General features: G+C 41.6%; 1 pseudogene; it reads left to right on the top strand.

The window, feature by feature from the left end:
* Window positions 1–14,708: 14,708 nt before the first annotated feature.
* Window positions 14,709–65,424, top strand: LOC149235094 (transcription factor bHLH25-like; annotated as a pseudogene).
* The last annotated feature ends 6,665 nt before the right edge of the window (window positions 65,425–72,089 follow it).

The following is a 72,089-nucleotide window of genomic DNA, read 5'->3' as shown; positions in this document are numbered from 1 at the left end:
TCACTGCCATAATCAGAGAAATCCAAAGGATTCATCTAAGAAACACTTTTTTAAATTAGATGTTAAATTTGATCTTCCTATGCTTAATGCTGAAAGTAACGTAGAGAAGCTTAATAATTGGATCAAGCAGATTGAGGTTTACTATAAGATGCAACAAATCATAGAGGACGAGGCAAAAATCCAGCTAGCCTCTCTATGGATGGGCAGCACAGCTCTCGTTTGGTGGGAGAGAAAATTGCAGAGCAGTAAAAATGTGGGTAAACTCTTTTCTTCATGGTCTGATTTCACTTCTGCGCTAAAGGAATAGTTTTATCCCTTAGGATACAAACAAAACTCTCTGATGAATTGGCAATATTTAAGGCAAGGCAAAGGGTAGGATGTTCATAGTTTTACAGAAGAGTTTAGGAAGCAAGCACTGAATTTGGGTAATGCACTTGATGCACCTGAAGTTGTAACTAAGTATATTGGCTCACTACATAGTTATATTCGGCATTCATTGTTATTGTTTGAACCAACCACTATTGATTCAGCCAGCGTAAAAGAAATTCATATTGAGAACAAGGGCAAGAATGAAAGAGACGATCAGTCCAAAAAGCCACCATTCAAACCTTCCAAAGGAAAATCCAAAGCGAAATGGAAATGGAAGGAGAAGAAAACAGTAGTAGCCAAAGAAGGACATCGGCCTTATTGCAATCACTGCAAGAAGGAAGGTGATGATGATGATCACTGTTGGAAGAAACACCCAGAAAAGCATCCAAGGAAGTGTGGAGGAAAAGGGAAGTAGAAAACAGTAGCAGTGGCACAACAAGACCTTGGATCAGATTCGGGAGATGAAACGCTAGTCATAGTAGCGGGAACAAAAGGTACCCTTACACCTCCTACTAATTCTAAATCACATGAAAGCACCACTTATATAGATGATTCCCTTTCGAATGATAGAAAAAGAATTGAATTATTTCATATCAAGGTTGTAGTAAATCACACCAAAGTGGAAACTCTCTTTGACACTGGATCCCAAGCAAACTTAATTGTAGAATCCTTGGTAAAGAAGCTTGGCTTAGAGACAAAAACACACCCAAAACCTTACCCACTGGGATGGATACATGATAAAGCAAAATTGAATTTAACCCAGTAGTGCAAGGTCAAATTTGTGATTTTGTCTAAGCTGGTAGACGAAGTAGAAATGGATGAATACCACTACATATCTGTGGCATGGTATTAGGGAGCCCATACCTATATGACAAAAAAGTAGTCATTTTCCACCATGAGAATAAATATCACATCACCAAGGATGGGGTAGAATACATAGTGCAGGCTCATCAAAATAAAATTAATGCCAGCCTTGTAAGCACTAGGAAAATGAAAAGACTGGTGAATTCCAGTAAAACATGCATGCTTATGGTTGTAAGGGAGAAAGAGGCTGAATTTGTGGATGCGTTCCAGGGCTGTGATGGGAAGCATAAATAGGAATTAACGGAATTGATTTCTAATTATACTGAATTGTTTCAAGAGTCGAAGCGATTACCTTCAAAGAGGGAAATCCAACATGAAATCCATCTATTGCATGATGCCCCTCTGCCAAATATCGGCATGTATAGGATGTCGACGATTGAAATGGATGAGATCAAGAGGCAAGTGCAGGAATTGTTGGACCAAGGCGTCATCAGGCCGAGCTCCTCTCCATGTGGTTCATCGATTGTTCTAGTGCCAAAGAAAGATGGCAGTTGGAGGATGTGTGTGGACTACCGCGCGCTCAACAAGATATCAATGAAAAATCGCTATCCCCTTCCATGCATAGATGATTTATTAGATCAATTAAAAAGTGTTGTTTATTTCAAAAAGTTGGATTTGCGCAGTGCCTATCACCAGGTCAGAATTGCGGAGCAGGATGTGTGGAAAACCGCTTTCAAGACCAAGCAAGAGCTGTTCGAATGGATGGTGATGCCATTCGGGCTTTGCAACGCTCCAGCCACCTTTATGTGGGTTATGAATGATGTATTTTAGCCTTTCATTGATGAGTTTGTTCTCATGTATTTAGATGATATACTACTTTTTATAAAGAGTTGGTATGAACATGTGAGTCATGTAAAGAAAGTGCTTGATGTGCTGAAGAAAGAAAAACTCTTTGTAAAATTGTCAAAGTTTGAATTCAAAAAAACCTCTTTGGGTTACCTAGGTCATATTGTTGGTCATGGTCAGTTAAAAATTGATCCCTCTAAAGTTGAATCAATTGTAAATTGGCCTAAGCCTACTAGTTTAACCGAGGTCCGTAGCTTTTTAGGAGCAGTCCCGTATTGGTGGAGATTTATTGCTAATTTCTCTGTTATTGCAACACCTTTGCACACCTTGACAAGTGTGAAACAGGGCTTCCAATGGGGAGGAAGACAACATAAGTCCTTTGAAACATTGAAGGAAAAATTAGCACCACACCAGTCTTAGCCTTACCCAATCTCCAATAGTCATTTGACATAGAAACCAATGCTAGTGGTTATGCCATGGGATCTATATTGATGCAGCAAAAGAAGCCGATTTGTTACCATTCTAAGAAGTTTTCTCAAGCTGTGATAAAATTTGTGATAAACTATCCCACCTATGACAAGGAGCTTTATGCCTTAGTGCAGAGTGTGAAAAAGTGAAAACACTACCTGATTGGCAAGGAGACCATCATCCATACAGATCATCAGCCCTTGTAGTACCTTTAGTCCCAAACCGAGTTGCAGTAATCTCGTCATTTAAAGTGGATGGGCTTTCTTCAACAGTTTCATCTGGTAATAAAGTATAAGAAGGGCAATAGCAATAAAGTGTCCGATATGCTATCTTGCCCTCCTATTTCAACTTATGTTATTTTTCATAATGCTTCATTATCTTTTGAGAGTTATGTTGAAAAATATGCTAACGATGATGACTTTAAGGAGGTTTATGCAAAGTTAACCCATGGTTCACAGGTGGACAACTATCACTTGTAGCGGAAATTGTTGTATCACCTTGGTAAATTGTGTATTCCCACAGTAGAAAGAGTACATGTAATTCGAGAGGCCCGCACCTCTCTTGTGTCTATACACCTTGGTGTCGAAAATACTTTATGTCATGTACAAAGATTTTGTTTTTGGCCTCATATGAAAAACATTGTGACTCACTATGTAAAAGGTTCTGTAATGTGTTCTGTTTCAAAGCCCTCTAATAGAAAACTTGGGCTCTACACACCACTCCCTATTCTGAGTCGTCCATGGGAAAGTGTGTCAATGGACTTTGTAGGAGGTTTACCTTTGTCTAGGAAGAGTCACGACTGTGGAGCATTGAAGAAGGTATGTTTTCATTGACTATTTTGCTATCTTTTCTCTAGAACTCGTAACATCTTCGCATCATGAACTAGGTAGATAATGGAGAATCATGACAAAATCTATAAAGATTTATCTTCAACATAAAAAGGCTAATAATTACTATTTCTTATGCAGGAAAAATGAAAAACTAAAGATTGCCGCTCCAAGGAAAAAGACAGGGCCAAGCTAACTGTTGTCCCTTTGGCGGGGAACCATATGCAAACGAGACAATCTAAATTAAAATGTCTCAGCCAAGGAAAGGAAAAGGAGATATCAACTCGGCGTAAGAAGACAACTAAATGACTGAAGGATTAACATCCTGGAGAATCCCTCAGGATCCTTTGATCCTGAGGGATCGCTGCTTTAACTATTTTTGCATCCTTGATATCTCCGCTTCAGTTGTTATAAATAGGGGCAACACTGCTAGCTGGGGGGACTGTTAATTTGTCATGTAACTTTGCTCTGTACTTGAACTTTGATCATCAACTCTTGTCGAGAAGAGATTTACTGTCACTCTATTTCAATGCTTTAATATAAATCTGGTTGCTGTTCTATCTGTAATTCTGGAATAACTTCAAGTGTTGTATCCCTGGAGGCTAAGGGCCCAGCCTTGGTGGAACACTTGCTTCTGTATTATTATCTTTGGTTCGTGTGTGGTTTGTATTATCAACTTTAATCAATAATCTGGTGTGCTTTGTTATCTTATATCGCAGCCCTGTTATATTTTACATATCGCTCTCTGCAACAGGAAAGTCGTATCGTGCATTCTGATCTTATAACGCATTGTTGTTCCTTTAAAGTCATTAATGTAACATCGCTGTTCTTTACAGAATGCTATTGCTGCTCAATTGCAGAGTAACCGAGCTATAATATTCTTAAGTTGGTATTATTGTATTCATCTATGGTTTATACTTCATACGATTGATGATCAATTGACATTGCTGTTCCATTATGAATTGTGATCGTTACCCTTTCTAACTGAGATCAATACTTGTGGTATCAGGCTTAGATTACTACTTTCCCTAATATTTCTGTGTGCTGTGTGTATTGTCTATTCTGGCACCGTGTATCTACGATTGGTACTACACGCTATTCTATGTTTCATTGGTAATTGGTTGCCGTTCCATTTCTATTTGTTGTCTGATTTATCTTTTGAGTAAAGATCGATATTTGATTCCTGTAGGATAAGGTTGTTATACTCATCTCTATAGATTAAGGTGTTGATCTTCCTCAGACTTAGTTGCTGCTACATTTTCTAGTTGCTGTTCCATGTCTTAGTTGTTGTTCCATTTCTAGTTATTTACGTTATTGATTGCATTGGCATTTGCTGTCTAGTCCCCAGATTGATGATATGTTCCTTGATTACTTTTAGTTACATCAGTTTCCAAAGGGATGAGTTATTATTACTGGACCCTTGACTGATAAATTGCTTAGTTTTCTGAATGAATGATTTAGGCTTCAAGGTATTTTGCTGTAAGTAGATTTTCTTTTAAGCATCCGTTTACTCTTGTATTTTCTTGAGCACTATACTACTAGCATTACTCTGACAAATGACAGCCTCAGACTGAGTACACTATTTGAGATAACAAATCGTTCCTGGATTGACAAGTTAATGTGACGTAATTAGAGGTGAAAAAGAACCATTTTACGACTCGACATTTTGGCGCCGTTGCCGGGGAAGAGTGTAGCCATTTGTTTCTTTTCCAGAGTAGTGTAAAAGCCTGCTAGGAAAGAGCTGGGTTTTAAAAATAGAAGGTAAGAACCTGCGTGTGGAGTATGTAATAGCCATGCTCCCCTACCCGCTTTCTTGCATATTTGTTACTGTTATTTTGGGTAGAACCTAGCAGTTGATTTGTGTACATGAGTAAGCAGAAAAAGCCAGAAAAGAATCCCAAACCTCTACCAAAGCCTGATAAAGCTAAGCAGTCGGTGACCCTTGGCCGATCGACCTTTATAGACGAAATCCTTAAGAAAGCAAAATCTCAATCTTCAGTAGGACCTAGAAAAGTTATTTCTAGATAGCCTACTAGTTCCCTTCAGGCCACAGGATCACCATCTTTAGTCTTTGCTGAGGTGCATAGTCAAACCGAAGAGCAAGATTTTCAAGAAATTGAAAATTCTAGCCCAAAATCATTGCAAGAAGGGAACCTTAGCAATCTCTGTGAAGGAAGGGGAGAAACAGGAGAAGTAGAAGAACCAAAATCTCCTTTTAGGGTAATCCAGCCATTAAGCAGCCCAGATAAGGGAAGTGCTGCAAAAATCATTTATAACGAAATTCAAGACCCCGAATCCCCTCAGACATTAGGCAATCTCATCATCCCAGATAAAGGAAGTGTTGTTAAGGCCATTCTTATTAGAGCTATTCCCTCTAGACAACCTAGGAATACCCTCCTAGATATCCCCGAAGGCTATTGGCACATATTTGACGAAATGGCCCAGAATCAGCCTAATACCCAAACCTCTACTCTGCAATACCCCATTGTGGATACTGCAGCCAATGCACCTATGAAAGCAATTCCTCTTTAGCATATCCCTACATTCCATGGCCTTACATCAGAAAATCTAGATGCATTTCTGTTCGAATTCGATGTGCTGTGTAGAGGATATGACTATACCACCGATCCCCAGAAACTAAAATTGTTTCCTTCTACATTAAAAGGAGCTGCTTTGAGATGGTTTATGGGATTAGGTGGTGGTGTTATAAATAATTGGGATCAAATGAAAGAGTCTTTTCTTAAAAAGTATCAGGACTATTGCAGGTCTCGAGAATTAAAAGATGAAATATTTCAGATGGTGGCTAAACCAAATGAAAAATTGGAAGAGTATGTTGAACGATTCAATCTTCAAAGATCTCCTTATGCATCATTACCTTTACCTGATAATGTATTAAAAACGACATTAATTAGGGGAATGAAGGAACAATGGATTGAGACATTAAACATGATGGGGAAAGGAGATATTTATCAAGAAAATTTTGCTGACATTATTGATTTATGTATCAGGAGTTCGAGAGGCAGCACAAGACTAAAACCAGCAGAGCATGATTGATTTGTAAGAGATAATAGAATTTCGGCAAGGAGTAACTCGTGCAGAAATTGGAAATTTATTAGAAAATTTTAAAACTGACATATTGGGGACGCTGACAACACAACTTGATATTATGCAGGCTAAACAGAAGCAAGTAGAAGCAAAACAGAATTTTGCAATCTTCTGTCCCAGATGTAGGAAGAAACACAGGCACAAGGAGTGTCCATTAGATGCAGTTCAAGTTTGCACCATTTGTAGAAAAGACCACTCCATAGAGAGCTGCCCCTCACTTCTTGGATTGAAAGCAGTATACAAGGAAGAAGAAGAAGAGCCTGAACCAGTGTATCTACTTAATCAGTGCCGTCAGTGGCAGCTGCGACAAACAAGTATGTTTTTATACCCAGCTTCTTCTTTCCAGCCTCAGCAATACCATGCTCAACCATATAACTCAATGTGGAAAAATCAACCTCCCTTCCCGAAATGCTCACAGCAATCATTCCCTTCATCATCTCCATGGCTAAGTCAAGTAAGCCAACCCAATTGGCCAAATTTTCCCTATACCCCACCATATTGGCAAAACAATGTTTTTCCACTGCAATGGACTCCTCCTACTTCACAGAGTCAAACCTGGGAAAGACCAATGAATCAACCAGTTGGAACTATCCCGCTCCCTCAACCTACACTGCCAGCTCTACAACAAAATCCCCAGTCTAATTTAAGGCCGCAACTCCCAGCCCAACCCAATCCCAATCCAAATAACAGACCGGTCCAGACCATTCAAATAATTGAAACATTAGAGATAGGAACCAATCTAAAGGAGTGTGATGACCTTCAATTAAGATTGGGGCGTATCATTGAAACAGAGGGAGATAAAACAGTCCAAGTTGAAAATCAGTTACCTGTAGAACAACCGTTACAGGAAGACGATGCACCGAGACAACAAATTCATGATCCAGCAACCACATCCTCTCCTCCATTCCCAAAACGCTTAATTATACCCCGACCTATACAACATCCTGATTTTAACATTCTCGGAGAATTACAAAATCTGTACATAAAAATCCTTCTCCTCCAAGCCATTCAAGACATTCCGATATATGCAAAGACTATCAAAGAACTATGTATAAAGAAACCAAGGAGGACAATAACAAATAACCCAAAAGTCCAAGTAGTTGGCACTTTATCTAACTTACTATCAAGAAAAGAAACACCTGTTAAATACGAAGACCCAGGAAATCCAATAGTAACAGTACAAATCTATGGTCAAACCTTCTCAAATGCCTTAGTTGATCTAGGAGCTGCAATTAACATCTTAACAACTGCTACTTGCCAAAAACTGGGCATTACCTCAGTAGAACCAACCTCCACTTTATTAGAACTAGCTGATTGATCTGTAGTTAGGCCAGAGGGCACACTACAGGATGTCATGGTATCTGTTGATTCCTGGGAATATCCGGCCGATTTTTTGATAATAAACCCCAAAAACCGACTTGATGGACACCCATTGATCTTAGGCAGACCTTGGCTCACAACCGCCGATGCTTATATTGGCTGTCGACAAGGAAATATGACCATCTCTAGGGGGACAAATATTAAGAATCTAGCTCTATACCCCCTAGTGCAGCCAAGTGTCACCATAATAAAAACTAACAAGCACCCTGTATCATACCTTACAGAAAATATTAAATCTCCATTAACCATACAAGAGGCCCTCGATTTCAAGGACCAAACAGAAGATGATGCCATTAATAATTTTATTAGCCAAGCCGTACCTAGATCCCACGTACAATGTCACATGATAGAAGCGACATTCGATAATGAATTAGAAGATGACCTTTTGAAAGATACGCATGATCACTCAATACCTACTACCTCTGTCTCGAATAGCAAAATTGTCAAAATTGAGCCAGAAAAGACTTTAAATATTAATGCCAACCTGACTTTAGAACAAGAAAAGAAACTCATCCAGTTATTGAAGAAACATAAAGAGGCATTTGCATGGGACTACCCTGATATGAAAGGAATTGATACCCAGCTATGTACACACCACATTTATATAGAAAAGGATGTGAGACCTGTTCACCAACCACAAAGGAGACTTAATCCTCATCTAAAAGAAATTGTAAAAGCTGAACTCCAAAAACTTTTAGATGTTAACTTCATCTACCCTATCTCTGATAGTAAATGGGTCTCTACACTTGTTGTGGTACTGAAGAAGAATGGGAAGTGGAGAATTTGTGTAGACTATAGAGAATTAAATAAAGCAACACAAAAAGACCACTTTCCCCTTCCATTCATCGATCAGGTATTAGACACTTTGGTAGGAAAGAAATTATTTTCTTTCTTAGATGGCTTGAGTGGATACAACCGGATTCAAATTGCCCCTGAAGACCAAGACAAAACTACTTTTACTTGTCCTTGGGGAACATTTGCCTACAGAGTTTTACCTTTTAGCTTATGCAATGCTCCTACCACATTTCAAGGAGCTATCCTCAGAATTTTTTCAGATCTAATAAATGAGGGGCTCGAAGTCAATATGGATGATTTTACACCATACAGAGATAACTTTGATCCGGCATTGGACACACTGGAAAAAGTCCTGCAGCACTGCATTGCTACCAGGCTTTGCTTAAGCCATGAAAAATGCTATATGATGATGACTGAAGGGCTTATTCTAGGCCATTATATCTCAACAGCTGGCATACAAGTAGATGCAGCCAAAATTCAAATAATTTTGCTAATTGCCACCCCTACCACTCAAACAGATGTACGCAGTTTTCTTGGATTCTCTGGTTATTATAGAAGGTTTATAGAACATTATTCACATATTGCTTCACCTCTATATGCATTAATAGGTAATGTTGACTTTCTTTGGACAGAAAAATGTGACCGTGCTTTTCAAGATCTGAAGAAGCTTGTCTCCACAGCTCCAGTCCTTCGTGGACCAAATTGGAACCTACCATTCCAGATTTCGTCAGATGCCTCAGATACAACTATTGGAGCAGTCCTTGGGCAGGAAGAAGACAAAAAACCATACACAATTTATTACATTAGCAAGAATCTATCTCCTACTGAATTGAATTATACTGTTACTGAAAAAGAATTTCTAGCTGTAATACATGCTATCAATAAGTTTAGGCATTACATTACTGGATATCCTGTTATTTTATATACAAATCACTCTGCCATAAAATATTTAGCAAATAAACCAATCATAACTGGTAGAATAACTATATGGCTAATTTTGTTGCAGGAATTTGATATTACAATCAAGGACAGACCCGGAAAAGAAAATCTTGTAGCTGACTTTCTCTCACGAATTCCAAAACCAGTGGATGCAGCAGCAATTGAAGATCAATTCCCAGATGAGCATTTGTTTGTTGTCACTGTTAAAACACCCTGGTATGCTGATGTTGCGAATTATTTAGCAGTAGGTAAATTACCAAAACATCTGACCCCCAATGAACGAAAACAAATTGTCCAGAGAAGTGCTCGATTTTCCTGGATTGGGGGCTACTTGTTCCATACAGGAGCAGATATGCACATCAGGAGATGTGTCTGGGAGGATGAAATTTTTGATATTTTGAAAGCTTGTCACGACGGACCATGTGGCGGACACTTTGCCGATAAGAGAACTAGACATAAGGTGCTCCAAACAGGGTATTATTGTCCTACAATCTTCAAAGACACAAAGAAGTTCGTTCAAGCTTGTGATAGTTGTCAAAGAGTAGGACGCCCTGGTCAGGCCGATGAAATGCCCCTGAACCCACAACTAGTTATTGAACCATTTGAACGATGGGAACTTGATTTTGTTGGTCCAATCAACCCATCCTTGAATCAAAAAACATATATTCTGGTGGCAACAGAATATGTCACCAAATGGGTTGACGCAGAAGCATTACCGAGAGCTATAGAGGATTCTGTCATACAATTTCTATTTCATATATTTGTGCGATATGGGCTCCCAAGAGACATAATTACAGATGGTGGACAACAGTTTGCTAGTAATAAGATTGCTGCAACACTTAAAAACTATCATATCCAGCATAAAATTACTACTCCATACCACCCACAAGCAAACGACCAAGTAGAAAGCAGCAACAAAATAATAGAAGCATTCCTAACAAAAACCATTGCATCGCATAGACGCGATTGGGCTGCAAGGCTACCAGAAGCCTTGTGGGCTTACAAAACAACATGGAGAAGCACTACTGGCTATTCGCCATACCAATTGTTGTTTGGAAAACAACCTATTTTTCCCATAGAATTTGAAATCCAAACACTGCAAACATCACAAGAAGTCGGCCTAGATCTAAACGAGGCACAGATTAATAGATTGCAGATCAATGAGTTAGATGAAATCAGGCTCTCTGCCCTTCAACATACTACATTAATCCAACAGCAGCGAGCTAAATCGCATGATGCTCTCATTAAAAATAAAGTATTCCACGAAGGGGACTGGGCACTCTTATACGATCCGAGGTTCCAGGATTTTCCCAGGAAACTTCAGACTCACTGGTTGGGGCCATATGAAATCCAGAAGGTACATGATAATGGCACCTTAACTCTAGTCGCTATTGACGGATCTGAACGTACCTTTAAAGTAAATGGCCACTGAGTTTGATTATACCGCAAATCACTTACTCAAGAATCCTTCTGTCAGCAACTACGCGAGGACTCCGATATGCAAATTCTACAGGGGGAAGAGCAATCTTCCTCACCTGTGATTTATTAAGTGATTCACCTTTTTTTACTTTGTACATAATTTCTTTGTTCTGTATATATTTTTGTATTTCCATTGTTTTTCCTGTTGTTCTGTTTCTGAAGAAACAGCATTTGTGTGCACTTTTGTCATTACTGTTGTTCCTTTTCTAAAGAGACAACATTTTTGTTTGCTATTCCTTTTTCAAAAGAACAACACCTTGGTTTCAGCCGTTTCTTTTCTTTTTCATTTTGCTGTTCCTTTTCTAAAGGAATGGCATTTGAGTGTTCTGCTGTTCCTTTTCCAAAGGAACAACACTTTTGATCTTTGTTGTTCCTTTTCCAAAGGAACGGTATTTGTCCGGTCTGCTGTTCCTTTTCCAAAGGAATAGAATTTGACTATTTTTCTATTCTTTCAATTTTTTCTATTCCTTTTTCAAAGGAACAACACTTGTAATTTTTGCTATTCCTTTTTCAAAGGAACAACATTTGGGTTTTTTATTGTTTTTTTTCCAAAGGAATGGCACTTTTTGATTTTTGTTATTCCTTTTCCAAAGGAACGGCATTTGCATTTTTGTTGTTCCTTTTCCAAAGGAACAACACTTTTCACCTTTTGCTTTTCTGTTGTTCCTTTTCTAAAGGAACAACATGTTTGTTTTTTGTTGTTCCTTTTTCAAAGGAACGACACTTTCAGTTTTTACTATTCCTTTTTCAATGGAACAACACTTGAATTCCTTTGCCCTTCCTTTTTCAAACAACAACATTCTTGTATTCCTTTTACTTATGCTTGTAGATCCCTGCTGTTCCTCTTGTTTCAGGTCTTTTGGAGCATAGCTATACACTCATGCAATGGATACAAAGCTAGAGCATACTGAAATCAGCAAATACTGAGTACATTTACAAGAAATTGTTGTGAATTGATAAAGAGGAATGAAGAAAGGACACAATTATTCATTACTTTTGCTATCATTACCCTACTAATACCGACATGATTGGTCATCTTTATCATGCTGGTTCTTTTTAAATTCCCATAATCTTCTTTGATAATTATTAAGGAATAAGAACAAAGGGTTTATATTTTTCTATTGAGATGTTAAGACTTCTTCCACCATTCCTACTCTTAAGGAGGGCCAAACCACCCTTTGTGTATAAATAAGAAAGCATGTTATAAAAAATAAAAAAAGATGAATGTTTTGAATTGTCAAATGCAGGATAGGGGGTCTCATCAAGAGCCAGCCTACCATGATCATAAAGAAGAGAGTGAAGTGGCATTCCCACTATGGCCACCACGCCAGGGATATGGTCCAAGAGGCACATCAGAAAAAATAAAGAGTCCTTGAAACAGGAGGTCTCATCACGAGCCAGCCTGCCCACCTTTCACTCCTTCCTGGTGAATGGCATTATGATTTAACTGGTTGCCAAGCCAGCATAATGACCTCCATTTTGAGATTGAATAAAACTTCCTACGCATACACAAAGGATCATGGTTCCATGGGTGAAACAAACAACTCTGCCAAGGTTATGGACACATGTCAGTAGCAGAGCTCTGTTAATGGCATTGAAGTCACATTTCTTATACACCAATAGTTATCATTAATACGCTTCTCTATCTTATACCTTGGTAATCTATCAAATAACATTATGCATATCCCTTCCCCAAACCATTAAACGCATGAAAATCCATTATAACCAATCATGACGGCAAAAGTAGACAATGATTGCATTACACTCATTATGCACGTCAGCTGTCCTATCCTCCCAACCTCGCATCATGTAACCGCATTTTCTTATTTATTAAGAAACCCTATTATACACCTCGATTTCGGTAACCTGCTACTTTTGTAAACATGGCATTCTTGCATACACTGTTCCTTTATGACCCCTGTACCAGAACAGACCTGCCCCCCGCTCCTTCATTTGACGGCCAAGGATGGCCTATCACATTGCGGGGGGGCCTGAATTCATAATTTGTGGATATACGTGTCAAGCCATTACTCGTCAAATTCTTACTCAGGAATAGCAAGGCTTAATAGTATCTCATTTTGCATGCCTTGCTGCTCCTAAGATATTCTCGTCTGTAAAAATTAGTAAGATTTGAATGAGCATTGCGATTTTACTATTTTCTTCTTTGTTGCTAACAATTCAAACATATTGTTGTTCCATTGTTGTTTCTGTGTTTTTACAGTGAGCTAAAGCATGGGAGGAAGGTCAATTCAAAGAGAACCACAGGTATTAATAGTTTCCGGCGCTGCACGAGAAATCCTAGCGAAGGCAGGATGGTTAGTCTATCTTAATCGCATACAGGAATCCAACAAGACCGTGGCAATAGAATTCTTGCAGAATTTACAAGAAAATCACTCCACAGTAAGGGGAAAACATACAACAGTCACCGATGATGTAATTGCAGAGGTCTCGGGACTGCCAGCCATTGGACCTATGTGGACTCTGAAGAAGGAGAGACTGCAAAAGATCATGGAGATCTTCCAGGATGAAGACCAGAACCTGACAGTCAGAGGAAAGGGAGTCCTACCAGCAGCATTAGGAGAACTGTGGGCAGAATTGGTGAGGATCATCCAGAGCTACATCACCTGTGAAGGCGAGAAAGACGTGGTAAGACCATGACACCTTAAACTCTTAGCTGTATTAAAAGAAGAATGCTCTGTGAAACTACCTGCATTTTTAAATTTGTTATTGCATGATGTTGCCTGAAGCATGAAAAAGTCACAACATGTGGAATCGGTGGTGAGTCACCATGGGTTGATACGGATGATATTTAGCCATAGTTTGGCTCAACAACAGAGCACCTGGGAAGAACTACTTGCTATAATAGATGGGGCACCGACTCCGCCAGCCCCAAAATGAAAACACACTGTCAGTGCACCAACTAGACCATCAAACCGAAGGAAATCAGTTAGATTGGCATGAATTAGAGGAAGGTTGGAAAATCCCCAAGGGGGCACTGGCTAGCCTGTGGAGATAGACGACTCGGGGGATGAGCAACCCCCACAATTGGAAGGAGAAGAGAATGAGAAAGAAGTAGAAGGAAATGAGGAAGGAGAGGTAGAGGAAGAGACTGAGCAACCTGAGCAGGTGGAGGTGGAGGCAGGACACCGTGAAGAGAGTCAATTGCAAAATCCATTACAAGAGGACAAACTAGCCAAAATTCAGGCCAATATGGGCGAATATGGCCAGCCTCCCAGCCTGCCAGGCCTCCAGACTGAGGAAGGGCCGAAAGAGCATTCTACTTAGGATAAAAGTGCACCAGAGGAATTGTGCGATGAGGAAGAAAATGAAGAGAATCATTTTGTTCATGATGAAAGCATGACAGGAGAAGGAAATGATGAAGACATAGAAGGGGAACAATTCGCCCCCAGCCAAACTACACCAGAAGAATTGCATGAAGAAGAAGGGGTGGACAAGGAAGTTACCCAAGAAGTAATAGAGCTAGCTAGGGTTTCTACTCCTGAGCAGCCTGAACAAAACATCGAAGGAGCACCCCAAGAGGAAAACTAGGGAATGGGTCAAGGTGACAGTCCAGGCCCAAAGAAACAGATAGTTGTTCCTTCTAAGGAAGCAGAGGAAATCAAATGATTACGGAAAGAACAACAAAGGTTGCTAAATGTGATAGCCTGACTTCAACAGCAAATCAGGGTTTTGAGAATGGGAAAGAGAGCAAAAAGAACTTCAGGGGAAAGACATGTGGCTACTCCGGTGAGACCCCCCAAGAAGAAGATTCGAAAGACCCCTGTTCAGCCTGCTGTTCAAACTGCTGTCGAAGAACAGTCTGTTGGAACACAGTCTACTGTTCAAATTGTTGTCGAAGCACAGTCTGCTGTTCAAATTGTTGTCGAAGCATAGTCTGTTGTTCAAATTGCTGTCGACGAATGGTCTGCTGTTCAAACCGTCGAAGAACAGTCTGCTGTTCAAACTCTTGCTAAAGAGAAAACTGCCATTCAAGAGCAAAAGGAACAGCATTCCACTGTTGCTCATATTGAAGTACAAACGGACGATATATTGGCCTGTGACAGGGAAGTTTAGACAGAGGCACAGCCCTCTGAAATGATGCAGACTATGAATACAAGGCAACGCAATAGGAAGATTCAAGTAAACCTTCCACTGGCCACTACTATGTGGGACAGCAATCCAAGGATGGTAACCCTACGAGAGGGTTTGATTCAAGCGCAGCAAGCAATTGAAAAACTCATGGAACAAATAGTTTCTTGAGAAAAGTATGAAGAATTGCAACAACAGCTAAGGAATGTCAATTTATCCGAGAGCCAAGCCTTTGAAGAATGGCAAAAAGAACAAGAATAAGTTGCAAAGGTAACTCATAGATTAGATGTAGTTATCAGACAGATGGATACCTTATGCTCTTTGTACGCTGATGTCCTAGCATGTAGAGCCCCTGCCAAGAATTATGCCTTGTTTTTAATGGAACGATACTTGCAATTGAAAATTAAGGCCGTTAAATAAGGAGCCCCTATCCAAATTGATACCATTGATGATTTTGTAAATTGTTGTAAGAATTATGGAGTGAAGGTTCAAATATTACTGTGTGAATTCTATCTGCATAACCTTGTGCTAGACCAAGACACAGAGCAGAACCCTGGCCCTTTCATTGGGGATATCCAACTGCAGGCATTTATTTCATTTCGAGTTAATCAAATTAAATGGCTCAAAGCCTATAATGCCTTCCAAAGACAAGAAAACATATTAGACTTATGGGTAAGAGCTGAGCCTAGAGATCCATTACAGTTATGGAACAAACATAGGAGCCTTATGAGGACTCCGGGCATGATTGACGCATTAAAACCCATTCATACAGTAATCAATCGGCAAGGGATAGAATACTTCTTTACCATTAAGGACCTTGCCGTTGCAGTTGCTAAATTTCGATATCAGACCTCTAATCCTAACATCCAACTCAAGGAACCATTTAATTACGAGAATTTTAAGTTAGCCATTGATCGTCTGAACCTCTATGGCAAAATTATCTTGAGGGCAGGGCCATCTTGGTTAGGATATAGGTTTCGAAGTCCGATTATTTGGCACCCTGCACCTAGATACCAAGCCCTGTATGAGATGCCTGAGGGTCAGACAGGCCATCTTTTTGAACACCTAGTTAGGCATCATGGCTGTAGGCCACCACATGAGATCCCATCTCCAGCCTACTCTCTCACTGCCTTACATGTCAACTACAATGTTTTCATGAGGGCATGAAAAAGGGTAAGTAGGGGGGTGTGTGGAGTATTGAAGAAGGTATGTTTTCATTGACTGTTTTGCCATCTTTTCTCTAGAACTCGTAACATCTTTGCATCATGAACTAGGTAGATAATGGAGAATCATGACAAAATCTATAAAGATTTATATGCAACATAAAAATGCTAATAATTACTATTTCTTATGCAGGAAAAAGGAAAAACTAAAGATTGTCACTCCAAGGAAAAAGACAGGGCCAAGCTAACCACTGTCCCTTTGGTGGGGAACCATATGCAAACGAGATGATCTAAATTAAAATGTCTCAGCCAAGGAAAGGAAAAGGAGATATCGACTCGGCGTAAGAAGACGACTAGATGACTGAAGGATTAACAGCCTGGCGAATCCCTTAGGATCCTTTGATCCTGAGGGATCGTTGCTTTAACTATTTTTGCATCCTTGATATCTCCGCTTCAGCTGTTATAAGTAGGGGCAGCACTGCTAGCCGGGGGGACTGTTAATTTGTCATGTAACTTTGCTCTGTACTTGAACTTTGATCATCGACTCTCGTCGAGAAGAGATTTACTGTAACTCTGTTTCAATGCTTTAATATAAATCTGGTTGCTGTTCTATCTGTGATTCTGGAATAACTTCAAGTGGTGTATCCCTGGAGGCTAAGGGCCCAGCCCTGGTGGAACACTTGCTCCTGTATTATTATCTTTGGTTCGTGTGTGGTTTGTATTATCAGCTTTAATTAGTAATCTGGTGTGCTTTATTATCTTATATTGCAGCCCTGTTATATTTTACATATCGTTCTCTGCAACAGGAAAGTCATATCATGCATTATTATCTTATAACGCATTGTTGTTCCTTTAGAGTCATTAATGTAACATCGTTGTTCTTTATAGAATGCTATTACTGCTCAATTGCAGAGTAACCAAGCTGTAATCTTCTTAAGTTGGTATTACTGTATTCGTCTATGGTTTATACTTCATACGATTGCTGATCAATTGACATTGTTGTTCCATTATGAATTGTGATCGTTACCCTTTCTAACCGAGATCAATACTTGTGGTATCAGGCTCAGATTACTACTTTCCCTAATATTTCTGTGTGTTGTGTGTATTTTCTATTCCGGCACTGTGTATCTATGATTGGTACTACACGTTGTTCTATGTTTCATTGGTAATTGGTTGCCGTTCCATTTCTATTTGCTGTCCGATTTATCCTTTGAGTAAAGATTGATATTTGATTCCTGTAGGATAAGGTTGTTATACTCGTCTCTGTAGATTAAGGTGTTGTTGTTCCTCAGACTTAGTTGCTGTTACATTTTATAGTTGCTGTTCCATTTCTGGTTATTTGCATTACTGATTGCTTCAGTGTGCAGAACGATCTGAAACTGTAGTGGGCATTGGCATTTGTTGTCTAGTCCCCAGATTGATTATTTGTTCCTTGATTACTTTTAGTTACATTGGTTTTCAAAGGGTTGAGTTATTGTTACTGGACCCTTGACTAATAAATTGCTTAGTTTTCTGAATAAATGATTTAGGCTTCAAGGTATTTTGCTATAAGTAGATTTTCTTTTAAGCATCCATTTACTCTTGTATTTTCTTGAGCACTATACTACTAGCATTACTCTAACAAATGATAGCCTCAGACTGAGTACACTCTTTGAGATAACAAATCGTTCCTAGATTGACAAGTTAATGTGAGGTAATTAGAGGTGAAAAATACCCTTTTACGGCTCGACAATGACTATTTGTATGTCCTCGTTGACCGTTTTAGCAATATGTGTATTCTTATGCCTTGTAAAAAGCAGATTACTGTAGAGAAGACTGCTTCTCTTTTCTTTCAGCATTTTTGGGTCCACTTTGGATTACCCACATCAATTCTGTCAGATCAGGACTCTCGCTTCCTTGGAGAATTTTGGACTAGCTTGTGGAGGATGATGGATACCAAATTGAAAAGAAGCATGGAATTTCACCCGCAGACCAACGGACAGACAAAGGTTGTTAACCATACCATGGTACACTTATTACGAGGCTATTATGGGAAACATCCAAAGTTGTGGGATGAACATCTCCCCTATATACAGCATTCCTACAACCGATTAGTGCATTCATCTACGCAGTGTTCACCATTTGAGACATGCTTTGGTTACCTACCAAAGGACCCTTTTGATATGGTCTTTGGAAGGGAAGATGGCTCCAGTGGACGTAATGATAGGGACAAAGCTCAGTAGTTCATTCAGCATATCCAATTGATTCACCAAGCAGTGCAAGATCAGTTGGAGAAAAGTCAAGCCTGTTATAAGGCTCGACATGATAAACATCGAGTTGACCATCAATTCCAAGTGGGTGACAAGGTGTGGTTCCACATCAACAAAGACAGGATGAAGGGAGAAGGAAAGAAGTTGCAGCCAATCTATTATGGACCATTCACCATATTGGAGAATATTGGGAACAATTCCTTTCGTCTTGACTTGCTGATATATGCAGATGTACTCAATAGTGAATGTGGAGAACCTAAAGTTGTATGAACCACCTTTGATCATGGACACTAATGAGGTGGACACAGTTCCTATAGTCAATGATTTTGCACCAGAATATCTCGATGAGTTTCTTGAAGACATCATCCTCGACAAAAGAACCAGGACTTCACAGTGATGAGATGTAGAATACCTTTGAGTTGGATGCAAGGGAATGCACCCCAGCAAGGCCAGATGGCTGGAGAAAGAGAAAGTGAGGGCACAGTTCCCTCACTTACCAATTGACTAATGAAAAGCTTTTGGCGGTCTAAAATCTCCTCAATGGGGAGGATTGATCCAGGTGGATCTTCAGATACAATGGAATGGAGAAACTTAGAAAATCAAAGTGATCGGAAGGAAGTCAACTCAGGATCAAAGCATAGATCTCGTCATCCTGATTCCAATGACATGAATGGCACTTCAATCCAAGTCCGGATGATGAAGTTATCACACAGGGAAGGTTGCTTTGATCCTTAAGGAAATGAGGATTTTTTCCTTTGAAAAATGGATTTAAGCCTTAAAGGCAAAATTGCAATTGGAGGACTTATGGAGGCAGAGTTAAGAGTAGTGCAGTGGAACCCCCAATCACCGATCTCCAATCAAATTGGATCGGTGGACCAGAGGTGACCGGATTAGAGGTCTTACATATATATATATATATATATATATATATATATATATATATATATATATATATATATATATATATATATATATATATATATATATATATATATATATTTGTCGAATAAGCAGAGCGATCGACGATCAAACAATCAGCAGAATCGTTATCAAGTCACCGCAGTGGTATATGAGTAGGACACCGATGCAATCAGCTGACGTCAATATCGGCAATCAGTAATTGGTGGTCGGTAGTTCCCTAGTTACAGGGCCTTAGGGACAGTGATACGTCGATTTGTGAGCTCAGTTCGGACCCGATATGTAAATGCGCCTAATTTCATGTTTTTTGAAGTCTGGGTAAATAGTTTTGGGGAGGATTTTTAGTGTTTTTTGGGATTTTAAGGCCTTATCGCCTCAATGATAAAAAGGTCAATTTAAGAGGAAATTATGCCCACCCATCCTTCCACGACATCGGCCTCCATTGTTAACCAAATAGCCCTAATTTAAATGGGATTTTTTCTGAAACCCATTATAAAAACATGATCCATGGAAAGAGCAGGGAGGAGGCATTTTTGTTGCAGCATGGTATTTTGTTGGTAGGAGGCCGAGAGAGCATCTTTGTCTATTTTTAGACAATTTTACATGACTCCATCCCCTTTGATTGCTACGGACGCATTGGTGATGCTTACCTCTCCATCATCAGGCATCCATTTCATAACCATCTTGCAGATTGGAGGTATAAGCCTCTTGTGGACAGTTGATGATTGTAATTCTCTTTTCTTTCATGCCATTTAATAAGAAAGGCCTCCCCATTATTTGAGCTGGGACCGAAGACGTAGTTCGAATTGGATGAACTCCGTTATCAAGCCTTGGTGTCTTCTTTTGTGCCTTTTTATGTGTTTAATTCTTCTTTTCTTACGTGCACATTTTTGTGTTAAGCTACAATTTTACATGTGATTCTTTCTATACATCTATAAGTGAAAACATCCTAGATCAGACAACAATCCCCATTTCCTTTTGTTACAATATATAGCATTGACATTACCCTATGAAGAGTTGGAGTAGGGAAAGTTTCTCCACCTAATTTGTTACATCCTTTTCTAGAATCTCAAGAGTCAAGCATGTGTTGTTTTAACAATTGCTAACAAAATAATAAATGGAAACCTCTCATTTCTCCCTTTGTAAAGTTTTGCAATGTGCTAGTATCGCCTTACCATGGGGGATTTGAGCTAATTACTTTGCCCTATGTAGCATTCTGCAGTCTATGTTTGATCATTGTTTGTTCATTCTTTATTGGTATTTGAAATGTTCTTGACAATTGTTGGCTATGTGGGGCCTGACCCAGGTTAAGCAATAAGTTTAGCCAAGCAAATCCCAGTACTACTGGCCCTTTCGGCAACAGTCCGCAGAGCGCAGACTAAGGTCTCACCTGAAGTAGTATGGGAGGGTGTTGGAACTAGGTTTCCGCACCCTAGGATGTCTTGATGAGGGTTTAGGAAGTGCATGATCCTAACCCACACGTTGTGTTGCCTCGCGCAGTTTTCTATCCTTTGCAACTCGTGCGCACCTTTGTGAATATAGTATTATCTTGATCCTGATCTTTACTATGTGAATATATTAGTTCTTTAACTTAGTTTATGCAAACCCAATGTTCTTATTACTTATTTACTTTTAGGTAAGTGCGCGTAACCAAAACACATATAAATTCATAAAGATAAATAGCCCATAGAAATCTAGATTTACAAAAAGATGCACAATATTCTGAATCAACTTATCTTTATTAATCACCCTCTTCAAGTTTAGTACAATACAGACCCGACTACACCCTGCGCACTCAACTGTAGGGGTCCACGCACTCAGCTGTGAACTCTACTAGGCCTCTGTGCACTCAGTCGTAGAGCCTTTACCTACTACTACGACCTAATACCTTTAGATCCACTTCTATCCTCTAACCATGCCTTCGCATCTATTTATTACTTTCTTTTTCAAAAATGTATGTTTACACTTAGAGCCTCGCTCTATTTATACAATCCCATGTTCCGTGGACCATGGGTAGGTCGACACAACTTTACATTATTTTAGGGTGGACAACCCTATGACTCATCCTAGACTCTCGCACTCTGCGCCCACATTTTGTAGAGTCTTTACATTACGTTGACCAAAACTCGGGCTTTAAGCTCCAAAAACATGCATGGGGGGATCCGCTACCCAACAGGTCCCCAACACAATCATCGTGACTCATCCCGAGTCATTGTGCGGCAATCTTGGCACGAAGCCCTTCCAACTGTTCCTGATCTACTCGAAGGTTCGCAGTGCATTGTTCTGCTGTTTGTTGGATTTTCTCTACCCACTCGACTGAATACTCGTTTTCCTAGGCAAATCCCTATCTAAGATCATGAAATACTTTTATTTGTGTGATATTTCCTTTGATGGTGGCGATGATGAGGAAGGCCTCATCAATTCAAGGCTAGACGTGTACTTTAAGTACTACCTCTTTCTGGCACGCTGCATCCACTTACTCCTTCAATGCCTTCACCTGTTGTAGCCTCACGAGCCATTGAGTCAGGACTACTGTCTGCACTACTGCATGCACACTATCATATTGCATTTGAAACTCCTGCACCTCTGTTTCCAACCATTGTATGGTGGGGTCCTCCTATAAGGCTGTGAGGACACCAAAGGATTCTTCCAACAAAGTGGTACAACTCTGCACTTCCTGTTCAATTTCTTCCAGCCCTTTTTGGACATCGCCAGCGTACTATTCTTGAATGAGGGAGGATGACTGCGCCTTTAATCACAGTTCAAAAATCTGTAGGTTGAGGTCTAGCTAGATCCTCATAGCTTCCTCATTTGCCTTGCAGAATCCACTGGCCAATTTGTGGATCCACATTCCTATTGGTAGGTTTGTCGCAATTTCTATCTCTAGGGTGTGGCGACATGCTTCCTCGATGATCTACTCCAGCTGCTGGTTAAGCACCACCGCTTCATCATGTTGTAGGCTAAGCTACTCGATGTTGATTCGTTGTTCACTTGAAATTTTCACTGCGCATCCTTCCCTAGCGTGGAGTTCTGTTGTCACTTCGTCCTGTAGCTAGTATAAAATATCTCGCAAAAGGGTAGCCAAGTTTAGATCGAGTCCCTTGATCCTTCCTACCATGGCTCTATCCTCCATGCTGTCCGCTTTTAGTGCTACTTCCAGCAGCGTGACGGTGTTGGCCATTTTGGTCCGCAACAACTGCTCTGTTGCCAAAGTACCCGCAGCACCATAGGTGACTACCATTCCTTCATGTGGGGGCTACACCTGAAGTTCCTACAGTTGCGCCCTAAGGGTCCCCAACAAATTCTATTGCTTCGTCATTACTTCCTGGAGTGCTTCCCTAGTGACTTCGCAAAATATGTTGCCGATGTCATATAGGTCACCCTCTATTAGTGTAATAGGTTCCCCATCTAGCTTGGAAGCTTTGGTCTTCTTCTGTGGCCCTGTTCGTTCCATACCGCGCGGCCATTTCAGTGGTGTAGATGTCGTGATTGGGTCTATGCCTTTCGCCGTGTTGCCTATCCCCTATCATGTGGTTAGGTCTAGGCCTATTTCCTCCTATGTTGTGGTGGCCCCAGCTGCTACTGCTTTTTCAACAACCTTGGTTTGCCCTGCGGTGGCCTTTGTTGCCTTGTAGGAAGCCCTTACCTCCTCGGCAAACTGCTCATTCCTCTTCTGTTGCGCAAATAGTTTGATGGCCTCCTTCTATCTTTGTATCACTGTCTCATCATGCACTGCCAGATTCGGGACCCACCATTTGGGTGGACATGAGTCGAGCACCATGAAAACAACATCATCATTTGTGATGAAAGGGAGTTTGGTCCACTTCTACTCTGGATCCTTTCGCGCCTTGATATACACATTGTGCATATCCACCTTAAAGTCTACAAAGTTCTGCAGACTATCATAACCCATGGGGGATAGGTGTGGCCTCTTGTTGATCCACATTTGGACACTTGCCTCCATGAGTATCCAAAAGATCTTGGTCTCACAGATTCGCGTGGAATCCTTTGTCACCCAAAGCGATGCGTACTTTGCTACCTTTGGCAAGTCCTGATCAAGAGGAGGAAATTGACTGTCCTCAGGAATTTTTCCTACAACCAACAAGATGGATAAGAGCAACCACGCATAGTGGAAGGTCTTACCCTACTCCTGGGCCTCCTTGTAGTTTTTCAGAAATTCCTCGCAGAGGAACTCCGCCTAGTTGAACTGTACCCCCTTTGCACATTGTTTGGCCAATGCGATGACCATTGTTGGTACCTCATTGTCATGACATTTTATCATCACTTTTCCTGCCAGCAGCTAGGTGGATATGCACACCCCTTTGTCTTGAATGCTAGTAATGACATAGCCCCTATGCTTTTTCTCCTGTACTACCATAGGACTCACCTAGTCATATTCTTCCATTGGTTCAATAATTCCGGCTGCGAGAATTTTGTCTAATTCATCACGACCCTTTTATTTATACTTTGGATTCAAACGGTAAGGTCATTGCTTAACTAGATTTGCATCCAGTTTTAGAGTGATCTTCATCATCCCTAAGTCACCAATGATCCCCTTTAAGTCCGCGATTTTGGTCGACAACAAATCTTGATATTCGCGAAGTAACTCGATGACCTTATCTACCGTAGCATCGTCCCAATAATCCCCAAGCGTCACATACTTCGGTTTTGTGTTGGTTCCAATGTTTACCTACTTTGTTTTTAGTGGCACAGTGATGTCGGGATCCTCAAGTGATGGTCCTCAAACCTAGCGACAACCTTCAGTTTCTGGAATATTAATATTTCGTGGGTCGTCATCCTCCTCCTCTACTTACACATTATAACATTCTAGGGAACTACTTAACTGGGTTGCCCATGCTAGTTTAAGTACTTCCAGTGGTTCTTGTGGTATTTTGAATATGGCAGATTTTACTGCTTGTAGTGCATCGTCAAAAATATTTGACCATCAGTCTTCAACTGTGAATTTTAACAAAAATCCCTTGTGTAAGACATCCCATTCACCCATACCATGTTGGAGTTCTGTCTCAGTATACCAATTCATGGGTATGACATCCAGGGTATGGTAGAATAAATGTACCCATTCAGGCTGTGGTTCTTCCCCATAGGCCTTGGTCCATTTCGCGAGGTGCGTGCGTGGGTCATCTTGTCCATCGTATTTATCTTCTATCTGTAGTTGTGGTTTCCCAAATCGTAGGTGCATCATCCTTCTACATCCGCACCAGTTCTCAAAATTTCCTTGTTGTGTTCCCCACCAGTGCGCAGGTGTTGCAGACATCGCCCACTTCAATGCATCGAACCACTATTGTTCTAGTACTGCGCTTTCAAACTTGCTCAAGAATTCATCCACCACTTTCAATCCATCATATGTTGGCAGATCTTGGGCCTATGTTGTTACTCAATGCAGCGATCTAATCATCATGTTGCAATTCAGTGTTGTCACTTCGTTCAACCGATTGTGCCAATGCTCAACTTCTTTGTCTGAATCCAAGGTGCAAGAACTTGCGCACTGTTACACAGTAACTTGTTACTGCCTTCCTCCCAGTCTTCCTACTGTGTCATGAGTCCAAAATCATTCATGCTCATGCTCTCTGATGTGGCCAAATGACCCACTTTGCCAAAGTTTCTGCCTCATCACGTCTGTTGGCCAAATAAACGCACTGAAGGGCACTCCAAAACAGTCCAGAAGCGCTGCCATCGTGGAAGTACACGTGATTCCCACGATGGTCGAATTTCAAGTGACAGCGCAAATGTTGTTTGTATTTTCCCGTGATGACATGACTAGATCCGTTATGCAATAGTGATGTCAGCGCGACAGACCAGTTATGTTCCCACGATGATCCAGTTTGAGCAAGTTTGTTCCAATAGTCGACCTTCTAGATGACTCCAGACCTGGTTGTTGGCCTTGTTTATGTCACCCTCTTTTCTTTGGCGTGGCTGTTCCGTAATTTGTGCTACCGTCCTTGGAGATAAGCTCATCCTCCCACCATTCATGGAGACTCCTTCTCCTATTTAAGCTCTCACCATTGCTATGGGCTGCTAGTTTTGGAATTCTTAGTCTTTGGAGTGTTGTTGACAGTATTGTGAGCTTGTTAGATAGCTGGTGTGAGTGTGACAAGTGTGGGATTGTTTGAGAGCTTGAGGAAGGTTGTGAAGTGCCTTTGATCTTGTGGAGAACTTGTGAGTGAGAGATACTTGTGTATTGGGAGATCCATCCCTTAGAGTGAATGCTTGAGGAACACGCTGGCTGGACCCTTCCGAGGAGGCTTGTGACGTCAAGACCTGGGTTGTAAGCTTACTCTTTTTCATAATTAATGCAATCAATGATTTTTTCCTATGTCTTGTATGCAATGTACTAGATAGCTCATGAATTCTTGACTTTATGAGTAAATAGATCTTTGTTGTATCCGGTTACTTGCTTTGTTGTATTTCCTTTGCTTTGTTTCAGGTTGATCACCCATTAGGAGAAGGAAGTGGAAGCTGGAGCAGCGCAACGGAACTCCATCGACCACCAGTTGAGGTAGGCCTCCAACTTGAACTACTTAAGGAGAATTGTTGTTGATTTGTCCTTGTTTGTGACTAGACCCACTCTAGGGCTAGAGGGGTTGCCTTTGTCCGCAGAGGGAACACTTTCCTACATCACAAATTGGCGACTCCACTGGGGAGGCTGGCCTTTGTTCTTTTCTTGTTCACTCTTGCCTTGAGTTTTTGTTTTGGTCTCTTTTCAAGTTTTTGGGAATTAGTTGTCTATTTTTTGAGTCTCCTGGCCTGGTCTGGGAAATGCCTTATTTGCTTAAAGATTGATTGTTTTTTATTTGGGAGTTTTTGGCTCGCCTGTGGCTGTTTTTGAACATCATCGTGCTTTTTAAGTTAACAGTCGTGTTGTCATTGCGCCACCCTTTTTGTAATTCCCTGTCCATCGCGTTATTACACCTAACAGTTGCGACGGTTCTGTTAATCGGACCATCGTAGAAAAGACGTGTACTTCCGCGCTGACATCGCTTTGTTGTTGCGTGTTGTTCTTTATCAGCACTTTGTTGCTATGTATTGCCCATGCTGATTGCTGTAGAATTGAATTTTTTCAATTCTGCCTCTTGAACCCGTCAGTATTGCTAATCCTCTGTTGTTCTCACTTGCTTGACGACTTGTGTTTCACTGTCTAGAGGTTGAGGCACTCTCTCGTGAGCTTTGTTGAATGAATCTTGCCTTTTTGCTTTGTGACCTAGTTTTATTGTTCAAGTCCTTTGGATCAGTTTTGCTTGGTTGCTTGTTTGCAAAGATTCGTTTGTTGCTTGCTATTGGTTTGATTGAGCCTTCCCCTTTGCTTACTTTTGGTTTATTATTTAATGATCGTTTTTGAACCAATCCTGGCATTGTTTCGATTTCTTTTCACTACCCGGACATAGATTACAATTGTTTGGATCAACCATTTTTCCACATTTGTTTGTTGCTTATTGGTTTCTTTAGATTAAATACATCAAAATCAAAATAATTGCATTTCATTTAGCATGCGAAAGTGAAAGTAAATTTGCATTTCAAGTTGCATATTGAAAAGCAAATGATTAGATCTCTCATTAGTAGTATCCGTGCATTTTAAGAATTGATGTCTGCTTGCATTGAGTGACTGTTTGTTGCCTTGGTTTTCTTGGTTTGGGAATGATCTTTATACCCTCCCATAGGTAGGTGTTCATCGAAGAAAAAGGATACTTCATTCATTTTAGCTGCATCCTAGGCTTTAGTATATACATACGGTAAGGCTTGAAAACTGAAACATAATCCAAGATCAACTTTAAAATGAACTGAATAAATCTAACAACGCATTGGAACACAACGCACACATTTAGAGGTCTAGGCTAGAGACGTGCTCCGGCATCGTTAAACCTAGTCACTTTTGTTTCCACTTAAGGTTGGGTGATTCCTCCCTCTATGACTCAATAGTGGTCTAGGACGGATTTGTGCTCCCACATACTGTCGAGTATATGGGGAGACCCCACTAAGTTATCATCCTTTATCCATAGGAAGCCGTGTCTGCCGTCTTACAAGCTGTAACGCACAGAACACAGCATTCAGGAAGATTGACTGTCGTACGAAAAGTCCTTGGTTTTCATATGACTGCCAAGGTGTATATGCAGTTTTACGGATTTGTCTAGTAAACCTTTTACCTAGTTCTCCAGAGTAGTCACTTTCGTTCCTTTTCAGACTCCCTAAAAGAAAAGGTCCATCTGAGCACTTGTCACTTCAGGCTCATTAAATATTCAAAGGCGACTAGAGTCATCTTTTTTCCTTTTCTCGACTCTTTAAAACTAAAAAGGTCAATTTTTGTTCCTGTGTCTTAAAATTTATTATCGGCCACGATTCACATTTACCCGATTAGATCTTGTTTGCGTTAACTTGAGTAGGGTTCTTTCTCGTTCTCTATGGAAACACTCCCCGAGTCTATCGGCCAAGGTTTTCCCTCCGATGGAAACCCTAGTCCATTTCCTCCTTTTGGAAATGCCGGTGCTCCATATATGGCAACCTTGTCTTTGCCTGGGTTAACCATCGGTTTGCCCGTATGGTTGTTTTCAACTTCGGTGGTCCCGAGTGTCATGACTCCTGTTCCACCGTCTCCTTCCTCTGAACCAAGACATGTTGATTCCAAGGTTGAGCCTACGCCTTCTCCCCCTGTTTCCTCCTCGACCTCTCCTCCTTCGCCTGGTGAAAGTTTCACACTAAGTAACCAGGAGCCTAAGAAGAAGAAGAAGAGGACGAAGAAGAAGAAGAAGTTCAATAAATCCAAGGCCACTTGCGCAGTTACTGCTCCGACTCCATCCCAGGACAAACCACCTTCTGCTCCTCTGCGGAGGGTTAAGTTTCCTTGTAGGTTATGCAAGGGTGACCATCTTCTTCGCGATTGTCCTGGCATCCCAAGGATCCTAGAAGTATGGTCTCAAGACCCGGTTCATCCCTCATCATCCTCTGGAGCTCAAGGCGATGCTATCCTAGCAACTGGCAACGGTCAGAAGGAAGGGAAGATTCGATTCCCCTATAAACTGTGTTCAGGCATCCATCCCCTTCACCTTTTTCCGCTCATGGATAAAGCTTCTGCCGTTTTGGAAGGTCTTACAGCTTCTTCACCCCAGCTCCCCATTGGTTATCAGTGGCTCTCTCCAGACCCTCCCTCCATCGACAAAGAGATTGACTCAGATTCTTCTCTTGTCTGTCCTCCTTCTTCCGAGCCTGGCTGTGCTTAGCCTGTTCCAAACCAACCATTGGTCAGAAAGAGTGTCGACTTAGGTTCACCACCTGTTGATCGCTCTGTCTTGAAAGAGCATCATACTCATTTTCTCCTCGTCTCATCAGATTCTCCAAAGTCTGGAAACGACTCCCCTATCCCAGCTAATTTGGGGAGTCCTTCTTTGGTTCCTGGGGGGCAGGGGGGCAATCATACGATTCCCCCACCAAGTAGTTTCGCTGTCACCTTTGACTGGAGTCATTTTACCACTTTCCGCCTTCCATCCTATGTGCCTTTCGAGATCACAGTATACGCCTACGATAAGGTTGTACCTGGCACTGTTCTGGATGAAGGTGCGTCTGTCAGTCTTATGCCTTCCACTACTTGGCAAGCTTTGGGTTCCCCACAGCTTGTGCCGGTCACACAGAATCTGTTGGCATTTGACAGAGAACCCTGTCAACCCGTGGGAATCCTCCCAAAGTTTCCTGTTACTTTGGGGGGAAAAACCATCTATATAGACGTCATGGTTGTCCAAGGTGCGAATTTCAGTCTTCTCCTTGGCCGTGACTATGTTTATGCTATGGGGGCCCTCGTCTCTTCACTTTTCCATGTGGCTTGTTTTCCACACGATGGAAGAATGGTGACCATCGATCAATTATCATTCGTGCGTCCCTCAGTGCCTCCTGCGCAGCCATCACCCCCTATTGGTTCTTGCTCGCAAGCAGTGCCTTCCTTGCCACAGGTCAATTATGTGGCTACCCATTCCATCTCCGCCTCTGCCGATGATCATGCAGCTGGTCTAGTACAAGATGTACTGGGGGCATTGGAACCTGATCTGTCATTGGTGCATCCTGACCTGGATTCCTCCCAGAGTGCGTTTCTTCCGTCCTGTGAAGGCCTCTTGGGAGCCACATTTTTAGATGGCCCATGAACAGGATTACGAGCATAGTTCCCAATCTTGTGTCAAGCTCGTTAAACAATGAAACAAGGTATACGAGCATAGTTCCCGATCTTGTGTCAAGCTCGTTAAACAATGAAACAAGGTATACGAGCATAGTTCCCGATCTTGTGTCAAGCTCGTTAAATAATGAAATAAGGTATACGAGCATAGTTCCCGATCTTGTGTCAAGCTCGCTTAAACATGAAACAAGGATTATGAGGATAGTTCTTTTACTGTGTCAATCTCATTAAAAAATGAAACAACACCCTTTCCAAATCGAGTCTTTGCTTAAGATCTTGTAAAATCCAAGTCGAGTCTTTCCAAGATTTCGCACGTGAACCTTCATTCCATCCACTTCGTTGAATGTAATGAAGCTTGGGGGGCATGCACCTCGATTGGCGTCGTTATGCTGGGGCCATCCGAATTGGTAACAAGCATAGTTTGTCGTTTCAAGCTTGTAAAACCATAAAACCGAATCCAAGCAGAGTTCTCCGTGGTTCAAGCTTGTGTAAGAATGAACCCACACCTCATCTACACCTCGTAATTGCCGTGTATGTGAGTGTTTTTTTGTTTTTTCTTGGTGTGAAGGCACGATTGCCGTTTATTGTGTCTCTTGTTTCTTGTGCAGATGCCTGTTACACCTTACATTGGTTTCTGTCAGAGGCCATCAGATTTTAAGGTTGTATTTACGTGTTAAATTGTTAGAAAGGAATTTTGATTTCATCACATATCAACATATTCCATGACGATTGAACACGTTAACTGATGCATTGGCTAATCATGTATTAGACAGACATTTGCGTAACATGTAATCAAAACATCATACAAGAAAGCATGTAAAGCACGATAATAGACCATAGGAATATGTATATATATATATATCGTGTGGCTCACCGAGGTGCTCAAAAATAAGTGTACATGTCCAAATAGAGTCTGTGTTCTCTGTACATCTGAGACACATGTCTCTCAAAATCACCAGTAGGAAATAAATACCTAGGTGTCTACTGTGGTGGGTTGTGCTCCCTATAGTGCAGTGCCGCTCGTGCCACCCGACTCAACAGGCGGTGCATCCTGGGTTCCACTCCTACTATGTGGATCTGAGACGCTCTGGGGATGTCCTCGATCCCCATGTAATCTGGAATCCCTGCTAGCAGGCCCTCAAGGTTCTGGATCATTGTCTCCATCGTATCATCTTCTGGAGGAGCCAGGGCTAGTGCTCCAACGCCCTGCGCGTCCCTCCGCACCTCTGGAGCCAGTCCAAGGGGTCTCACTGGTCCTACATCTACATACCATAGCGTTCGTCATTAGGACATGTACATGAAAAAATAAAAAACATCATAAAAATAAAAATGCAAAAAATGAGATCAAGTGTCTTACCACCGTCATCCCACTGCTCTCCAGCAGGCAGCTGCATGTCAGGATCTTCACAGAAGTCCATGCCGGCATATGGCCAATCCTCCACGAAGATCGTCTGTCACTCCAGCCACTCTCGGAAAAATGTCCCCCACACCACTGGTCATCTGCCACCTCCTCGTGGCATGACGTGAGCCCATCGCGTGGCCCTCGTCTCACGTGGCCTGGGTAAGTCCAAATCCATGTCTTACAACTGCAATGCCAGCACCCGCTCCAGCATGAGCAGGACTAAGATGGATCCATAACCAAACTGCTTCGTCTCTCCTTGATGACAGTTGGTGAGTTGCCTCTTCATGTTTGCCGCTACTGCCTCTGCCCAGTTAAACATGGTGGGATTGAGACACTTGAGGGCCAGCCGGAGATGGATCTTCAAAGCCTCATGCTGGGCTTGGGAGCCTGCTGCCCATGTCACCATGAAAAGCATAGCATGAAGGATTACGTCCTCCACTGTTGGGATTGCCACCTTCCCACTCCTTGACTTGCATGCTTGTGGGCACACTTGAGCCATCAGCATCTCTAAGGTATCACCCCCGGGTCACTGCCCCTCTAGAATGGGCCTCTCACCTCGACGGGATAGCCCGGTCAAAAAATATATGTCTGTATAGTCAAACTTGATATCCCAACCTCGAATAATGAATTTCCCATCAGTAGGATTCCAAGCCTGGATCAGTAGCTCCAGTAAGTCCGACTGTGACCGGAGGTGCGGAGTGAGGAAGAATTTGAGCAATCCACATGCTCGTAAATCGTTTTGGCACCCTGCATCAGTAAAAGCTTGGATATCATTGTCATCATGCGCTTGCTCCTGCCAAACGAATGCCATTATAACCCTGCATGACGAAAAATTCCATTAGTGCCTTGGTTGCAAAGATTTAAACATTTTTTTTTTTAAAAATGGTCGCGCGGCATCGTCACGTCTGTTTCTAAAACAGACGCGATGATTGTGAGCTCTAATGTTATTTTTTCCTGGTCATCGCGGAAGTACATCACTTTTCCGCGATGATCGGGGCGCGGTCTGTGTAAATTTTTATCGGTCATCGCGGACCCGATAGCTAAACCCGCGATGACCGAGAGTGGAATGCGAATTGAAAAATCCACCCAAATTCACACATCCCACCATCAAATGCAGCTAAAAAGACATTAAATCAGAGCGTAGGATAAAGTCTATCTACCTGGAAGAAGTTTCGGGACGAATGATGGATGAACGGGCTGGAATTTGCTCGCCAACCTCAGTGCTCCAAAACGCTCCACAGTGACTGAACAGTAACAATGGTAAAAAATTATGGATTAACCTCCCTATTTATGGTAATTTTTTGAAATTAAATATTACATTTCATAAATGTGGGTTTTTTCTCATGGTTTTTGCTATATGCATGGTCAAAATATGGTTTTTAACTATGTTTTTATGAATATTGTTCATTTTATGTCGAATGGAGTTACGTGTGACGTGTTTTTGTGCAGGGCTTCAGGCAATGGAATTGTGACAGTTTCATATGCACTTGATCCCGAAAAGTCGTCGTTAAGCTCTTTTCCGACTTGAAACATGAAAAGATGGCAGAGTTTCCCTCTTGACTCGTTAAAAGAAACAAGAGGCGGTCACCTTTAAGCTCTTTTTTCGACCATTTAAACATAAAAAGATCACCGGGCTTTTGTCGTTTCAGGCTCGTTATTGGTTACGAAACGACGTGCTTCTGACCACTTTTTTACTTTTTCGGGTCGAAGTTACTACTTACGAAAAGTACTCCTCGATTGTAATGGTCAGGCGGTTCTTTCGAGTATCGTTTTATACTTTTTCGGGCTCGAGAGACACAACTCTACGAAAAAGGACCCCCCTGAAGTTTTATTTTCCGTGTCTTTTTCAAACTCTCTAAACATGAAAAAGACTCCGAGTTTCACCTATGTCGGACTCGTTAAACCCTGAAAACATTGGACTCGTCACCATGATGAGACTCGAGCTTCTCCTTCCTAGGGCTCGTTAAACTATTACTAGGTTGGACTCAACAACAGGTTTATCATTGATTGTCTATGGCAGCTAGTCACTCTTGAACATTGACACTTTTGCTTCTTGTCAGGTTGGGACATCCATACATCGTCATTTGGCCTTCCGCAGGTTTGGGTTATCATTATAGCCTCATTTCATTCGATTCATGCCATCTCCTTTGAGCCTCTAATCCATTGATGCCTGAATGCTGCCACACCCCCCTCCGGAGTCGTGTCGCCGATATGTTCAAGAGTATAATCCTTCTGCAGTTTACACCCTCATCTTCTCCTCTGATACTCTGTTTTTCCATCTACCTCTTATTCCTTATCTCGTGTCGTCGATGGGGGAAACATTATGGCCCTCCTGCGATGGGTCATCTCCTGTCGACATCAGCTCATTATCCAGGAGATTGACCTAGAGATCCCTTTTGGTACCTTATAGCTTGCATGCCTCAATGGCAAATTCTTCGCACCTGACAGTTGACTTTCATCATCGGTCGTCGATTGGGTGATTCCATAGGTGTTCGACTTTAGCTCCTCTTTTGCACTTCGTGGATTGTGCTGGACAGTACCTTGAGAGCCATTGGCATTATTGGTTGTTTCTCTTGTGCTTGTTAACGGTTTTCATCATTGACCGGTAATCAAGCGATATTCTATCATGCTCGACCTCAACATGTCTATTCGCATGTTAGTATTTGCACTATGATCGGATGGGTTCAAGACCCCAAACTCAGATTACACATGTTCGGGCTGCGTGGATTGGTTTTATGATTACATGACTCATTGATGGATGGCTGTGACCAGACCTGAGTCTTCATGGATGGCTGCGACCATACCTTTATTATCATCATGGTCTCATTAGCTGTGTGGCTGCGTCCATACCACAGATCTATTTCGTATGTCTTTTGGATGGCTACGTCCATGCCTAGACTACATGTAATTCATTATCAGAGATAACAGTTGTGCTTGTGTTCAGGTTCTTCCGGATGGTGTTCCAGTTCAATCAGTTTCGTAAAGCATTTCACCCCTCCCTCTCTCTCGGGCTTCATACTTTAGGGGGCATCTGTTACACAGTAATTTGTCACTGCCTTCCTCCCAGTCTTCCTACTGTGTCATGAGTCCAAAATCATTCATGCTCATGCTCTCTGATGTTGCCAAATGACCCACTTTGCCAAAGTTTCTGCCTCATCGCGTCTGTTGGCCAAATAAACATGCTGAAGGGTGCTCCAAAACAGTCCAGAAGCGCTGCCATCGCGGAAGTACACATGATTCCCGCGATGGTCGAATTTCAAGTGATAGCGCAACTGTTGTTTGTATTTTCCCGTGATGAAATGACTAGATCCATTATGCAATAGCGATGTCAGCGCGACAGACCAGTTATGTTCCCGCGATGATCTAGTTTGGGCAAGTTTGTTCCGACATTCGGCCTTCCAGATGACTCTAGACGTAGTTGTTGACCTTGTTTATGTCACCCTCCTTTCTTTGGTGTGGCTGTTCCATCATTTGTGCTACCCTCCTTGGAGATAAGCTCATACTCCCACCATTCATGGAGACTCCTTCTCCTATTTAAGCTCTCACCATTGCTATGGGCTGCTAGTTTTGGAATTCTTAGTCTTTGGAGTGTTGCTAATAGTATTGTGAGCTTGTTAGATAGCTGGTGTGAGTGTGACAAGTGTGGGATTGTTTGAGAGCTTGAGGAAGGTTGTGAAGTGCCTTTGATCTTGTGGAGAACTTGTGAGTGAGAGAGACTTGTGTATTGGGAGATCCATCCCTTAGAGTGAATGCTTGAGGAACACAATGGCTGGACCCTTCTGAGGAGGCTTGTGACATCAAGACCTAGGTTGTAAGCTTACTCTTTTTCATAATTAATGCAATCAATGATGTTTTCCTATGTCTTGTATGCAATGTACTAGATAGCTCATGACTTCTTGACTTTATGAGTAAATAGATCTTTGTTGTATCCGGTTACGTGCTTTGTTGTATTTCCTTTTCTTTGTTTCAGGTTGATCACTCATTAGGAGAATGAAGCGGAAGATGGAGTAGCACAATGGAACTCCATCGACCACCGGTTGAGGTAGGCCTCCAACTTGAACTATTTAAGGAGAATTGTTGTTGATTTGTCCTTGTTTGTGACTAGACCCAATCTAGGGCTAGAGGGGTTTCCTCTGTCTGCAGAGGGAACACTTTCCTACATCACAACAGTAAGGTCATTGCTTAACTGGCTTTGCATCTAGTTTCAGAGTGATCTTCATCATCCCTAAGTCACCAATGATCCCCTTTAAGTCCGTGATTTTGGTCGAAAAAAAATCTTGATATTCGTGGAGTAACTTGATGACCTTATCTACTGTAGCATCGTCCCAATAATCCCCAAGCATCACATACTTTGGTTCTGTGTCAGTGCCAATGTTTACCTACTTTGTTTTTAGTGGCACAGTGATGTCGGGATCCTCAAGTGATGGTCCTCAAACCTCGAGACAGCCTTCAGTTTCTGGAATATTAATATTTCGTGGGTCGTCATCCTCCTCCTCTACTTACACGTTATAACATTCTAGGGCACTACTTAACTGGGTTGCCCATGCTAGTTTAAGTACTTCCGGTGGTTCTTGTGGTATTTTGAATATGGCAGATTTTACTGCTTTTAGCGCGTCGTCAACAATATTCGACCATCAGTCTTCAAATGTGAATTTTAACAAAAATCCCTCATGAAAGACATCCCATTCACCCATACCATGTTGGAGTTCTGTCTCAGTATACCAATTCATGGGTATGACATTCAAGGTATGGTAGAATAAATGTACCCATTCAGGCTGTGGTTCTTCCCCATAGCCCTTGGTCCATTTCATGAGGTGCGTGCGTGGGTCATCTTGTCCATCGTATTTATCTTCTATCTATAGTTTCGGTTTCCCAAATCGTAGGTGCATCATCCTTCTACATCCGTGCCAGTTCTCAAAATTTCCTTGATGTGTTCCCCACCAGCGCGCAGGTGTTGCAGAAATTGACCACTTAAATGCATCAAACCACTATTGTTCTGGTACTGCGCTTTCAAACTTGCTAAAAAATTCATCCACCACTGTCAATCCATCATATGTTGGCAGATCTTGGGCCTATGGTTTTACGCAATGCAGCGATCTAATCATCATGTTGCAATTTAGTGTTGTCACTTCGTTCAACCAATTGTGCCAATGCTCGACTTCTTTGTCTGAATCCAAGGTGCAGGAACTTGTGCACTCCCACGAGATCCTTCCATCTACAGTTGAATTCACCCAATCCTGATCTCGCACAATTATCTTGTAAATACAATCTAGCTCATCATTACTTTCATCGTCGCGCACTAGGTCGGTGTAGTGTGCTCCTTCGACTCGATCTAGCAGGACTACTACACGTAGGGATTTTTTCTCAAATATCATCTTCCACTTCTTCAGGTTGATGAGTCCATTCATATCAGTGGCCCAGTCTATTCCTAGCATTGCGGGATAGGGATTGTTGTTTTCAACAATATCTATCACTTCAAAGTCCATCTGTGTGCTCGCGCCTTCAATATCAACTGTTACCCCTTTCAACCTTCCCATGAGCAAAATCTTCTGTTGGTTCTCCATTTGTAATTGAATAGGGGACCACTACAATGTGGGCCTGCCCATGCATTCCCATGTTTGCTTCGGTAACAAATTTGTATCCTATCCCAGATCTAGGAAAACCTAATCCATTTCGTACTCACCAATCTATGTCATCAATCTCATTTCCCTCCCGATGCGCAATGCATGCTTTCATAGTTTCGGGACTACATGCGGTTCCCCTGACCCTGCGCACCTAGTGATCAACTCTTGTGGTCTCTTAACTGCCTTATTGTTGCGCAGCAGTTTCATTCATGTCTCTAGAAAGGTAGTGAGCATGGAAGGATCCATTCCTATCTCTGGTTGATCCTTACTACCTGAAGTTGAGGCCTCCACGAAGCTCTTCTTAGCTTCCATGAACATCGCCTTTACGCGTTCTAAGTCAAACACAGGTTCCTTTGTAGGACTCTTGCAAACCCATGTATCTTCCTCAAGTTACTTCCCCTTATCTTCCCCTGTGATCGCACTACTTCTGAGCATCATGCTCACATTTGGGTCTTCTTCGCATGGTTCAGACCTCATCATTTGGGTATTCTGAGTCAGAGGAGGCTGGAATACCCCTTTTTTGCACATATGTGTCATTAACATAGGACAATCTATTGTTTCATGATCGAACTGAGCATAGTACAAACAGGATATCCTCATCGGGTTGGTACAATTGCAGGCATAGTGCCCTGGTCCTCTACAATTGTAACAAATTAACTGTTTGCGGCCCCTTCCTGGTCCCATTCCTCCTTGTCCCCGACCTCGTCCCTGAAATCTACCATGCGCCATCCTCGTGGCTGGATCGAGGGCTCGCATTTTTGTGTGAATTTTATAGGCTAGGGTCTGATCCATCATTAACTCATAGTTGTGACAAGTGTGATCGTCGTGGCCTACTGACCTGCAGAAATTACAAAATAACTGCTAAGGAGTCGGTGTATACTTCTGCAACAAATGACAATTATCCATCATGTGTTTTCCTCCTATCTGATAGATCATGCACCATAACGTGGGTGTCACACTCAGCCCTACCTAAGTCTCTAGTCTCAATAGAATTGATCCCCCTCCTACCAAGTAGTTCATGAATACTGGACAGTGGTCCTTGTCATGGCCCTGGCCTTTGCATTTTATGCACCATACTTCCTCACGCACCTCTAGCCATGGTGCCCTATCCTACTACAAGAACTGCATTTCCAAGCAGAGATTATGTAGTTGCATGTGGATTTGTTGAACTCCCAACCCAGGATCTTGTATCAGGGTCTCATGCAACCTCATCGCCATGTCCAATGCCTTGGCCTGGGTAGAAAGTTTCTATTGTGACAGCGCTGTCCTCAAGTGTGGTGTCAAGGATGCCACAAACCATGTGCAATATTATGCATCCATGAGAATCATATAAGCCTCGCGGATCATACTCTTCATCTATTGATCCAGATCATAGGGGCTCTTGCTTGGAAGCATCATGATCTCTTTAAACCCTATGACTGACTATGTCTCTGATTTTGGTCAGCTAAATTCTCTGTTCAATGCATTCTGCATATCTGCTATCCCTACGTTTGTGTGGTCAATAGAGTGCCTGATATACCATGTCAACACGTGACCCTGCAATGCACTCAGCAATGTAGCCTTGTTAATGTTGTCATTCGTGACCCCTTGCGCTTCCCACACTGCTCTTACCATGAACCAGAACTAATCCAGATCCTCATTCCCTACTCCTCTGAATACGGGTAGCTTGATCGTGCTCACCATGCTGAACTGCAGGGTTGGTGGAGGTGGAGTAGGTGGAGATGGAAGTGATGGAGGTGAAGCGGGTGGTGGTGTGGGTGGAGGTGGTAACTATGAAATGCATTGCCTTATCAAACTGATAGCACTTCTCAGAGAGACCCGAGCGAGCTCTTCCTTGCTCTCTCACAAAGGTGAAATTAAGGGACTGTTTCCTAATTCCCCGCTACCTTTGTAGATCTTTCTTCTCTGCGTCATCTCAAACATTAATGTATTCGTATAACCAATTTTTCACATAAAAGCATCTTAATCAAGGTATTCAAAGATTTAATATACTTACCTCACGGTCCCTTGAGAAAATGTAGTTCTGCTTCGTTGTAGCTTACAGTCATGTCTATAGCGAACTCAGTGATGAATCCCCCTATTATCCGATCAAGCCAATGGTCCACAACTCACACGATCTTATCTTCTGATGCCTCTAGTTTGCGCACTAATTTCGGAGTCCACACTATTGGGTGGTCGAACCTACACCTTCCCTGGTTATCGGCTAACCTTGCAATCCACTCATACAGTTCAGAAGGAAAGTATGTGAATAAAATCTAGTGGATTTCTGTATACACGTAGTGTTCCAGCCACCTTTTCTCAGACACCTTCAAAGTTCTGTTTTGAAGAGTGGTTGGACAAGAAGATTCACTAGTTTGCAACATAGGAAAACAGAACTCCGCAAGTGTCTAAGAAAAGGTGGCTGGATCACTATGTGTATATGGAAATCCATGAGATTTTCTTCACATCCTTTCCTTCTGAACTATATGAGTGGATCGTGAGGTTAGCCGACGACCACACAAGGTGTAGGCTCGACCACTGAATAGTGTGGACCTAGGAATTAGTGTGCAGACTAGAGGCATCAGAAGATAAGATCGTGCGAGCTGTGGACCATTGGCTCAACCGAATAATAGGGGGATTCATCACTGAGTTTGCGGTAGACACGACCGTAAGCTACAGTGAAGCAGAATTACGTTTCCTCAAGGGACCGCGAGGTAAGTATATTAAATCTTTGAATACCTAGATTAAGATGTTATTATGTGAAAAATGGGTTATGCAAATACATTAATGTTTGAGACGACGCAGAGCGGAAAGATCTACAAAGGTAGTAGGGAATTAGGAAACAGTCCCGTAATTTCACCTTTGTGAGAGAGCGAGGAAGAGCTCACTCGGGTCTCTCCGAGAAGTGCAGTTAGTTTGATAAGGCAGCACATTCTGCAATTACCACCTCCACCCATGCCACCACCCACTTCACCTCCCTCGCCTCCATCTCCACCTATTCCACCTCCACCAACCCCATAGTTCAGCATGGCAAGCACAATCAAGCTACCCGTATTTAGTGGAGTAGGTAATGACAATCCGAACCAATTCTAGTTCATGGTAATAGCATTGAGGGAAGTGCAAGTGAGCGTACTGCAGGATTGCATGTTGACATGGTATATCAAGAACTCTATTGACCACCCAAATGCAAGGATAGCAGAGATCCAGAATGCATTGAACAGAGAATTTAGCCAGCTGAAATCAGAGACACAGTCAATCATCGGGTTTAAAGAGATCGCAATGCTTCCAAGCAAGACCCCCTTGGATCTAGATCAGCGGCTGAAGAGTACGATCCGTGTGGGTAATATGGCACTCACGGATGCATAACATCACACATGGTTTGTGGCATCCCTGACACCACACTTGGGGACGACGCTGTCACAACAGAAACTTTCTACCCAAGCCGAAGCGTTGGAAATGGTGATGAGGTTGCATGAGACCCTGATACAAGATCCTTGGCTGGGAGTTCAACAAATCCACATGCAACTACAGAATCTCTGCCTGGAAATGCAGAGCTTGAAGCAGGATAGGGCACCGTGGACAGAGGCGCGTGAGGAAGTATGGTGCATAAAATGTAAAGGTCAGGGCCATGACAAGGACCACTATAAAGTATTCGCGAGCTACTTGGCAGGAGGGGGACCAATGCCTTTGAGACCAGAGGCATAGGAAGGGCCGAGTGCGACATCCGTGTTATGGCACATGATCTGTCAGATAGGAGGAAAACACACAGTGGATAATTGTCATTTGTTGCAGAAGTATACACTGACTCCTCAGTAGTTTTTTTGTAATTTCTATAGGTTGGTAGGCCACAATGAGCGAACTTGTCATAGCTATGAGCTAATGATGGATCGGACCCCAGCCTATAGAATGCAGACAGAAACACGAGCCCTAGATCTAGCCATGGGGATGGCACGTGTTGGATTTCAAGGACGAGGTCGGGGACAAGGAGGAATGGGACCAAGAAGGGGGCACTGATAGCTAATTTGTTACAACTGCGGAGGACCAGGGCACTATGCCCGCGATTGTACCAACCCGACAAGGATATCCTATTCGTACTTTTCTTAGTTCGATCATGAAACAGTAGATTGTCCTACATTTATCACACAGATGTGTGAAAAATGGGTATTCGAGCCTCCTCCGACTCAAAATATCCAAATGATGAGGTCTGAACCGCGTGAAGAATACCCAGATGTGAACATGATGCTTAGAAGCAGTGCAACCATAGGGGAATATAAGGGGAAGTAGCTTGAGGAAGATACATGGGTTCACTAGGCTCCCACAAAGGAACCTTAGTTTGACTTAGAATGCGCAAAGGAGACATTAATGGAAGCTAAGAAGAGCTTCATGGAGGCCTCCACTTCAGGTAGTAAGGATCAACTAGAGACAGGAATGGATCCTTCCATGCTCACTACATTTTTGGAGACATGCATGAAACTGTTGCATGACAATAAGGTAGTTACGGGACTACAAGAGTTGATCACCAAGTGCGCAGGGTCAGGGGAACTGCGCGTAGTCTGGATTCTAGGAAAGCATGCATTGCACATCTGGAGGGAAATGAGATTGATGACGTAGATTGGTGAGTACGAAATGGACCAGGTCATCCTAGATCTGGGATCAGACGTGAATATGTTACCAAAGCTAACATGGGAATGCATGGGTAGGCCCACGTTGCAGTGGTCCCATATTCAATTATGAATGTCGAACAAACAGAAGATTTTGCCCATGGGAAGGTTGCAAGGGGTAATAGTTGATATTGAAGGCAAGAGCACACAGACGAACTTTGAAGTGATAGAGATTGTCGATGACAGCAATCCCTATCCCACGTTGCTAGGAATAGACTAGGCCACTTATATGAATGGAGTCATCAACCTGAAGAAGCAGAAGATGATATTCAAGAAAAAGTCCCTACACGTGTTAGTCCCACTAGACCTAGCCGAAGGAGCGCGCTACACCAAACCAGTGCACGACGATGAAAGCAACAATGAGTTGGATTGTATTTACAAGATAACTTCACAAGATCAGGATTGGGTGAATCTGATTGCAGATGGAAGGATCTTGTGGGAGCACGCAAGTTCCTGCACCTCGGATTCAGATGAAGAAGTCGAGCACTAGCACAATCAGTTGAATGAAGTGACAATGCTAAATTGCAACATGATGATTAGATCACTACATTGCATAACAACACAGGCTCGAGATCTGCCAACATATGATGGATTGATAGTGGTGGATGAATTCTTGAGCAAGTTTGAAAGCACGGTACTATAACAACAGTGGTTTGATGCGTTGAAGTGGGCACTGTTCACAACACCTGCGTGTTGCTGGGGAACACATCAAGGAAATTTTAAGAACTGGCACAGATGTAGAAGGATGATGCACCTACAATTTGGGAAACTGCAACTATAGATAGAAGATAAATATGATGGACGAGATGACCCGTGCACGCACCTCGTGAAATGGACCAAGGCCTATGGGGAAGAACCATAGCTTGAATGGGTACATTTATTCTACCATACACTGGATGTCATACCCATGAATTAGTATACTGAGACGGAACTCCAACATGGTATGGGAAAATGGGATGTCTTGCACAAGGGATTTTTATTAACATTCACATTTGAAGACTGATGGTCGTATACTGTTGATGACGTGCTAGAAGCAGTAAAAGCTGCCATCTTCAAAATACCACAAGAACAACTAGAAGTACTTCAACCAGCATGGGCAACCCATTTAAGCAGTGCCCTAGAATGCTATAATGTGCAAGTGGAGGAGGAGGATGACAACCCCCGAAATATTAGTATTCTAGAAACTAAACGTTGTCACGAAGTTCGACGACTATCACTTGAGGATCTCAACATCACTACGCCACTAAAAACAAAGCAGGTAAACATTGGCACTGATGCGGAGCCCAAGTACATGACACTTGGGGATTATTGGGATGATGCTACAGTAGATAAGGTCGCCGAGTTACTCTATGAATATCAAGATTTGTTCCCGACCAAAATCACGGACTTAAAGGGGATCATTGGTGACTTAGGGATGATGAAGATCACTCTGAAACTAGATGCAGAGCCAGTTAAGCATTGACCTTACCATTTGAATCCAAATTATAAATAAAAGGTCTTTCATGAATTAGACAAAATGCTTGCAGCTGGAATTATTGAACCAGTGGAAGAATCTAACTAGGTGAGTCCTATGGTAGTACAAGAGAAAAAGCAGAAGGGCGAAATTAGAATATGGATGGACCTCAGGAAGCTTAATGACGCCTGTGTTCACGATCCATTCCTGACACCGTTCATAGCTGAGATATTGGAGAATGTTGGTGGCTAGGAAGCTTACTCATTCACGGATGGCTTCTCAGGGTACCATTAGATCAAGATCGCACCGAAAGATAGGATCAAGACAACCTTTGCAACTAAATGGGGCTGCTTTCAATACATCGTTATGCCCTTTGGAATGAAGAATGTGCTAGCAATATTTTTGCACATAGTGGTGTCCGCATTCAAGGAATACATCCACAAGTTCTTGGAGGTCTATCTAGATGATTGAACTATATTTAGGTTAGTTAAACACCATATAGTGTGCTTACGGTTGATGCTAGATACTTTCTGATGACACTAGATTATGCTGAATCTTAAAAAGTGCACCTTCCTTGTTCCCTTTGGAAACCTGCTCGGCCATGTGGTCTATAAACAAGGCCTAATGGTGGACCCTTTGAAGATTTTTGTTATTATCAATCTACAATCGCCGTGAAGACTTGTCAAACAACTACGTGCTACTTTGGGGCACACTGGTTACTATATAAAGTTTATCAAGAGCTATGCACAAATAACAATGCCAATGGAAAAACTATTGAAAAAGGATGCTACATATTGCTGGAATGATGATTACATGAAGAGTTTGGATGTCTAAAAGGGGAAGCTAGCCTTCGTGCCAATTTTGGTCTTCCTGAAATGGGACGTGGAATTTCATGTACATGTTGATGCGTTATGTATCGCGCTAGGAGCCGTACTCACACAGGAGGGTGCAGAGGGTGTAGATCACTCAATCGCGTTTATGAGTCGAAGATTGTCGAAAGTAGAAAAGAATTACTCTAGCACAGAACATGAAGGGTTGGCAATGGTGTATGCGCTCCAGAAATACCAACATTATTTACTTGGAGGACATTTCAAGATGTATACCGACCATTCCGCATTGAAATACTTGGTGAACAAGCCTGTGTTGGGGGGGCGTATATGCAGATGGCTGTTACTATTTCAAGAATACGACTTCGAGGTCATCGTTAAGCCGAGACACCTAAATGCAGGACCAGATCACTTATCCTTAATTGAGACAGGCGAGAAGCCAACAAATTTGGGGGAGGGATGTTATTGGGAAATCTAGTGTCCACTCAGAGCTACTAGTCCCACTAAGACTGGTAGCTATTTTAGAAACAAACAAAATAAAACTACTTTCGTTTTCCTTTATGAGAAGTAGATAAGAGGGGAATGAAGGACACCAACCTCAGTCTTGCGCTTGGTTCCTCATTCGGTTCCTCTCCCTTCTGACAGATCCTTGCCGCTTCTCCTTCGTCTACCCAGCTTCAAAGAGCACCTGTGGAATCAAGGCAGCATAATACTATCAAAGAACATAGATCTAAAATCATAAACAATATAGGACCAGATATATATTGACCACACAAATGCATATATCATCAAACATACAAGAATGTGGAGGAAAACTTGAATAGCTTTATTAATATCAAGAGTAGCAAAGAGGATTACAACCAATAGTTCTGACCCAGCGTCATCCTCTAGCATGAAAGCCCTTCTTTCACCTCATGAAAAGCTTAGATCACCCAACACTATGATGTTCCACCTAGAAACCAATAGCACTTCCTTACAAGATACAAAATTCTAGCCTCTAGATCTCTGGGATGAGGGATCCATATATAGATGATTGCAGGGGGGTGAGTCAGCTTCTGGGATTTTGATTAGTGTCCTCTATCTGATAGTTCTTGATTCCACTTGGATATTGATGATCTCCTACTCATTCCTGGGTGAATTCAGAGAGGAAAGTGTCATAGGAGAAGTTTCTGGAAGATTCTATGATCATCCACCTCGCAAACTATCTCTGCCATTTGTCCACTCACAACCTTTACACTGGGCAGGTGGGATGCATCGCACCCTTAGCACTGAGCAACCTGTATGGTCCTGTTTTGACCAGTTCTGAGCAGTTTCCTATGGAGAACTTCTGGGAGATGATGTAATCAGTTGACCTTGTTCTTTTAGGGTATGGAACAACACTTTTAGGGACTTAGGAGTCCTTGGTTTATGGACATGTATGATTGGGGTTTCAGTGCCCAAAAATGTCTATAACAGTTGCCCCCTAAAGCATGAGGTCATTAATATTTTGATGTCAGGTGAAATTCTTTATCATGAGGATCTGAAGTTTTTTCGACCTGGAAGGTGACCTGTAATAAGATACAATACAATACATTATCTTCATAATATTTTTCATGATCTAGCTGAGGCGGGCATTCCCATGCTCAGCTTTATAAATTCATTTTCATGTACATAAGACAGACAATCGTCTGTGCGGGAGACTGATGATTCTGATAGAGTCATCATCCTTTGATTCAGATGATCATCTGTGCAACAAAAATGTACATTTGATGTCTTTATTTTCCTGAATATATCGCAGCCCGGATGGATGAAACTAGATCCGGGGTCTTCAAACTCATCCAATCTTCACTCGGAGTACAAGTCGATCCATGTGAAAGATGTTCTGGAGTCGAACATGGAAAGACATCGCCTGATTACCAGCCAATGATGTAAGCTGTTAACAAGCGTGAGAGGAATCACTGATAATGATGATGACCCTCAAGGTACTACAGTACAATTCGCGTGGTGTGAAAAAGGACTTGGTGTCGAACACCACGCAAAATCTTTCGGTCGAAGGCCATTGATGTAAACCTGTCGCCAGAAGTGAGAAACTTGCCATTGAGGCATGCAAGCTTCAAAGTACTGAAAGGGTTGTTCCTAAGTCGACTTCTCGGATAATGAGCTAATGTCGACAAGAAGGGACCCGTCGTAGGAAGGCCTTAATGAATCCAACATCTACGACATGGAATAGAGTAAATGATTTTTGGAAGTGAAAACGATCTGATGATACAGGGTTCAGGGTGGCGGTCATGAAAGAATGGAGTGTGAATGTATTGCAGCGGATGAGACACAGGTGAATTCTCTGAGCGACTTCTCTTGAACATACCGGAAACACTGACATGGATTGGTAGCATTAACCCCAAATATGGATGGCACGGTGGACCAATGGTGATATGACCGGTGAACGGAACAACCCAACCCGACTCGGATGCGGAGTGAAAGTGTCATGCTCAAGAGTGACTTGCTACCAATAAAGTTTCTTCAAGTTTTCTTCCCAATTTTTCCCCAGTCATTGCTGACCAATACCTCTTTATTTTTGTCAAGCTTGAGGAGGATAACATATGCTTGTTCTATAATTCACCCTTTGGGCAAACCCGTCACTATGTTTTAATGAGCCTAGCGACAGTGAAACTCGTTCTTGTCTGTATGGACAAGTTTTTCGCTATTCAGTTTTAACGAGTTTAACGACAAATATAACTCGGTCCTTTTCAATTTTAGAGAGTCTGAAAGGGACGTAAAGGAAACTCCAATAATCCTTTTTCATCATATAATCCCTTAAGTCCAAAAAAGTATAAAATAATACGAAAGGGATGAATTTTCGGTAATTTTAACGAGCCGAACAAAACAAGCGCTCGATCTTTTTGTGTAATAATCCCTCAGGTCCAAAAAGATTAAAATCTAGAGGAGGGATAGCACTTATGGTTGCTTTAATGTGCTGGAGAGGCCAATCGCTTGACAATATTTTCATATTTTACGAGTCAGATGAAAATAGCTTAAAGGAGACTCGTCTTTTGAGGAACGAGTGATAATTTCAGGTAGCAGTTGATTCCAGGTAAGGTTTGGAATTTTCCAATCATGGCAGTGTCACAAGGATGGCTAATAGGATCACTCTTCGCAGTTGTTCCTCAAAAGGGGTAAACAATCAAATGGAGGTGAATGATCGGCTAAAACAAAGTGGAGGTGATGGTAAGAACACGACCAGGGCTCAAAAGCTAATGATAATGCATTCACAATGGTTATTTACCGGAAATTGGTTCATTTTTTAATGAGCTTAAACTCTGGGGGAAACATATGCTCATTGCTTATGTTTAATTTTTAATGAGCTTGAACTCCACAAAAAAACTGCTTGTGATAATGGTCATCAATTTAATTTCACCGCTAATCACTTTGTTCTTTCAAAGGTTGTACTACCTGTTCAATTGCTTCATCAAACCAATTAGAAATGAACAATATATGTTTTAAAAATGAGTTAAAACACTAATATTTTACTCGAATTACGTGAAAAGTAATTTAAAAGTGGTTTTTACCCCTCATTTTACCATTTCATTTGAACTTTGGTTTGTTGGAGTTCTGGAGGTGCTTTTCCCCCTTGATTTTCACCAGCAGATTCTGGGAGATTCTGTGGATGATTCTCGGCGCCGTCTAGATCAGGTAGAAGCTAAACCTGAGCTCTTCAGTTGCATTCCTTCCTTTTTGAATTCTGTGCATGTTTCCCTATTTTTCTGAGCCTCTGGGGTTTGAAAAATTCTCCCTAGCTCCACCGCACCCTTTCTATATCGAAAGGTGCGATGCATACTGGCTTGGCCATTGGCCAGTCAGTATGCATCTCACCCAGTACACTGCTGGGGGTGCGATGAGCACGAGAAGGGAAATTTTTTCACTGCTTTCTCATGGAATTTTTTCCTGTTTTTTGCCAAATCAGGAGCTTCACTCTTCTCTTGCTTGTTTTGCAGAGATTCATTGGAGCAAAAATGGTTGTTACATGGCGAGAACGTGAGCATGAAGAAGAGGACATGCTTGCTTTACATGATCCGGTTACGGTAACTGCACTGCGGAACTGTGGCCTGTTCAAGTTTTTCCGCATCTCTAGCATGAGGCAACAAATCAACTTGTTGCAATATCTTCTCGATGCATGGGATCCTACCAACCAGGTGTTTCAGATCAGAGGCAAATCTATCCCCTTGACTGTCGTGGACATCTATTTTTTGACCGGTTTATCGAGGCGTGGTGCCCCTCTTTCATTATCAGGTTTTGCCCGTGGGGGCGAATCTGTGAGAGATTATATTTGCCAGTATTGTAGAGAGGGATCTCAGCTGAGTAGGGATGACAAGATCAACATCCGAGATGTCAATGACCAGTCCTTAAGGACCATTCTGTTCACTTTTGCTAGACTAGCTAGTAGTGCGGCTCCTCACGTGGCTAACAGGTCCTATATGCAGTATGCCTTGGAATACCTTGAACGAAAGGTGTTCAACTAGTGTGATGTGGTACTCCCTGTGATGAAAGAACAACTGACCAAGGTAAAGAGCAGAAAATCCAAGAACTTTGGCTATGGTTCTATTTTGACCGCTTTCACCTTGGAAAAGATCCCACTAATGCAGCCGCAGTACATTTCACTTGAGTTACCTCCACCGACCGAGCCACAGATGCAGAGATGGGTCGACCTTATGGCCCGACATGTTGGTCAGTCCCAGGTTTCCTTTTCTAATACCTTCTTCGAGTGGTTCAATCATCAGGAGATGGTTTTTTCCAAGTATCCATATGCTGGTATGGATTTCGGGGGTGACCTGGATTTGGTGTCACTGGCTAGTGAGCAGTGGGGTGCTATCCATAAATTCTTTGACCATATCTCTGTTTATCGTTTTTTTTATAACGTTCTTGTGCTTTCTTCTATCAAGAGTAATCAAAACTCATGTGCTCATGCAGATATTGGACCAGTTCGGCCAGCAGTACGTCTGAGAGTACCAGTTGTCGCTCCAGTAGGAGAGGCTATGGGGAGGGCTATCCTTCGCGACCTTGCTGTGGCCGAGACTCTTTCAGCATTGCAGTGTCAGATCGAAGGCCTCACTCTCAGTATTCTAGACGTGAGGACCGACGAGCTACCTCTAAGGTTGCAGCGACATACTACTGGCATGCCGAGTCGATGGACTAGGCTTTTACGCATGATTGCACAGGCGGTGACTTGTTATCACCAGCATCATTAGACTAGGGTGCCCCCAAGAATTTTGATTTTTGGGTCATTGGACCGATTTTGTCCTGGTTACAAAAAATTATGTATGGACCATAAACAGTTATATATATATTTTTTATTTTCGGAGCTTTATTTTGGTTGAGTTACGTGATCTTGATGCAAATATTTGATGAAATGCTTCTTTTATAAATGTTGCAAATGTCTATTTAACACATAATTTGCCAATGAGTCTGTTAATGTGTTTAAGTTTTCTGGAAATATGCTGATATTGAATAGAATCAAACTGCCTTTCCAAAATCTTGACCCTTAGGAACATGCAATAGATAGATGGATTCCGTACGGAGTAGATACCAGTGAGTTGTAGGATGACGAGTTGTGAGTCTAGCCTGACGAAGAGTCAGCGTATGCCACGCGTAATGGCATCAGAGAGGAGCTCTATCAACACGCTGTATTCAACAATATTGTTCATTGATGGACCAATACATATCCCTCTGAAACTCACTAACTCACCGCTTGGATCGAAAATGGCCCAAGCCATAGAAGATAGGTTCTGTGAACTACGACTCGCTCCGTCGGCATATCCAACAAATGATTCCAATAGGTCTGACATCTACAAAAAATGTAAAAGCGAATCACTTAACCAAAACAATTACCCTTAGCAAAAACAAAAATGTAACAAAAGCTTAGGGGTCACTATCTTGAGTCAAGCATAGTAACGCTTAAGGTACAACCCGTTACGAGGCTGTGCCAGTGGAATCCCATCATAATCTACTAACTCGTAGGCTCCTTTTGCTAATACACGTTTAACAATATAGGGGCCCATCCATAAAGTCTTGAAATTACCTGCTCCCAATTTATCGGATTCCTGGTCGTAAAGTAAGACCAGGTCACCTTCTGAGAAGATACGGGGTTTAACATTCTTGTTGAACTGCGCCTTAACCCGTTTCTTATGGGCTTCGTTAGCCAAAGTGGCATCACGACGAGTTTCATCCAATTGGATTAGTTCTAAGAAACGAGCCTCCTCTTCTGAAGTTCCGGGGAGAAGGTCGACCGCGAGTTTGAGGGATGAGATTTCACACTGAACCGGTAAGATTGCTTCCAGGCCATACACCAATTGAAAGGGTGTAAACCCGGTTGCATTCCTCACTGATGTACGGTATGCCCACAAGGCTGAGTACAAGATTAGGTTCCAACTCCTTTTGTGGACTCCAATCATCCTTTGCAGCATCCGCTTCAGGACCTTGTTGATTGCCTCAACTTGTCTGTTAGCCTGCGGATAATACGGAGTAGAGCTGTCATGGGATAGCCCTAACTTGGCAGCCAACTCAACCATCATGTGATTACGAAAATGCAATCCATGATATGTGACTATGGCCTGCGGAATGCCGAATCTGGAGACTACATGATTGAAAAAGAAGAGTGCAGTCGTTTCGCCACTGTTGTTTAATGTAGGCATCGCCTCAGCCCATTTGGTAAAATAGTCTACTGCGACTATGATATACCCATGCCCCCCGACCGAGGTCGGGTTACATGTCATCAAATCTATGCCCACTCGGAGCTGCTAGTCCCACTAAGACTGGTAGCTATCTTAGAAACAAACAAACTAAAACTACTTTCGCTTTCCTTTATGAGAAGTAGATAAAAGGGGAATGAAGGACACCAACCTTAGTCTTGCGCTTGGTTCCTTGCTCGGTTCCTCTCCCTTCTGACAGATCCTTGCCACTTCTCCTTCGTCTACCCAGCTTCAAAGAGCACCTGTGGAATCAAAACAGCATAATACTATCGAAGAACAGAGATATACAATCATAAACAATATAGGACCAGATATATATTGACCACACGAATGCATATATCATCAAACATACAAGAATGTGGAGGAAAACTGGAATAGCTTTATTAATATCAAGAATAGCAAAGAGGATTACAACCAATTATTCTGACCTAGCATCATCCTCCAGCATGAAAGCCCTTCTTTCACCTCATGAAAAGCTTAGATCACCCAACACTATGATGTTCCACCAAGAAACCAACAGCACTTCCTTACAAGATACAAAATTCTAGCCCCTTGGATCTCTGGGATGAGGGATCCATATATAGATGATTGCAGGGGGTTGAGTCAGCTTCTAGGATTTTGATTAGTGTCCTCTCTCTGGTAGTTCTTGATTCCACTTGGAGATTGATGATCTCTTACTCATCCCTGGGTGAATTTAGAGAGGCAAGTGTCATAGGAGAAGTTTCTGGAAGATTATATGATCATCCAACTCACAAACTGTCTCTGCCATTTCTCCACTCTCGCCCATCACACCCTTTACACTAGGCAGGTGGGATGCATCACACCCTTAGCACTGAGCAACCTGTATGGTCCAGTTTTGACCAGTTCTGAGCAGTTTCCTGTGGAGAACTTTTGGGAGATGATGTAATCAGCTGACCTTGTTCTTTTAGGGTATGGAAAAACACTTTTAGGGACTTAGGAGTCCTTGGTTTATGGACATGTATGATTGGGGTTGTAGTGCCCAAAAATGTCTATAACAGTTGCCCCCTAAAGCATGAGGTCGTTAATCTTTTGATGTCGAGTGAAATGCTTTATCATGAGGATCCGAAGTTTTTTCGAGCTGGAAGGTGACCTGTAATAAGATACAATACAATACATTATGTTCATAATATTTTTCATGATCTAGCTGAGGCGGGCATTCCCATGCTCAGCTTTATAAATTCATTTTCATGTACATAAGACAGACAACCGTCTGTGCGGGAGACTGATGATTCTGATAGAGTCATCATCCTTTGATTCAGATGATCATCTGTGCAACAACAATGTACATTTGATGTCTTTATTTTCCTGAATATGTCGCAGCCCGGATGGATGAAACTAGATCCAAGGTCTTCAAACTCGTCCAATATTCACTCAGAGTACAAGTCGATCCATGTGAAAGATGTTCTGGAGTCAAACATGGAAAGACATCGCCTGATTATGAGCCAATGATGTAAGCTGTTAACAAGCACGAGAGGAATCACCGATAATGATGATGACCCTCAAGGTACTACAGTACAATTCGCATGGTGTGAAAAAAGACTTGGTGTCAAACACCATGCAAAATCTTTCGGTCGAAGGCCATTAATGTAAACCTGTCAACGGAAGTGAGAAACTTGCCATTGATGCATGCAAGCTTCAAAGTACTGAAAGGGTTGTTCCTAAGTCGAATTCTCGGATGATGAGCTGATGTCCACAAGAAGTGATCCGTCATAGGAAGACCTTAATGAATCCCACATCTACGACATGGAATAGGGTAAATGATTTTTAGATGTGAAAATGATCAGATGATACAGTGTTCAGGGTGGCGGTCATGAAAGAATGGAGCGTGAATGTATTGCAGTGGATGAGACACAGGTGAATTCTCTGAGCGACTTCTCATGAACATACCAGCGACACTGTCATGGATTGGTAGCGTTAACCCCAAATATGGATGGTGTGATGGACCAATGGGAATATGACTAGTGAACGGAATAACCCAACCTGACTCGGACATGGACTGAAAGTGTCATGTTCAAGAGTGACTTGCTACCAATAAAGTTTCTTCAAGTTTTCTTCCCAATTTTTCCCCAGTCATTGTTGACCAGTAGCTCTTTATTTTTTTCAAGCTTGAGGAGGATAACATATGCTTGTTCTATAATTTTCCTTCAGGCAAACCCGTCGCTATGTTTTAACGAGCCTAGCGACAGTGAAACTCGTTCTTGTCTGTATGGACAAGTTTGTCGCTATTCGGTTTTAACGAGTTTAACAACAAAGATAACTCGGTTCTTTTCAATTTTAGAGAGTCTGAAAGGGACGTAAAGGAAACTCCAATAATCCTTTTTCGTCATATAATCCCTTAAGTCCGAAAAAGAATAAAATAATATGAAAGGGATGAATTTTCAGTAATTTTAACGAGCCGAACAAAACAAGCGCTCGATATTTTTGTGTAATAATCCCTCAGGTCCAAAAAGATTAAAATCTAGAGGAGGGATAGCACTTCCGGTAACTTTAACGAGCTGGAGAGGCCAATTGCTCGGCAATCTTTTCATATTTTACGAGTCAGATGAAAAGAGCTTAAAGGAGACTCGTTTTTTGAGGAACGAGTGATAATTTTAGGTAGCAGCTGATTCCAGGTAAGGTTTGGAATTTTCCAATCACGGCAGTGTCACAAGGATGGCTAACAGGATCACTCTTCGCAGTTGTTCCTCAAAAGGGGTAAACAATCAAATGGAGGTGAATGATCAGCTAAAACAGAGTGGAGGTGATGGTAAGAACATGACCAGGGCTCAAAAGCTGATGATAATGCATTCACAATGGTTATTTACCGGAAATTGGTTCATTTTTTAATGAGCTTAAACTCTGGGGGAAACGTTTGCTCATTGCTTATGTTTAATTTTTAACGAGATTGAACTCCACATAAAAACTGCTCATGCTAGTCGTATAATAAGGATGTCTCATTGATAGGTTCAATTTTTAGGGAGCTTGTGCCATTCGAAACTATGCTCCGACGCCTCTCGCATGCAAGCTAGGAACGACCAACTACGCCCCTCTACTTAACTACCAAGATCACTACCAAAGTTAGGTAGGACACTTTTTCCTTTACTCTGTTGGTGCCATAGTGGTCCCTATGAAGATGATTGGTCGATTTGACCACTCACCCGACATAGGTGGTTGAATTCAGCGAAATCATAGAGCTAACGTTAGCTGGTCATTTCTCGCTTGCCCACAAGAGGTTTGCATGTCCCCAGGTATAGCGAAGTAGAGTTTCAAGGTTACCCCTCAATTTGCAGACAAAACGTTTGTTCTGTCGAGAAAGGCCTACCTTTTAATGGAGGTATCTTATCTGGTCTAATCCCCTCTTCCTATATGGACGAGGATCAGACCAGTCATATATCCTTCGTGGAAACCTACCCTATACCTAGAGTTTCCCTGCCGAAGAAGACCAGGGTGCATGCCCCCTGGGTTTCAGCCATGTCCTCCCGAATCACTCGTGCTCTTCAGGTGGATGGACTGGAGACTGATGAGACATTCCTTGCATGAAAAGACCATTTAGGGATGGCATTTGACTATTTGCTATGTGTGAGCCGGGGAATGAAAGCTGGTCTACGAGCTAGACCACTCTGCCTTCATGCGGAAAACACATTACTCGAAAGAGTGAGGAGACGATGGCTCCCATGCAATAAATATAGTCACGCCCAAGGAGTAGATTGTAATCTAAAGGCCCTTGGACTACCATTACGTTTAGATGAACGGTTTTCCTTCTCAATGTTATGGGCACATTGGGAAGGATCCCTAACGGTCGACTGGTTCCTTTGTCAAAGCCTGTCAGATTTCTCATCTCAGGCATAAGCGATGGCGAACCAAGCGCTTTCCAAGCAGTCGAGGAAAGGATACTCACAGAAGCCCCTTCATCAATGATGGTACTAACCATGACCATTCTGTATACTTGTGCAATGATGCGGAATGGTATACTAGCCGGTAGACGGGGTCTACCTAGTAGATTCCAATCGAAGGAAACCACCAGGTTGCTTGGAGGTGGGACCAAATAGATGGTCGGATATGACTTTGATGAACTTCCTTCCTACGGTAAAGGAATGAGTAGATTGCCCCCATGTTCATCGGAGTCTGTGTTTACGAAAAGAATTTGAATGGTGTCAGTCTCATTCTCTTTGGTGACTGTATCATTCGAAGATGGACCTTCTAAAGACAAGACCGGGTCGACTGCTGCCTCAACCTTTTGACTTTCATCTAGTATGGGTTCAATGGGTTTATCTTCAATGACAGATGCTTCGACTGACCACAAAGGCATGTCAGTCAGATTTTCAACTAGCTATGGACTCGGCAAGAGTTTCTTGTACCCAGGAGGAAACCATAACGGCGAAGCGGGACGGTTATCCAAGACTCTTTTAGCTTCGTCCAAGAAGGGACAACGGTGGACGGCATGATCACCTTCACACAGTCTACAAGGGAATTTACATTTTCCTTTCTGTCCAAAGACTTCATTTTCACTAGTTGACGGTGTACTCTCAACATGATCATCAGAGGTTGATGACACCGGATTGTGCAAATGGGGAGACCAATCCCTTAAGATGCAGGGGATGCAAGGAAAATCTCAATGATAGTGGTCTCCTTTGCAAATGACACATGGAGATTTAGGCCTGGATGGTGCAGTGTGTGGATTTTCACTAGACGATGCATGGTTGCTCCTTTTCACCTTTGGCTCCTTCTTCTTCTTCTCTTTCTTCTTCTTCTTCTTCTCCTTCCTCTTCTCAGTTACTTGGTTTTTATCTTTACCAACTTCACCAAGCGAAGAGGAAGGAGGGGAAGGAGAAACAAGTGAAGCAGAAGGTTGGGAGGTAACTCTAGTATCATCTAGTTGCTGACTTGACTGCTCAAGAACCACAGGGGTTTGAACGACAGAGGTCGAGAAGAGCCATATGGGCAAGCCAATTGTCAATCCTGGGAGGGACAGTGTGGCCATATGAGGTGCACCAACATCTCCCCAAGAGGAGAAAGGAATAGGGAACAGTGACTTTATTCTGATTAAAATAAGTTTTAGACGCTTTGACACAACTTGTTTTTTCAATTTTTAAGAGTCGATAAAAAACAAAAGATGACTCTAGTCGCCTTCGATTTTTAATGAGCTTGAAGTGACAAGTGCTCAGATGGACCTTTTCCTTTAAGGAGTCTAAAAATGAATGAAAGAGACTACTCTGGAAATCTAGACAGAGGGATTACCAAACCAATCGCAAAACTGCATAATACTTTTTACGATACGGTAGTCAATCTTCCCGAATGGTGTGTTCAGTGCATTGCGATCGATAGGGCAGCAAACACAGCTTCCTATGGATAAAGGATACAGACTATTGTGGTCTCCCAATATATACTCGACGGTACATGGGAGCACAAGTCCGTACTGGCACTTGTCGTCTCAAAGAGGAGGAATCACCCAACCAACAATGAAGGCGACAGTTACCAGGCTTTACGATGCCAGAATACGTCTCTAGCCTAGACTTCTAGATGTTGTGCATTAGGTTCCAAAGTGTTTTTAGGTTCATTAAATTTATTTTACATTTGATATTTCTTAATAAATTTGCCTTTTAGGTTCACTGCGTGATGTAGATATACAATTTGTAAAATGCAATCTAAGATGATAAACAATCGCTTAATCTTCTTTTTGCAATGAAAATCCTAGCTACTAAAGAAAGAGAGATGATATTCTTTCAACATAGAGCAGAGAGCACACACTAGATGCACTGTCCTAAATCAAACCAACAAGCAGTCTAAATGCAAATGCACATGCATGTATTTTTTTCAGCTTTCTTAATGTGTGAATGACAAGAAGAAGGCTAAGTACAAATCTGAATTATCTTTTCAAAGCGATAGTACTAACAAATTTCTCTTCAAAAAACGAAAGGAAGATAATGACGACACTTTGCTATTTTGAATTGAAAACTACTTTCGACACTTGAAAAACTACTAATTCAAATCAAATACAAGAGTAACCGTATAATCAACCATCAAGAATAATAGAATTCCTTTCTTTGACTGAAAACAACACTTGCGACACTTTCGAATCAAAAGACGACAGTTGGATTATGCTACTTTTCATAAAAGAGAACTGTAAATGGCGCATAATACATAAAAACATTCACAGTTCTTTGCACAATGGAGGTAGAATGATGGAAAGGAAGGGAGTTTCCACAGTGGTATACTGATCATAGACAGCAAAACTCCTGAATAAAGCTGAAGAGAGTGAACACAGAAACCAAAATTTGAGAGCAGGAGAGGTCTTGTCTGATCGCACCTGCAACACAGGGAAAGTGCGATGCAGCGCACCTACTACACACGGGAGGTGAGATGCATCCAGATCCCCAAGAGGAGAAGGTGCAATGGTCTAGGGACGAGACTTCAACTGGGTTTCGGGTCATAGTTTGCAGCTTAGTTCAGGGATTTAGGCCGAGCAAGTGACGTTCAGTAAATATAAATCACAGGGGTTGATCTAATGAGGTTACTAGAGCCACCACTAGGGCAATTAGAAGGTTTGCAAATCAATTGTTCAGTTTATAAACAAAACTCGTAGCTAGACTGAAGCAGCATTGATCTACTTTGCACTTGCATAGCAAATGCATTTCGAAGGCTAGCTGGCTTGACTTCAGTCTCCATCTGTAAGTTTATAAAACAAACAAATATAGACATACAAACAATCTATTCGCTCCGCAGTGGAGTTGCCATTTTGTTATTAGGAAATCTAGTGTCCACTCGGAGCTGCTAGTCCCACTAAGACTGGTAGCTATCTTAGAAACAAACAAACTAAAACTACTTTCGCTTTCCTTTATGAGAAGTAGATAAGAGGGGAATGAAGGACACCAACCTCAATCTTGCGCTTGGTTCCTTGCTCGGTTCCTCTCCCTTCTGATAGATCCTTGCCGCTTCTCCTTCATCTACCCAGCTTCAAAGAGCACATGTGGAATCAAAGCAGCATAATACTATCGAAGAACAAAGATCTAAAATCATAAACAATATAGGACCAGATATATATTGACCACACGAATGCATATATCATCAAACATAAAAGAATGTGGAGGAAAACTGGAATAGCTTTATTAATATCAAGAATAGCAAAGAGGATTACAACCAATTGTTCTGACCCAACGTCATCCTCCAGCATGAAAACCCTTCTTTCACCTCATGAAAAGCTTAGATCACCCAACACTATGATGTTCCACCAAGAAACCAACAACACTTCCTTACAAGATACAAAATTCCAGCCCCCTAGATCTCTGGGATGAGGGATCCATATATAGATGATTTCAGGGGGGTGAATTAGCTTCTGGGATTTTGATTAGTGTCCTCTCTCTGATAGTTCTTGATTCCACTTGGATATTGATGATCTCTTACTCATCCCTGGGCGAATTCAGAGAGGCAAGTGTCATAGGAGAAGTTTCTGGAAGATGTTATGATCATCCACCTCACAAAATGTCTCTTCCATTTGTCCACTCTCGCCCATCGCACCCTACAGAAGGGCTTTCCAGTATGCATCGCACCCTTTACACTGGGCAGGTGGGATGCATCACACCCTTAGCACTGAGCAACCTGTATGGTCCAGTTTTGACTAGTTCTGAGCAGTTTCCTGTGGAGAAGTTCTGGGAGATGATGTAATCAGCTGACCTTGTTCTTTTAGGGTATGGAACAACACTTTTAGGGACTTAGGAGCCCTTGGTTTATGGACATGTATGATTGGGATTGTAGTGCCCAAAAATGTCTATAACAAGGTACTACCTGATGCACAACTCTTTGCAGTGCATGTCACGGATGGCCATTTCAAAGATATAATCCATTTTTTAACCACAGGGACTGCATCGAAGGAATATTTAGTCCAGCGGAAGGAAGGAGTTGGTGGTGCGTGCAACAGACTTTTCTGTCATCGTGGGGCACCTCTACAAAATGGGAAATGAAGAGATATTGCGAAGATACATACTGGAGTTTGAACGAGGACAAATCCTCATGGAAGCACATGGGGGTGCTTCATGAGGACACTATGCAGGATGCACGACTGCACATAAGATTCTTCGCATTGGGCTATAGTGTCTGACCCTACACCGAGATTCGAAAGTGAATTGTAAGGCTTGTGATATATGTCAAAGGATGGGAAAACCATCATGAAGGGATGAGATGCCACTCAATCCATAGATGACAGTGCAACCATTCGAAAAATGGGCAATCTACTTTGTGGGGTCGACCAAACCTCAGGGAAAGACGAGTGCGTGCTACATCATCACCGCGACGGAGTGCCTAACTCGATGGGAAAAAGCACAATTGGTTAAGGAGTGCACAGCCGCTACGACTATGAAAGTTTTGTTCGACAACGTGTTGACACGATTTGGTTGCCCAAAAATCGTAATGATTGACCACGGAACACGCTTCCTGAATGAAACCATCAGCATGCTCACTGAGGAGTTCTAGGTGTATTATCACCAAAGTGCACCATACCACCCATAGGTGAATGAAACAATAGAAGCATTCAATAAAATATTGGAGACTGCATTGACCAAAATATGTAACACACGGTGAACGACTAGGACCTGCACATACCTACTGTGTTATGGGCGTAGAAGACAACATGTAAGAAATTGACAAGACAGACACCATTTTGGTTTTTCTATGGTATGGAAGTAGTCATGCCGATGGAATATATCATACCTAGTCTACGAATAGCAATGCTCACAGGCATGTCAGACTGCGAAGCTCTGGAAGAAAGGCTCGCACAATTGGAAGAACTCGAGGAAGAACAATTTCTAGCCAGATTTCACCAGCGGGTACAAAATCAGCGTGAGATAGCTTGGCATGACTGCCATATCAAGTTGCGCACCTTCAAAGTAAATGACTTAGTGCTGCTGTATGACAGAAAGTTCAAAAAACTTCCCAGAAAATTTAGAATGCATTAATTGGGACCATATGTGGTAAAAGAGGTTACAGACGGAGGCGCGGTCCAGCTAGTCAAACTTAATGGAGAACCCTTCCTAGGAAAAGCAAATGGCAGTCACCTAAAGCCCTACATGGGTGGGCCAGCTATTTGACTAACCAATCGAAGCATAGTCTTCGCAACCCAAGGAGCCGGGTAGGGGCGGGGGACTATAAACATATGCACTAGAAGCTGGTACCACAGCAAAGACACGGGTCAGACGTAGATGATTTAGAAGTAGAAATGTAGTAGATTTAGCTGATGGCAAAACGAGGCGTTGTGGACCTTCACGCTGCATAGGCATAGGTGGATGGACTTTGTGCAAAGATCACCACTCTAGCAGAGTGACTCGGGACGAGTCACGATGATTGTCTTGGGGGCTTGTTGGGCAGCAAATGCCCCCACAACATGTTTTTGGGGCTTAAAGCCCGAGTGTTTTTCAATGTCATGTAAAGACTCCGCGAAGTAAGGGCATAGAGTGCGAAAGTCTAGGATGAGTCATAGGGTTGTCCGCCCTAAGAATTGTAAAATAATGTAATTTAATGTATAGTTGTGTCGGCCTACCCATGGTCCGTGGACCATGGGATTATATAAATAGAGCAAAGCTCTAAGTGTAAAGACAGTTGGGAGTTTTGAAAAGTAATAGATAGATGCGAAGGCATGGTTAGAGGATAGAAGTGGATCTGAAGGTATTGGGTCATAGTAACAGGTAAAGTCTCTGCAGTTGAGTACACCGAGGCCTAGTAGAGTCCGCAGGTAAGTGCACGGACCCCTGCAGCTGAGTGTGTAGGGTGGAGTCGGGTCTGTATTGTACTGAACTTGAAAAGGGTGATTAATAAATATAAGTTAATTCATAATATTGTGCATTTGTCTGTAAATCTAGATTTCTATGGGCTATTTATCTTTATGCATTTATATGATTCAAGTGGATGTTGGTGGCTACCCACCTATCCCTTTTGAACCCCTACAACTATCTCTTTCAGTTTTTTTCAATTTCCTAAATTGTAGCACAGTTTACTATTTTTAGCAGTTTTTCGGGTCCTAAACTTCTGGAGCCGTTTTGAGGCCCTAAACAATGTTTTTTGGGAAATCTAGGGGCAACATGGGTCCATGGACCGATGTTTCCCTTCCCAAAGTGGTAGTGCTAAGATAGTTCTTTCTAACGAGCTATTGTACGCGTCAAATGGAGATCATATACCAAAGTTATGACCCCTAGAAATTAATGTACCAATTTACCCAAACAGGGCCCACAATTTGGCGTTTCATCTTCTAGGGTTAGGTTTTGGGATGTTAAGGGTTTTCCATTGTTTCTCAACAATAAATAGGCCTTCAAGCCTCATTGTAACACAGTTCAGAGGCATGTAGCCACCACATCTCTTCTCAGAGATAAGCTACCATCTTCTTAGCTAGTTTATTTCCATTTCTATTTGTAAGCATATTTCAGTATTTTACAGTAATGAAATGAAGTATTATTTCCACTGCATCTCTATATTTATGGTTATCGCATCTCTGTATTTATGGTTATATCTGTAATATGTTGCGTTCCTGTTTAAATCCGAATTAGTGGTATCAGAGCAGTTTGCTTTTTCTCTGTTTTTCTTTGCATGTCCCCAATGAGGTCGAGATATAAGGAGTTAGGGCTTGAACTAGTTAAACCTTTGCAAGACCAGCCTCACAAATCCCAATGGCCTCCCATGGCAGATGAAAAGAAAGATGAGGGGGCAGGAGATCCTATCAAAATCTTGCTCGAAGAAGCCCTCGAGCAGCAAAGGAATGCGATGATGGATAGTTTTGCGTAGATCCTTTAGCGACTACCCAGAGGCAACGCATCGGCTTCCAACAACTACTCTGGAAACGCCACACCATTTACGGTACAAGTTAATTTTGAAATCCCCATCTTCGAGGGTCAAATAGACGTAGATGTCATAGATAAATGGTTAAATCTGCTAGATGGGTATTTCTCTGTTCATGAATTTTCAAGTCGAGAAAAAATTGTTTTCTCTCTTCTCAAAGCAGCCCCCCACGTCAAGGACTGGTGTGAAACCTACTGTGAGTAGAAGAATGAAAGTATGGGCTCACTATTTTTAGTCGAACCCACTTGGGATTCATTCCGAGATGCCATCAAGGAGCCGTACTACCCTATCAAAAGCTATAAGGACAAATACATAAAGTGGACCACGCTGTGATAGGGAAGGGACCAAGATGTGCTAGAGTTCACCAACATTTTTCATACCCTTTCCACATAGTTAGGTATCAAAGATTCTGATCTGCATTTGGTACTCAAACACCATGGCTTCCTACATAAATACATCTAGGAAGATATGGAGTTCCTTAACATCTCACTGCTCGGCATGGTGTACTGATACACTATCAAAATTGTGCAAAAGTTCAAACAGAAGAAGCAAGACTTTAGATCTACGAATCCAAAGACCAAAGGACAAAGCCAAGGCAGGGTGACCCAAGACAACCCGTCGAAGCCGCAAGAAAATAACAACACCACGAAGTCAAAGAACGACATAAGAAAGTGGTGTGAGTTCCACAAGAGCCCCACTCACAACACAAGTGAGTTTCGGACCAAGCAGTCCAAGTTGAAGGCTTCTGAATCAGATGCATGTTCTGATCCTAAGCCAGAACCCGACAAGGGGAATGGAAAAGGGAAGAAGATCATTGATGCGGATCCCAGTGCCACTGTTACCACCGCCAAGATCCAGAAAAATGAGCCCAAAGATCCAGAGGAGGGGTAACGTCTTTTCCACTCATAGATGTGGGTGAAGGGTTCACCGCTGTAATTCATTATCGACAGTGGTAGCCAAAGGAACCTCATTTTAGTAGAAGTCATGAAGCAGTTGGGCCTACCGACTACACCACACTCACAGTCGTACAGTATCGGGTGGCTTCATGAAGAATGAGATCTCAAAGTTCGGCAGTAGTGCTGCCTTCCCTACAACATCAAGCCCTTCACAGACGAGGTATTGTTTGATGTTACACCTCTAGATGTTTGTGATGTACTATTAGGCTAGCCGTACTTAAGGAGGCAACATGCTATGTGTGAGTCAAGGCCTTGCGCTTTCATCATTTCTTTGGGTGATTCATTATACAGGATACTAGAGGTAGCCCCGCATACCGCCACCTCTTTGACCACTGCCAAGAAATGTAGCAAGCTCATCTCCTAGACTAGGAAATTCATTTTCTTTTTGGTTCACCCCCAAAGTAAGGGGAAGATCATTGCTACATCCATGACCCCCACAAAGGGTTCCTCCATGCAGCAACAACAACAAAGGGATACGGTCATGAGAGAGCATAGGAACAACTTCTCCTCACCCACAGGGGTACCACACAAGTTTCAGGTGGGTGACAAAGTTTGGTTACATCTACAGAGAGAACGCCTTAATGCCTTACCAAAAACCATCAGAAACTCAGACCACTCTAACATGGTCCTTACAAAAATACCAAGGCTAAGGGAAACAAAGCTTTAAAGCACAACATTCCTCCATTCCTTCGCTTGCACCGAGTGTTCAATGTGGACTGTCGTCAACCATGCTTCCCACCATTTCTGGACACATCAGAGATTGCAGAACAACTCACCGGAGACCCAACTTAGTAGAAGCTTCCGCATCCCAGGGAGGAACTCAACGCAATGGGGACCATTGCTTCCTAAGGGGGGAGGATTGATCCAGGTGGATGTTGGTGGCTACCCACCTATCCCATTTGGACCCTCACAACTTTCTCTTTTAGTTTTTTCAGTTTCCTAAATTGTAGCATAGTTTACTATTTTTAGCAGTTTTTCAAGTCCTGAACATCCGAAGTTGTTTTGAGGCCCTAAACAACGTTTTTTGGGAAATATGGGGGAAACATGGGTCCATGGACCGATGTTTCCCTTCCCAAAGTGGTAGTGCTCAGATAGATCTTTCTAATGAGCTATTGTATGTGTCAAACGGAGATCGTATGCCAAAGTTACGACCCCAGGAAATTGATGTACCAATTTACCCAAACGAGGCCCACAATTTGGCATTTCATCTTCTAGGGTTAGGTTTTGGGATGTTAAGGGTTTTCCATTGTTTCTGAATAATAAATAGGCCTTCGAGCCTCATTGTAACATAGTTCAGAGGCATGTAGCAGCCACATCTCTTCTCAGAAACAAGCTACCATCGCCCTAGCTGGTTTATTTCCATTTCTGTTTGTAATAATCTTTCAGTATTTTATAGTAATGAAACGAAGTATTATTTCCGTTGCATCTCTGTATTTATGGTTATCACATCTCTGTATTTATGGTTATATATGTAATCTATTGCATTCTTGTTTAAATCCGGATCATTATATGTGTTTTAGTTACGCGCACTCACCTAAAAGTAAATAAGTAATAAGAACATCGGGTTCACACAAACTAAGTTAAAGCACTAATATATTAGCACAATAAAGGTCGGGATCAGGATAATACTGTATTCACAAAGGTGCACACGAGTTGCGAAGGATAGAAAATTGCACGGGGCAACGTAGCGCATGGGTTAGGATCACTCATTTCCAGAACCCTCATCAAGACATCCCTAGGGTGCGGAAACCTGGTTCTAGCACCCTCCCATACTACTTCGGGTGACACCTCAATCCGCTCCACAGACTATTGCCAAAACGGCTAGTAGTACTAGGTTTTGCTTGGCTAAACTCACTGCTAAACCTGGGTCAAGCCCCACATAGCCAATAGATTGAGCCAGAGATTCATATCTCTTTTGGCTCTTATCCCTGGGTTAAAGAAGGTAATCCTATTGAGATGCGCATTGAATAATTTTGTGTCTAAAATTCAAGACCCCATCTACAATAACTATCATTTTGCATAGAAATTGAATTTTCCATTCTGCAATGACTATCATTCTGCAGCGAACTTGAAATTTCCATTCCACAATGACTAGAGGAAAATATTAAGGACCATGCACTAGTCAATGATTGGCTCACTATCTCTACATCTTGTCCATTGGATGAGAATAAAGTGATATTCAATGGACATGATGAAAATGAAGTAAGCCAACCATTAACTTAGTACATGGTGTTTAATATCTACGCTATCACTCTTCATAGGACTGGAAGTTTCCCTCCATTAGGAATAGACTAGAATTTTCCATTATAATTTTTGCACGAACATGTCCCAATGTGAACTTTCCTGCATTAAAAGGGGTAAGAAATATGAAATCAACAACAGTGCATTAAATATTGTATAGAGCCTAGACTGAAACCAATATTTACTGTGATATTGACCCATTAATGCATGGGGGTTGTATACGCCCACTGTTGGATTTAAGAAAACACATTATCCAGTGATGGGCATATATAGCCCCATGAATTAATGGGTCAATAGAACCATAAATATTCATTGTGGAGTCTAGACTAGGATATACACTATGGGATCATTTAATTCCAAAATTGTCCTATACCACATTTAATGCAATACTGTTGGGTGCATATCATTTTTGTTTGCCTAAAAAAGAACAAGTAGGAACTTGTACTTGCATTGGTACCATGCTATCCTTATTTCTATGCATAAAGCTTGGGATTATGCACATTGTTGTCTCTCAAAAAAATGTAGTTAACTTTGGAGTCTTTTTTGGTAGATGGATAAGGCTTTAGTTCTTGATGATGCTATCAAATATGTGAATAAGTTATGGGAGAAAATCAATATGCTTAGAAAACAGATCCCCAAAGACATGGTGCAGTCGATTTTTTATGTTAATAAATCTCCTTTATCTTTTGAGGATGGTAAAACATCATCTATTGTAAATTCTTCGAAAGCCAATGTAGATGATAGATTAGGTTTACTGACTCCTGAAATTGAGTCAATTTTTTGGTAGAAATTTTCTGATCTTAATCCAATGCGAGAAGAAGAAAGGTTTGCTAGTGAAGTGTCTCTCAGGGCTTGAGAAACTTCATCTGGCAGTAGTAAATGCAAGTATTCTCTCCTTTCCTAAGACTACCCTTCACTTGACATTGAGTGCACAAGTGAAAATAATTGCATGTGTATTCAATATTTTTGTTATGTTCCATCAAAATAATAATATTATGAAGATTGTTATTAGTAGAACTGATTAACTAACACATGTATTGATGTTGTGTTTCTTCTCAATACAGATGGAAGAAGGTTGTGGCCTTATGATAACAGACATACTGAAAAGCTTGGAATCTCTTTTCAAGAATATGGCTTAAAATACACCTAAGTTTATACATTCAACCAATATTGTCCAGTTGGTTGATCTTCTATCAAAACATAATTTTGGATGTGTGCTCCATTCTTCCTGAAGAGCATGAAGGTGTTAAAAATGGCAACAAGAAATGCTAAAAATAGAAGTGCTAAAAATAGCACTACTATAAATAGCAATTTGGGTACCAGTGCTGATTGGGCAACATGGAATGAAAAATGGAAGTTCTAAAAATAGAATTGCTATTTTTATCAGTTCAAGATGGATTCCTATTTTAGTCAGTCCCTGGACAAAAAGTAGGAAGTAAAATTTGAATTTGAACTTAACAGCTATTTGAAAATAAATTAATTAATTCTCCATGAGTTAACCAGTTGTGAAAAATCAAACATGAAGTCTATGTGAGGACATGCAACAATTTCTCTATTAATTGAGGAATTTATCCATCAGTTAAAGAGATAAGGATGAATTCTAATTTGAGTAGTAATTAGTTGGCTCAGTTAACTGAGTCAATTCCAGTTATATTTGATTTAAACAGTTTGTTTAAATTAATGTGAGTTTAGTTAGTTAATGCATGCTTGCATATAACTGCTACACTTTAGATAACTGAAGATTCTCTCATGAATAACTCATGCATGTCCCAGTTGAGATCATAGAAGGGACAGTGTACTATTAGTTGGATGAATATTTTTCCTATAAAGGAAGCTCATCCATGATGAGGATTTATCTCCTTCAGGACTGTGTAGTTGGATCAGAGGTTAGTGAGTGTGTGAAGAGACCAATTCATACAAGTGGCTACACTGGACCCCAATCAGAATTGCGCAAAGAAATAGGAGGCTTGGAGGGTAGACCAAAGGTTAGATAAAGGCCTTTGACTATCTATGAGTAGCAGAGGTATTACAGAGAGAGCAAGATAGCTTTTGAGCTGATTCTTTTTGTAATACTGGTTATGTTTCCACTTGTATGATAATACAGAGATGGGGTTTTAGGTTGGTGCTTTCCCCAGGTTATATCTTCTATGTTATGTGTGATCGATTCCTTCTTATCAGTTATATGTGTTCTTATTGATGTTGCTTATGTTCTATTAAGCTTCTGCTAAATTGGTTGTAGAAGTAGTTCAAGTATTTTCCTTTAGTCCATTGCATTATCAAGTGATCTATAAGTGGGAATTTCTACATGGTATCAGAGCATAGGTGATCAAGGAAGAACAGTATACAGGAAGGGAGAAGTTAAATTTTGTGATTCCTAAATGTAGAAATCGAGTTCTTATCACATCTCTATTTCACCTATGGCGTTCAATGGTTTGAGACTCGAATATGCCCTTGATGGAAGTTCGAATTATATAGCCTGGAAGGATCACATGGAAGTAGTACTAGAGGATAACGGTCTAAAGGACCTCATTGCTCAAGAAATACCTAAGCCAATTGGTGCTGTTGAATTGGCTAAATGGAAGAAATGTGTGGCTAGAGCAAGGAGAATCCTTCTGGAGGAAGTTCAATATCACATAGTCTCAAGTCTCCATGGGAAGGAGACACTGTTTTCAATGTGGAAAACATTGAAAGATCTATATCAAAATAGCAATGATCAGAGGAAGTTGGAACTAAAGGACAAGCTTTGGAAGATCAAGTGTGAAAAGAGTGACATGATCTCTATGTATCTGAACAAGCTCACCTCATGCAGGGATGAGCTTGGAAGTGTAGGGATCACGACAGCTGATGATGACATGGTGAGTCTTGCACTCCTCAGTCTTCCTAAGAGCTGACATAGCTACCAGGACTCGGTTAATGGAAGAGAGAAACTGCCAGATTGGGAACAACTTTGGTTGGATTTGATGCAGGAGGAGATAAGAAGAAGCGCCAGAGATGGTTCTTCGTCCATGGAGGATGAAGAAAAATATGCCTTAGCGAGTAAGACGAAGAAGGGGAAGGAGAAGGTTTCTCATTCCGAATCCAATTCTTCCCATGGTGGGAAGAACTCTGACAAAACAAAAGTGTGATGCTTTCGTTGTCATGAGGTGGGCCATTTTGCTACAAATTCTCCATTGAGGAAATCCAAGAAGGGATCCATGGAAGGATCAGAAGGTGAGGCACTAGCCACATAGTTCGAGTTGGATTTCACACTGTTCGCATGCATGGTTTCATCCATGGTGGGAAGTGGTTGGTTTCTTAACAGTGGAGCTTCTTTCCACATGACCAGCGATAAGAGTTTGTTTAGTACTTTGGAGGAGAAAGATCTCCAGATACTCATAGCGATGGGTAATGATGAAAAGTATAGTGTCTCAGGTGTAGGCATGGTTATTTTTGAGAGGGAGCATGGAGCTCTCCTTACCTTGACCAATGTCAAGTATGTACCAGGACTGAAGAGAAACTTGGTGTCGATCATGATGCTGGAAGACAGAGGCTCTGATGTAGTCTTCAATAAGGGAAAGGTTTTCCTTAGACACATCATCACTATACAGGTGAAGCAGATCAGTTCATGGGTCAAGAACCTATATGCTCTTGAGGTTCAAGATGCATGCAAAGCCTTGAGGAGCAAGGAAACTGATGGAGACTTGGTGGTTGAGAGGGAGAGTACATTACCTCTCAACATGCAGCACCAGAAGAAGTCTCAGACAATTGTGGAGGAGCCACGATTGGTGCAGCAGATTCAGGAGGTTGTGGAGTAGCCATAATAGGAGAAGCTGAGAGGAGATCGAGTAGAGACATCTACTCATGTAGAGACCTCTAGTAGGGGAAACTTCCATTTTCTCTATTAATTGAGGAATTTATCCATCAGTTAAAGAGATAAGGATGAGTTATAATTTGAGTAGTAATTAGTTGGCTCAATTAACTAAGTCAAGTCCAGTTATATTTGATTTAAATAGTCTGTTTAAATTAACGTGAGTTCAGTTAGTTAATGCATGCTTTCATATAACTGCTGCACTTCAGATAACTGAAGATTCTCTCATGAATAACTCATGCATGTCAGTTCAGACAGAGACCCAGTTGAGATTAGAGAAGGGACAGTGTACTATCAGTTGGATGAATATTTTTCCTATAAAGGAAGCTCATCCATGACGAGGATTTATCTCCTTCAGGACTGCGTAGTTGGATCAGAGGTTAGTGAGTGTGTGAAGAGGCCAATTCACACAAGTGGCTGCAATGGACCCCAATCAGAATTACGCAAAGAAATAGGAGGCTTAGAGGGCAGACTAGAGGTTAGATAGAGGCCTTTGACTATCTATGAGCAGCAAAGGTATTACAGAGAGAGAAGGATAACTTTTGAGCTGATTCTTTTTGTAACACTAGTTATATTTCCACTTGTATGATAATATAGAGATGGGGTTTTAAGCTGGTGCTTTCCCCGAGTTATATCTTCTGTGTTATGTGTGATTGATTCCTTCTTATTAGTTATATGTGTTCTTATTGATGTTTCTCATGTTCAATTAAGCTTCCGATAAATTGGTTGTAGAAGTATATCAAGTATTTTGCTTTAGTCTATTGCATTATCAGGTGATCTACAGGTGGGAATTTCTACAGAAGGGAATCTTTGACTTGCCTAAAACTCAGCAAAAGTTTGGAAACCAAATTATATTAGATATAATACATTAAAACTCTTCCAAAATAGCAGGAGACATTAAATTTGGAAATATTTAAATTTTTTTCAAGTGGTATACTTATTGGCAAGGTTTTGAGTTTTCTTAAGAAGTAGACATATTCGCAAGATTTCAAGGGACTTTTTAACTTGAGTTTTCTTTGAGTTTCTAAATTGAGGTCATGATCAAATGGTGAGGATGGGGCATGTGGGGCCACCAACCAATATTTGATTATCTAATAACATGATTATAGAGGTTGGGACCACATACAAACAAAATAGTACTCGAAAGACTTTGACACAATAGGAACCCCATTGTTGCAGTAGTTTAGCCAAACACACAGTTCATAACAGTATGAGAATAGTACATTTGTTTTTGTAGGTTGGCTACATGGAACTTTGTGATTTTCCATTCAAGGAATTGGACACACTTAGGGGAGCAAGTCAATTGTAAGAAGCTATCATTTAAAAAATAATATACAACACCAAGCATCAGTGAAAAACCAAGTAAATGTGAATGAGAATCACACAGAAAGCCAGAGATGTTCATCAATCCAAATAACAATAATCAAAATTGTTATTTAAAGAACAATGATGAAGTCCATTCTAATGAAGGAAGCTAAAAGGATAGCCCCAATGAAAACTTAAAGAAATGCACAAGCATCAATGATCTCAAACTCAGACTTAGACTCAAACTCAACAAAGGCTTTTTCAAGTGGTGAGTTTCAAGAGCAAGTCTTAGGAAAGACTCACAAATCTTAGCCAACTCGAACTACACTCTTCCAGATTATTGTAAGAATTAATTACAAAACCTAGGTCAGATTCAAAGAGATGAGACATTTCCTATCAAACATGGTAATGTGGTGTTTGATGTTCTCAATGGTGATGTCAATGATCTTGATTCTACAAATAATGAAGCTGGTGGTGGGCTAGGAGGAAGACAAGTTATTGGGCCCTACAGGAAGTAAAGAAGACCTTGATGATAAGTCTGAATTAGGATTCTTCATGCTACTATTCACAACAGATCCCATTATTTGGGATGCCCATAACTTAACTGTGATTGTGGTGGAGGTTGGTATTGTGTCAATGCCTAAGACAAAGTAATAAGTTGAAATGGTGTAAGGAGAATTTTCTGTACTTCCTAAGGTATTGGTAACTATTGTGGAATTTGGGTACCTTGTGAAAGATTGTGTGGTAACTGATTCAACAAATCTGGAGCAGCTTCAGATTGTGATACTTGTTGTAACTATGGTATCTATTGAGGAATTTCTTGAACATGTTGTGATTGAAGTGGATATTGTTGAAAGGACTGTGAAGAATGACCTTGGGAATGAATGGAGAGAAGGAAATTTAACTTGTAATTGACTAGGCTTCATGAAATTAGTCTAATGTTGATGGTTTAGTGGTTGAAACTATTGATTTTGAAGGGGTGGTGCAGATGGAGGTAAAGGTGGCAATGTTTGCATAGAAGGTTGTACAAATTGTGTTACAAGAGATAGAGAAGCAAGTCTTTATGATTGTTTCCTTTGTGAGAAAGGAATGATGCTTGATGATTGTGTCATAGGTGACATGAATTCAAAGCTTGGGGGATTAGAGCCAAGGGAAGATCTATAAATTTCTTGAGATTTTGGTACCATTCCTAATGGTATTTCTGTACCTACTAACCTAGAGTCATTCACTAAAGCCATAGGGTGACCAACAGAATGAGTTAAATTGAATGAATATGCCAAGCCAGAACATGAATTGTTTATGAATTTGGGCTATGATTTTTATGTTTCAGACAAGGAGTCTGACCCATTACAGGTCGTTGTCCTAATGCACCTTGACTACTTTGCAGCAAAGACGATGTCTTAGTGGAAGTATTTCTGATATTTCAAGACACAATACCTGATTGCAGAAGAGGATATGACTAGTGCTCTTCAGACTTATTCATTAAGAAAAATATCATCCTCCCAAACATCCTTCATCTTTACATGCTAAGGAAATCACTAAAAAATAAAGAATTGAAAAGGAAATGGGGAATAATTTGTCATTGAACTAATTAGATCAAAAAATACAATAGGGAGAAAAGAAAGTTGCCCTTTTAGGAGTTCATATATCCTTCTCACTCATCATAGGTCTATCCATATGAGATAAGGGTCCATGCATCCTCCAATCATGGTTAGGAAGACCAGGTTCCAGGCCCATTACTTTCTCTCTATAAGCCTAACCACTTCTTCAGGTCACTACGAAAATAATCATCTTTCCTTGAGTTATCACTTCCTCTACCATGATCCTCCAATATTGGGCTCATATCCTAATTCATCGCACAAGTATTATTCTTGCTCTAAATTTCACTAGTTTCTAGACATAATTCAACTACTTATTATATCAAGTTCCTTAGGTTGTTGTACATGTAAAATTAGTCCACACGAGGACGTTTGGCACCTGTAATTTCCATAGGCATCAATTAGAGCACCATACATTGGATGATACCTCCAATCATAGCCATTCCTCGAACCATATGCTACACTCGTATTAGATGTGTCAAGTTTCTTGAGGTGATCTCCATCGTGTTTCCCACCCCAAGGCCTTTCACATGCATAGAGCCATGCTTTAACTACTTTTCCCAAGATCAACGCCATTTGAAGCATGAGCCATCCTTACTATTTGATCTTCTACCCAATCTTGTTAGCCTATGAGTCTAGTTTGGTAGCTTTGGCTAATGGTGAAGTGTTGGAAATAATACTGAGAGGGGGGGTGAATCAGTATTATCTAACTCTTATAATAAATCTTTCTTATTTGTTCCTTGAATTATTTTTTCATGTCAGTACCATAAAATAATGAACATGAACAAAGAAAATAGATAGTCACACCAAAGAACACAAGATGTAAGGTGGAAACCCAATGTGGGTGAAAACCACCTCCTGCAATATGTCTCTATCTTCTTTCAAATTAGAAACTCGTTTTACAATGGTTATGTACTGGTGTAGTCATTTACCAGTACGCAGGCTGCAACCTGCAGAGAGCTACAACTCTCTCTCTCTCGTTTTCCAGTCTCTCCTGGAAGGAAGCTACAACCCCCTACTTGTTTTCTTACAAGGACCACTTTTCATAAATTTT

This window comes from Pinus tabuliformis, chromosome 8 (assembly GCF_031772625.1).
Source record: "Pinus tabuliformis cultivar Carrire ecotype Pingquan chromosome 8, CPIR1, whole genome shotgun sequence".
Taxonomy (NCBI): Eukaryota; Viridiplantae; Streptophyta; class Pinopsida; order Pinales; family Pinaceae; genus Pinus; species Pinus tabuliformis.
This window is presented reverse-complemented; position numbering and strand designations above follow the sequence as displayed.